Source organism: Eriocheir sinensis, unplaced genomic scaffold (genome assembly GCF_024679095.1).
Source record: "Eriocheir sinensis breed Jianghai 21 unplaced genomic scaffold, ASM2467909v1 Scaffold1096, whole genome shotgun sequence".
NCBI classification, from domain to species: Eukaryota; Metazoa; Arthropoda; class Malacostraca; order Decapoda; family Varunidae; genus Eriocheir; species Eriocheir sinensis.
The window spans coordinates 19,799-91,887 of NW_026110403.1; the positions used below are offsets into that span (position 1 = coordinate 19,799).

The window sequence follows — 72,089 nt, forward strand, 5'->3', positions numbered from 1 at the left end:
ACAAAATACACATAAAATAATGTAAATTCGTATCAAAATAAATAAACAAAATACCAATAAAAGAATGTGGGTTTGTATGAATATAAATATACAAAACACACATTAAATAATGTAAGTTTGCTTAAAACTATACAAAATACACATGAAATAATGTAAATACGTATAAAAATATATATACAAAATACACATTAAATAATGTAAATTCGCGTCAAAATAAATAAACAAAATATCAATAAAAGAATGTGTATTTGTATGAAAATAGATATACAAAATACACATAAAATAACCTAAATTTGTATCAAACTATATACAAAAATTCACAAAAATATTTTAAATTTGTTCGAAAATAAATATACAAAATACACATAAAATTAGGTAAATTTGTATTGAAATACATATACAAAATACACATAAAATAATGTAAATTTGAATGAAAATACATAAACAAATACACTTAAAATAACGTAAATTTGTATAAAAAAAATATGTACAAAACACAAATAGAATAATATAAAATCGTATCAAAATAAATACACAGAATATTAATAAAATAACGTAAACTTGTATGAAAATAAAGAAGCAAAATACCCATAAAATAACGCATTTTTTTATTTATAAAAATATATATTCCAAAATACACATAAAAAAATTAAATTTGTATTAAAATAAATATACAAAAAACTCATACAATAAGGTAAATTTGTATTGAAATAGATATGCAAAATACATATAAAACAATGTAAATTTGTTTCAAAATATATATACGAATACACATAAAATAACGTAGATTTCTATAAAAACATATATACAAAATACACATAAAATGAAGTAAATACGTATAAAAAAATCTATACAAATCATGTGTATTTTTGTATATATATTTTTATGCATATATGCGTTATAATATGGGTATTTTGCATCCTTATTTTCATACAAATTTAAATTATTATATATTCTGTTTATTTATTTTGATACGATTTAACATTATTCTATGTGTATTTTGTATATATATATATATATATATATATATATATATATATATATATATATATATATATATATATATATATATATATATATATATATATATATATATATATATATATATATATATATATATATATATATATATATATATATATATATATATATATATATATATTTATACATATTTACATTATTTAATGTATATTTTGTGTATATATTTTATTCAAATTTACGTTATTTTATGTGTATTTGTTTATATATTTTCATACAAATTTACATTATTTTATGTGTATTTTGTATATGTATTTCAATACAAATTTGCCTAACTTTATGTGTATTTTGCGTATCAATTTTCAAACAAATTTAAATTATTTGTGTGTATTTCTGTATTTATTTTTATACAAATTTTATTTATTTTATTTGTATTTTGTATACATATTTTCCTACAAATATACATTCTTTTATTATAATTTTGTTTATTTATTTTGATACGAGTTTACATTATTTTATGTGTATTTTGTACGTATTTACATTATTTTATGTGTATTTTGTATATATATTTTAATAAAAATTTTCATTATTTTATTGTGTATTCGTATTTATTTTGATACAAATTTTATACAAATTCATGTTATTTTATGTGTATTTGTATATATATTTTCATACAAATTTATATTATTTTATGTGTATTTTTACATATTTTTCATTATAAATTTACCTTATTTTATGATTATTTTGTATATTTATTTCATTCAATTTTAAATTATTTTATGTGTATATTTGTATTTTTATTTACGTAGTTTTATGTGTATTTTCTATATATATTTTCATCCAAAATTACATTATTTTATTGGTATTTTCTTTATTTAACTCGATACGAATTTATATTTTTTCATAGGTATTTTGTATACATATGTTTATACTCATTTACATTATGTAATGTGTGTTTTCTATATATTTTTTAATGCAAATTTATTTTATGTACATTTTTGTACATATCTTTTTATAGAAATTTATTTATTTTATGTGTATTTTCTATATGTTTTCTCATCAAAATTTACATATTTTTAAACAAATTTACATAATTTTATATGTATTTTGCACATCTATTTCAATACAAATTTACCTTTATGAATGTGCATTTTGTATATTTATTTTAATACAAATTTAAATATTTTATGTGTATTTGGTATATATATATATATATATATATATATATATATATATATATATATATATATATATATATATATATATATATATATATATATATATATATATATATATTTTTTTTTTTTTTTTTTTTTTTTGTAAAAAATTGCTTAGTTTATTGGTATTTTGCATCTTTATTTTCATACAATTTTACATTATTCTAATATTCTGTGTATTTATTTTGATACGATTTTACCCTATTCTATTTGTGTTTTGTTTATATTTTTTTCATTCATATTTGCATTATTTTATGTGTATTTTGTATATGTATTTTATACAAATTTACGTTATTTAAAGAGTATTTGTTTATATGTTTTCATTCAAATTTACATTATTTGATGTGTATTTTGTATATGTATTTTAATACAAATTTGCCTAATTTTATGTGTATTTTGTATATTTATTTTCATACAAATTTAATTTATTTTTGTGTATTTTTGTATGTATTTCTTATATATATTTTTATAGAAAACTACGTTTTCTTATGTGTATTCGTATATATATTTTGAAATAAATTTACCTTGTTTTATGTGTGTTTTGCATATCTATTTCAATACAAATTTACCATATTGTTTGTACATTTTGTATATTAATTTTGAAACAAATTTAATTATTCTTTCTGTATTTTTGTATATGTATTTTCATAAAAATATGCCTTATTTTATGGGTATTCTGCATCTTTATTTTCATACAAATTTACATTATTTTATTGACATTCTGTGTATTTATTTTGATACAATTTTACATTATTCTATGTGTATTTTGTATATATATTTTATAAAAATGTAAGCAAATTTGTATTGAAATATATATACAAAATACATAAAATGTAAATTTATATCAAAATATTTATACAAATACACATATAATAACGTAAATTTTTAAAAAAATATATAAACAAAATACACATTAAAAAATGTAAATACGTATAAAAAAATATGTACAAAATACACATATAATCTTGTAATTCGTATCAAAATAAATAAAAAAATACCAATAAAATAATGTAAATTTGTTTGAGAAAACATATACAAAATACACATAAAATAACGCAAATTTCTATAAGAATATATGTACAAAAATGCACATAAAATAAAGTAAATTTGCATAAAAATATATATACAAAACATACATTAGATAATTTAAATGAGTAAAAAAATATGCATTCAAAATACCTATGAAATAATCTAAATTCGTATCGAATTAAATTAAGAAAATACCAATAAAATAATGTAATTTTGGATGAAAATATATAAAGAAAATACACATAAAATAACCTAAATACAAATACAAATATACACATAAAATAATATAAAATTGAATGAAATAAATAAAAAAAATTTAAAAAATCGTATCAAAAATAAATACACAGAATATTTATAAAATAATGTAAATTTGTATGAAAATAAAGATGCAAAATAGCTATAAAATAACGCATTTTTTATAAAAATATATATACCAAAATACACATAAAATATTAAAATTTGTATTAAAATAAGTATTAAAAGTGCACATACAATAATGTAAATTTGTATTGAAATAGATATGCAAAATACATATAAAACAATGTAAATTTGTTTCAAAATATATATACGAATACACATAAAATAACATAGATTTCTATAAAAAAAATAAGTACAAAATACACATAAAATGAAGTAAATAAGCATAAAAAAATGAATACAAAATACACATAAAATAATGTAAAAACGTATCAAAATAAATAAACAAAATACCAATAAAAAAATGTGTATATGTATAAATATAAATATACAAAATACTCATAAAATATCGTAAATTTGTATAAAACTATATACTAAGTAATTAAATTTGTATGAAAATAGATATACAAAATACAGCTAAAATAAGCTAAATTTGAATTGAAATGTATATACAAAATACATAAAATAATGTAAATTTGTATCAAAATATTTATACAAATACATATAATAACGAAGATTTGTTTAAAAATATATAAACAAAATACACATTAAGTAAAGTAAATACGTATAAAAAATATGTTCAAAATACACATATAATCATGTAATTCGTATCAAAATAAATAAACAAAATAGCAATAAAATAATGTAAATTTGTATGAGAAAACATATACAAATAACGCAAATTTCTATAAAAATATATGTACAAAAATGCACATAAAATAAAGTAAATTTGCATAAAAATATATATACAAAACACACATTAAATAATGTAAATGCGTACATAAAATAACCTAAATTTGTATAAAACTATATACAAAAATACACAAAAATAATTTAAATCTGTATGAAAAGAAATATACAAAATACACATAAAATTAGATAAATTTGTATTGAAATACATATACAAAATACACATCAAATAATGCAAATTTGAATGAAAATATATAAACAAATACACTTAAAATAACGTAAATTTGTATAAAATATATATGCAAGATACACATTAAATAATGTAAATGTGTGTAAAAAAAATATATACAAAAAACAAATAGAATAATGTAAAATCGTATCAAAATAAATACACAGAATATCAATAAAATAATGTAAATTTGTATGAAAATAAAGATGCAAAATCCCAAAAAATATCGCATTTTTTATAAAAATATATATACCAAAATACACATAAAATATTTAAATTTGTATTGAAATAAATATACAAAATGCATATACAGTAAGGTAAATTTGTATTGAAAGAGATATTCAAAAATACATATAAAACAATGTAAATTTCTTTCAAAATATATATACGAATACACATAAAATAAAGCAGATTTCTATAGAAATATATATACAAAATACATATGAAATTATGTAAATACGTATAAAAATATGTATACAAAATACATATTAAATAATGTAAATTCGTGTCAAAATAAATAAACAAAATATCATGAAAAGAATGTGTATTTATATGAAAATAGATAATAGATAATAAATTTGTATAAAATATATATGCAAGATACACATTAAATAATGTAAATATATATAAAAAAGTATATACAAAAAACAAATAGAATAATGTAAAATCGTATCAAAATAAATACACCGAATATTAATAAAATAATGTAAATTTGTATGAAAATAAAGATGCAAAATTCCCATAAAATAGCGCATTTCTTATAAAAATATATATACCAAAATACACATAAAATATTTAAATTTGTATTGAAATAAATATACAAAATGCACATACAATAAGGTAAATTTGTATTGAAAGAGATATGCAAAAATACATATAAAACAATGTAAATTTGCTTCAAAATATATATACGAATACAAATAAAATAACGTAGATTTCTATAAAAATATATATACAAAATACACATAAAATTAAGTAAATACATATAAAAAATGTATACAAAATACACATAAAATAATGTAAATTCGAATCAAAATAAATAAACAAAATATCAATAAAAGAATGTGTATTTGGATAAGTATAAATACACATACAAAATAAACATAAAATAAGGTAGATTTGTAATAAAATATATGTACAAAATACACATAAAATAATGTAAATTTATATGAAAATATATATACAAATACACATAAAATACCATGAATTTGTATAAAAATATATATTCAAAATAAATATTAAATAATGTAAATGCGTATAAAAATATATATACAAAGTACATATAAAATAATGTAAATTCGTATCAATATAAATCAACAAAACACCAATAAAATAGTTTATATTTAAATGAAAATAAATTTACAAAATACAAATAACATAACTAAAATTTGTATTAATATATATACAAAAATACATAGAAATAATTTGAGTTTGTATGAAAATAGATATACAAAATACACGTAAAACTAGGTAAATTTCTTTTGAAATGTATATACAAAATACCCATAAAATATTGTAAATTTGTGTCAAAATATATAAACAAATACACATAAAATAACATAAATTCGTATGAAAAATATATACAAAATACACATAGAATATGTCAATTCGTATCAAAATGAATGAGCAGAATATCAATAAAATAATGTAAATTTGTATGAAAATAAAGATGCAAAATACCCATAAAATAAAGCATATGTTTATAAAAATTCTGAAACAAAAATCCACATCGAATAATTAAATTTGTATTAAAACTAATATACAAAATGCGTATATAATAAGGTAAATTTATATTGAAAAAATATTCAACATACACGTTTACTCATACAAATTTATATTATTTTATTGGTATTTTGTTTATTTATTTTGATACGAATTACATGATTATATGTGTATATTGTACATATTTTTTTATACGTATTTACATTATTTAATGTGTATTTTGTTTATATATTTTCATACAAATTTACGTTATTATATGTGTATTTATGTAAATATCTTGATACAAATTTACTTTATTTCATTTATTTTGTATATATATTTCAATTCAAATTTAGCTTATTTTGTGTATTTTGTATATCTATTTTCATACAAATTTAATTACTTCTGAGTATTTTTGTATTTAGTTTTATATAAATTTACGTTATTTTATGTGTATTTTGTATATTTATATTTAAACAAATCCACATTCTTTTATTGGTATTTTGTTTATTTATTTTTATACGAATTTACATTATTTGATGTGTATTTTGTATACATTTTTTTATACGTATTTTTTTCATTTTATGTGTATTTTGTATATATATTTTTATAGAAATCTACGTTGTTTTATGTGTATTCGTATATATATTTTGAAACAAATTTACATTCTCTCTCTCTCTCTCTCTCTCTCTCTCTCTCTCTCTCTCTCTCTCTCTCTCTCTCTCTATATCTCTCTCTCTCTCTCTCTCTCTCTCTCTCTCTCTCTCTCTCTCTCTCTCTCTCTCTCTCTCTCTCTCTCTCTCTCTCTCTCTCTCTCTCTCTCTCTCTCTCTCTCTCTCTCTCTCTCTCTCTCTCTCTCTCTCTCTCTCTCTATATATATATATATATGTATGTATGTATGTATATATGTATATATGTATATATATATATATATATATATATATATATATATATATATATATATATATATATATATATATATATATGTATGAATGTATGTATGTATGTATGTATGTATGTATATATATATATATATATATATATATATATATATATATATATATATATATATATATATATATATATATATATATATATATATATATATATATATATATATATATATATATATATATATATATATATATATATATATATATATATATATATATATATATATATATATATATATATATATATATATATATATATATATATATATATATATATATATATATATATATATATATATATATATATATATATATATTTGAAGTGCTGACTGCGACAAGGGGCCAAGCGCCAAAAGTAAACAAACGAGAAAACTGCATGTAAAGGTAATGTACTTTACCTGTCTCGTGTGTCCTAAACAGAGTATATGCAATTATGTGTTATACTTCGTTAGAGACTACATTTTAGAAGAACATAAGAACATAAGAACATAGGGAAACTGCAAGAGGCCGGGTGGCCTATACAGGGCAGCTCCAGAATCCCCCCCACTACTCACGGTGGGTGAGATGTACGTAGTTACAGGGGATACAGGTAGAGGCTTGATCCTCGTTATACCGGCGGTACTAGGCACGCATCCAGTACTCCGTCACTTTACTGCACCCACACCTCACTGCAACCTGTCGTCCTCGTCCATGTAGCTATCCAGTCTACTCTTAAAACAAGCTATCGTCCCTGCACTAACTATGTGATTGCTGAATCTATTCCATTCCCCCACCACCCTATTACTAAACCAATGCTTGCCTATATCTCTCCTAAATCTATAATTTTCTAATTTAAATCCATTACTGCGAGTTCTATCCTGCTGGCTAATTCTCAGTACTTTACTTATATCGCCTTTGTTGTAACCCTTGACCCATTTGAATACTTCTATCAGATCTCCCCGCACTCTTCGTCTCTCTAGTGAATGTAAGTTTAGATGTTTCAGCTTATTTTGATATGGGAGGTTCCTCAGCCCCTGAATCATCTTGGTCATCCTCCTCTGAACTAATTCTAGCAAGTTGATGTCCATTCTGTAGTGTGGGCACCAAAACTGGACAGCATAATCTAAGTGTGGCCTTACTAACGCTAAATAGAGTCTGAGGATGACCTCTGCACTCCTGTTGGTTACCGTCCTGTTAATAAAGCCTAATACCCTGTTAGCCCTATTCCTCGCACTAATACATTGCTTCCTTAGTTTTAGGTCAGAGTTCACTAACACTCCCAAATCCCTTTCACACTCAGACCTGCCTATCGCTGTGGAGTCTAAACTATACCCGTGTAATTGGGTTGCGTGTTCCTACACTAAGTACGCTACACTTGATGATGTTAAAATTCATCTGCCATTTCTCTGCCCAAGCTGACAGTTTGTTGAGATCCTCCTGCAGTGCTCTAGCATCCTCCCCTGTCCTAATAGTGTGTCCTATTTTGGTGTCATCTGCAAATTTACCAATGTCACTAGTTATCCCGTTGTCTATGTCATTGATGTAGATAATGAATAGAAGCGGGCCTAAAACTGAACCTTGAGGAACCCCACTGGTAACATTACCCCATTCGGATTTTTTACCGTTAATGGTAACCCTCTGTTTCCTGTCGCTAATCCACGCCTTAATCCAATCAAATACCTTCCCTCTTATCCCATGAGCCCTGACTTTATTTAACAGTCTCTGGTTAGGTACCTTATCGAAGGCCTTACTAAAATCAAGATAAACCACATCATAACTCTCATCATTGTCAGCTGCCTCGTATACTCTATTGTAAAAGGATAAAAGATTAGTGAGGCACGACTTTCCTTTAGTAAACCCATGCTGTGAGTCGTGAATTAAATTATGTCTGTCTATATGGTCCCTACTACTATCAGCTATTATTGACTCAATCATTTTACCTATAACTGACGTCAAACTAATCGGCCTATAGTTCTCCATAGAAGATTTGTCTCCCTTCTTAAATATTGGAATAACGTGTGCCTGCCTCCATGAAACAGGCACCACCCCTATGTCTAGTGACTTCCTAAATACTTCTGTTAACTGCCCACTTATTTCAGTTTCGCATTCCTTTATTACCCTGGGGAAAAGTTCATCTGGCCCTGGCGCCTTAGTGACTTTAAGTCTATCTATCTGTCTAATCACGAGCTCCCTACCTATGTTGATGTCGGTTGATTCTTCTACCTCTTCTCCTATGTAGATCTGTTCTCCCTGAGGTATATCATCTAATCTTTCTTTGGTAAATACAGTTAAGAAATATCTATTTAACGCCTCGCTCATTCCCTCATCACTATCAATCAGTGATTCTCCTGACTTAAGGGGCCCTATCTTATCCCTAACCTTGGTCTTATAAAGCTGAAAGAAGCCCTTTGGATTGGTCTTTGCTTCCCTGGCAATTCTAATCTCAAATTACGTTTTGCCATACGTGTGTTTTTCTTTACTGCTCTAGCTAAATTGTTGTAACTATCCCTTAGGTGAGTTTCCCCCCTTTTAATTCTAACATATAGTCCTCTTTTCCTTCCTATTTCAGTTTTTAGCCTGTCTGTCATCCATCGCGGGTAATTACCTGTTGACCTGACTTCCCTGTGAGGTATAAACTGTTTCTGTCCTAATTTAATCTCCCTGACCAGACTATTGTACTCACCCTCCAAGCTACTGACCTGACTAGTGACCTCACCAGAGATTACCGCCCCTCCCTGCTCTGGGTCCTGACCTACTTCTGATCTCACTCCCCTAAGCTTCTGCAGCTGTTTTCTTAACCCCTCATAGTCTGCCTTCCTGAAGTCAGGTATTAATGTGTTGTTACTGCTTACTCTATCCTCCCATTTAATATTAAATCTAATTTCCTTATGATCACTGTTACCTAATGAATCCCCAACCTCAATGTTGCTTATTATGTCCTCTCTATTAGTTAACAACAAATCCAAAATATTTTCTTCCCTCGTTGGTTTTAATTTCAATGAAGACCGTGTCTACATTGGTTATAGTGGGGGTAGGACAAAAACTCACCGGACAAAAACTCACCGGATAAAAACTCACCGGACAAAAACTCACCGAAAAATGTGTAAGAAGGACAAAAACTCACCGAAGAGTTAAACCGTATATTTAGACATTAAAAACTTTAAAAAGGAAAAGGCACATAACTATGGTATAACTATCATACATGAATGAATTATTCTAATCAGTGAAGTGCTGAGTTTAAAAGCGGATACATTGACCAACAGCACGAAGGAACTCATCTGTGTATTTTCTACCGGCAACGATGTCTTCACATAATGCCTTCAAGCGCTTCTGAATACGAGCATAGTTTCTCGTTCTTCTCTTTTTTGGAGGCTCGCCTCGGTCATCTTGTAGTATCATGGTTTTGACTATGGCTTCATCCTTCCTAATGTTATCAATAATAGTGTAAAAAGATGGGTGGGAATGACCAACAAGCTGCTTGAACGATGAATTCCAAGTTTCACTCATATTATTTGTTCGAGGTGCATCATTTAATGTGTTGTTGTGTACATTCCATATATCTGGCGGAAAAGAGGGTGGAAGTCGTCGAACATTGCATTGCAGTGATTCTGGATTTTCATTGTTTTGAGGAAGTCGTACATGGCGGGATGTACCTGTAACATATGTCCTGTCAAAGTATGAAAGGTCTTCAAATTCCTCAGGAGTGTTGTCCTTCAATAACGCCATACCTTCTTGGATCTTTTCTATTGGAAGAAATGCTAAACCATCCATCATTCCACAAAACAGCCTACAATCATCATATTCACGGTAGCGATTCACAAGACCTAATTCCTGTATCTTACGCCATGTGCTTTGTGTCAAGTGGAAGAAACATCCTTTAGTGGATACATGAGAACCTAAAATGCTACTGACAGCCTGCATGGCGGCTTTTTCAAAATCTAGTACAATTTCTGTGGGATCTGGTGTGAATCCTAGCCTTTCACAGCCATCTACAATGCTTTGAAGCATTTCTTCATATACACTCTGTGACTTTCCAGATAAGAATGCATACACGCAGGAAACTGCTGTTTCACCTAATGGTACTCTAATAACATAAAGTTGCTTGAAAATTTCTGGAGCCATAGCATAATTCCCGTCCATAAACCACGTACGGGCCCGGCACATTAATCGTAAGCACTCATCAGTAGCATATACAACCATTCTGTTACAGGCATCCGAACTACTGTCATACAACAAAAATCGTCTTGACTGTTCACCAGACGTACGTTTCCAGGCATCTGTAATATTTAGTTCACGTACATTTGCAGGTTCTTTAGGTAGTACGCCTCGCCTCTGCCGACGAAGATCACGCCAGCTGACCAGTGTTGGCACGAACTTCGTCACTTGCAGACTCCAGCCCCTGAGCAAGCAGCTGGTTTGGTCGACATTTAGTTTCTCTCGCCTGCTGTTTTAGGGTGATTCTTAGTTTTGTGACAGAAACTAAGGCTTCGTTTGCTTCATGGTTGTGATCAACAAAGGAGCGCGAATTCTGCAACTGAAAACAAAGAAATCAGCAACTGTTAGTTAATGGTTAAAAAAACCCAAAAGTTTATGATCAAAACTGTTAAGGAAAGTATAATCTTAGAAACTAACATTTACATCCGTAGTCAAGGCTCCTTTGCATTTTAGGCTTGATTGTTGACAGCACTGCCATCGTATCCATTCATTCTTCGATATCTTCTTCACATACATATATCCATGAAGGCACAGTTTTTGCCCACCCTTGTTGGTCTTGATGATCTCCATTGCTACTGATATGGTGAAAGAAAATTGAACACTAAAACAATAACGGATAGTATTTCGAAGAACACTAAGGCGGGAATGTTGTCGGGGCCAGTGGATTTAGTTGTGTCGAGTCCTTCCATTCATTTCTGTATTCCGTTAGTCGTGATGTCAAGGGGGGCTATGGGGGGGAAGGGGCTGTGTGGCATGTTTGGTGTCAATTGTGTTCTTGTGTGTATACCGATTGGAACTGTGTGTTGAGTATTTGTGCTTTGTGTTGTGGGCTGGTGCACTAATGTGTTAATGTTGTCTTTAAGTGTTAATCGTGTTTGTGTCATGTTTGCGCGTCTTAAAGAATTTGAAAAAGTTTCTTTTGTTATTTCTTACGTTGTCTGCGAGGTAAGTTGCTATGTGTTTGCATTCCGCTACTTTTATGTTTTTGGCAAATGTCTTTTGGTGTTTTTTGTAGGCGGTCTAATTATGTTGTGTTGTATGTCTGCGCGCGTCTGTAGAGTCTTTGTTTCTTGCGATGTTGTCTGCGTAGATCCCTGGAAAACCAAGGGAGTGTGTACCTGCTAGAAAGTGTTTTTTGTGGTATGTGTCTGTTCATTGACGCGTGTATGGTGTGTTTCAGGTTGTTCCAGTTGATGGAAGGAAGTCTTGTGTTTGGGTCAGTCGCAAAAAAGTCGGTGCTGAAGGCAGTTAGGTCTTGTTTGATCATGTCTAAGTCAGCCCTTGAATAAAGGAAAATCTGTCTGGGTCTCTGCTTATGTCTGATCGGTCGGAGGTCAGCGTCAATGATGACTATGTCATGGTCATTAAGTTCTGGAACAACCTGAGTGTTTGTTATGTTAAGAATGTTGTTGGTGAGAAAAAGGTCAAGTGTGTGTGCTGTGGTCAAAGGGCCACCGTGGCCAGCGGGGCGTGTTACAGTATGTGTTCGTGTTGGCTGGAGTACCTACTGTTTGTGAAAGTGAAAATGTATTTATGATGTCAACGAATGTGCCGTGTAGTTGGCGTCTGTTTGTGTGGGGAATAATGGGGTTGGGAGCGTCAGCATCGGGAGGATCAAATGGGGATATTGCAGTCCAGTCAATGTCGGGGAGGTTGAAATCACCAGTGATCCAGATGTGTTTGTCTGCCTGTATGCGTGAAAGAGAAATTTGAAGGTTGTGTAAATAGTCTGTATTAGTAGAAGGTGGTCTGTAAAAAGCAGCAATAAGAAGAGATTTACAGTTGAAGGTTTGTAACTGGACCCAGGTGATTTCGCAGTCAGTGTCAAGGTCAGGCCTATGCTGAACACAAAGACCCGGCTTGGTGGCGATGATAACACCGCCACCTTTGCCGAGGTCTGTCGGGCGGTCCTTACGAAAAACGGTCGTACTAAAGGGGGGAGGGAAAAGCTCACTACTGTCAACGTCAGAAGTCAACCAAGTCTCTGTCCCTACTATTATGTCTGGGTTATGTGTGGTGATTAGATGGTGTAATTGGGCTATTTTGTTTTTGATACTGCGGAAATTAATTGTTAATAATCGGAGGGAAGTGTGGTGATGATGTGGTGGTTGTGGAAGTGAAGGGAGGTGAGGATGAAGATACAGAAGAGACGGGAGGGGGTCAAGAAGTAGAGGAGGGAAGTGAAGCAGGAGGTGATGAACACGAGGAAGAAAAGGAAATAGGGACTGGGGAAAGTGAAAGGGTAGGATCGGGGGATGGTGATAGGGCAGACCTGTGTGTGTTAATAACTGTAGTGAGAGGTGAGTGATCGGTCAAGTCTGGCGTACGGAGGGAGCGCACCTGTCTGTGGATGTTGATGGGACTTGGTGTGAAAAGTGGAGCCGGGTTATGAGAGGTGAGAGGTGTTGAGAGCTTGGGGTTCAGGAGGAGAAGGTGTTGTGTGCCAGGGTTGCCTGTGTTATGAGGATATAGCGTGTCGAAGGAATTTAAAAGTGGGATAGGATCAGCTGAGAAGAATGAGGATGATAAATTAGGTACGCCGCATCTAAAGCAGATCCACGAGACGCTATTGTCAACAAATCCAGCATAAGTCGGTGTGAAAGACCCGATACAGCTGACGTGGTACCAGCCAGCATGCTCGGATCTATCACGACACGAATCACACTGGATGGCCCTCTGCCCCCACCTCACCGCCTTGCTACAAAGTTGGCAAGGATACTTAGGGCAATAAAGGCCAGGGTTGACCATAGCGCCCGTGTCTCCACATAGAAGCAGCAAGAGAAGGGTGGTGTGTCGTCTGTGTGCTTTTGTATCGTATTTGTGTGCCGTTCGAAATACTGAACCATGGTGAGTGAAAACGACTGTTGTATGTGAGTGCTTGTTTGTGGTTATCGTGGGTGTGTTGCTTGTGTCCTCGAATGTGTTAATGCATGTAGTATAAGTGCTATGAGTGTAACTGTGGTGATAAGGAAGGCACTGTGTATGCTAGTATTACGTTTTTCTTGTTTTACCTTCCGTAAGCGTGTACGGTGTTGTTGTGTTGTCAGCCACCTAGTGTTACGCCGCTTCGTGAGCTGGAACAGCCTCGTCCGGCAGTTTAACAAGCTTTGGGTGTCTGCCATTGTTTATTTCAGTTGTAATGCTTAGCTTTTGTTATCTGCCCTGCCAAACAGTGCACAATGCTGCTTGCCATTATGTGGCAGTATGATATTTTTACTCAGCTAAGAGCATGTTTCAAAGGCATTGTAGTAATCATAGAATGTTGTATGCTTTGCTTGTATTTGAAGTTTGAAGCACTGGATATATTTGCTACACACACACACACACACACAATATATATATATATATATATATATATATATATATATATATATATATATATATATATATATATATATATATATATATATATATATTGTTATGCCGGACGTGTTACTTGGGTTCCGTGTCGCCGTCAGGAGACTCAGTGGGAGGGAGATATGTAAACACTTTGCACAGCTTCTGTAGTTTAATATTCTTCCTTAGTAGTACACTTCACTCTGACTCTTCACTTACCACTAGCTTACTATGACTGGGACTGGCCCTCTCTTGGCCTCTTCTCCTATATATATCCAGAACAGCACAGCCTAGAATGTTACAGTATATTTTAGATCATACAAGAACATGTAGCAAAAATATATGCGAGTTGACAACACTTCCCGCCTGGCGCTTGGCCGCGCCCCGCGGGGCGCGGACGGCTCGCCTTGCTCCCCGCCCCCTTGCTCGTTTCTCCGGGAGCCTTCTAGAGGCCTATGGTCGCCGGGGGAAGCTTCCAGCACAACACTATCCCCCCCTCTTAATTGTGATCGTCCCGATCACACACTTAACTATGTACAAACATAAGAGAATTAATCAAAAAATAATAATCGTCGTATCGCTGTGGACGCCTGCGTTGTCTCTGTCTTCTGTTCGTTGCCTCCTGCGCGTCTGTCTCCTGGTGCGCCTCGTCGTCGTCCGCTTCTTGGGGTGTCCCTGGAACATCTGCCGAAGCCGGGAGGTTATCTCCCTCAGCTGAAAGGGCCAGAAGGCCTATGTCGTCGTCGACCTCCTCTCGGTCCTGGACGTCCCTTGCGTTTTCATCGGCTGCTGGGTGTCTGTAGTTGTTCCAGGTGTAGTTTCCCGGACCGTGGTACCTCCATAGGCGGTTGACGTGGACAACTTTCGGCTTGGTCCTTTCCGTTCTCCGGATTCGGTAAGTCACGTCGGAGAGGCGTTCTAGCACAGTATAAGGGCCTTCCCAGGGGCTCTGTAACTTCGGAGACTGTCCTTTCTTCCTCTGCGGGTTGTAAAGCCAGACTTGGTCTCCTTCCTTGAAGTCAACGTGGCTTGCCCTCATATTGTAACCGCGCTTCATGGCCTCCCCGGAGAACTTCAAGGCACCACGGACTTGATGGTGCACCTCTTCCAGCTGTTCCTCTAGTTGACGGGCAAAACTGGAGGCGTCCCTTGGAAGGCTTTCCCCAGGAGGCCTTCCTGTCAGTAGGTCCACCGGCAATCGCAGCTCACGTCCAAACATCAGCTTTGCCGGTGAATACCCCGTAGTCTCGTGGGCGGCAGACCTGTAGGCCATGAGAAGCGCAGGCAGCTTCTGATCCCATGAAGACTGATCATTGTTGCACTGCTTGGCCAACTCCTGGCCCAACGTCCAATTAAACCTCTCCACCATTCCATCTGACTGTGGGTGCAGAGGGATGGTCCGGGTCTTCTTGATACCCAGAAGCTTGCAGCACTCAGCAAGGACTGTTGACTCAAAATTCCTTCTCTGGTCGGAATGAAGCTCGTTAGGCACACTGAAGCGGCAGAAGAACTCCTCCACCAAAACCTTGGCGATGGTAGTGGCTTCCTGGTCAGGGATGGCGTAGGCTTCCGGCCACTTGGTGAAGTAATCCATTGTGACGCAGATGTACCTATTTCCGTTCGTCGTCAGAGGCAAGGGTCCTGCTATATCCACTGCCACCCGTTCCATGGGGGCTCCAACCTGGTATAGTTGCAATGGGGCACGGTGACGCTTCTTGGGGCCCTTCTTTGCACAGCACACCTCACACGCGTGACACCATTCTTCCACGTCCTTCCTCATGCCAACCCAGTAGAACCTTTGGCGCAGGCGAATCAGTGTCTTCTTTACCCCAAGGTGTCCGCTGGTGATGCTGTCGTGTATTTCTTTCAAGACGCCTTCCCGGGACTTCATAGGTAGCACCGTGGACCAGTAGTGGTCAAGACCATCATGAGAGACCCAGCGTCGCTGCAACACCCCGTTGTCCATCCGAAGAGTGTCCCACTGAGTCCAGTAATTCTTGGTGATAGGGCTTTCTCTCGAGATTACTTCCCACCCAGGTCGCGTTGACGATTGACTCAGCCACTCCATAATTGGTCTCAGATCTCAGTCCTCCTGCTGCAGTTTTCCCAAGTCTTCCCATGGCACTTCCGCTGTCTGTTCCACTTGGCAGCCCGTCATGGTGGTTTTCCTGCACATTGATATCTTCGGGGCATGTACAGGACAGACTGGTCGTTGCCCCCGTGAACCAGTCCTCCTTAGTTTCCCGAGTGGTGGTCCCTCGTTGGGGGCACAATTTTCCGACACTCATTCTTCCAGTGCCCCTTTTCTCCACAGGTCCAGCACTTGGGTCCTTCCCTGGGCTTCTTCTTAGGGCCACCTTCATATTCCTTCTTCCTCTTATAGCATTCGTTCTCCTTGTGCCCAACCTTCTCGCAGTACCAGCACGTTCCTTGGAACCTGTCTGTGTCGCTGACAGCGCCCTTTCGTGCCCTAAAGCCAGAAGTCGAGTCGTCCCTGAAGCTTGACAAGCTAGACCTAACAAAGGACTCAAACTCCATGGCACGTGCCAGAGCTTCCTGCATTGATGTTGGCTTAGCTTGGTTCACTTGTATCTTCAGCTGAGGGCTGTCCAGGGCATCGATGAATTGATCACGCAGCAAAACCGTCAGCAGGTCAGGGGTGGCACCTGGGTATGCCTTGTGCGCCATGCTCTCAAGGTCCTGAGCGAGTTCCTGAAGAGACTCGCCGCGCCTCCTGTTGCGGGTTCTGAACCTAACCCTGAAGAGCTCGTTCTGGTGCTTATTCCCATATCGTTGCTCCAGCGCCTGTGCCAGCCCGCTGTAGCTGCCCTTTGTTGCATTATCGAGCTGAGCAAGGACCTCCAGCGCCGCCCCTTTCAGGCTAGTGGCCAGCTGTACCGCGCACTCTTGGTCATCCCATCCGTTCCGGGCTGCCAACAGCTCAAACTGAGCGCGGTAAGCCTCCCAGGAGACCTTGCCATCAAACTCCTGAGGCTTCTTTCTAACAGGCGAACCCAGCAGACTCATGGGGCTGGCGAAACTTCTTGCGGGGATAAACTCAGGCGAAGCAGGGCTCAAACTACCCCTGACTTGCTTAGGAGAAGCATCTTGGGTACAACTAGCCCCTGCAGGCACTGGCTGTCCGTTTCCAGCCAAGCAGTCTTCGAGGGCCTTCACTTAGTCACTTACATCACAAACTGCCTGTTCTGTACGGTTCACCTTTCCCTGCACTTCTAATATTTCTTTGTGTGTCGTCTCTCGTACCACCTCCATCTCTTGTTGAAGATTTGTGTGTTCTTTCTCCACTTCTATCAGGCGTTGTCCCAAGTTCGTGGTCACATCAGTCATTTCTCTTCGCACTGATTCACTTCCATCTTGTACTGCTTTTAGCTGTAGCTGTAATCCTGTGAAGCGATCTTCTAGCTGTTTTTTGAGTTCTTGGAGTGTTCCTTCTTGTTGTTGCTGTGCTCTTTCTTGTTGTTCTTTGAGTTCTTGAAGTGTTCTTTCTTGTTGTTGCTGTGCTCTTTCTTGTTGTTCTTTGAGTTCTTGGAGTGTTCTTTCTTGTTGTTGCTGTGCTCTTTCTTGTTGTTCTTTGAGTTCTTGGTGTGCTTTTTCTTGTTGTTCTTTGAGTTCCTGGAGTGCTCTTTCTTGTTGTTGCTGTGCTCTTTCTTGTTTCTCCCCCTGTAGTCTCAAAGCTTCCAAAAGTTCAGTCAACATGTCGTCCCTCTGGGCAACTTGGGAACGAGTCTCCATGGCGAAAAAAAAATGGCTACACTCCTGACGCCAATGTTATGCCGGACGTGTTACTTGGGTTCCGTGTCGCCGTCAGGAGACTCCGTGGGAGGGAGATATGTAAACACTTTGCACAGCTTCTGTAGTTTAATATTCTTCCTTAGTAGTACACTTCACTCTGACTCTTCACTTACCACTAGCTTACTATGACTGAGACTGGCCCTCTCTTGCCCTCTTCTCCTATATATATCCAGAACAGTACAGTCTAGAATGTTACAGTATATTTTAGATCATACAAGAACATGTAGCAAAAATATATGCGAGTTGGCAACACTTCCCGCCTGGCGCCGGGCCGCGCCCCGCGGGGCGCGGACGGCTCGCCTTGCTCCCCGCCCCCTTGCTCGTTTCTCCGGGAGCCTTCTAGAGGCCTATGGTCGCCGGGGGAAGCTTCCAGCACAACAATATATATATATATATATATATATATATATATATATATATTTATATATATATATATATATATATATATATATATATATATATATATATATATATATATATATATATATATATATATATATATATATATATATATATATATATATACTTAGAAAATGCTTTCTACACGTTATATTTTCCCAAAATAACAAATTGATATAGTGTAAATAATATTAATAAAACATAAGAGCAAATATATTTTTCTTTACCCCATTCGTAAATCATTTTGCAATAATGAAAATAACAAATAACGGCTGGATAGGGTGCTGTGGCAGGTACTTTAAAAATAGTAAAGCTACCCCTAAAAAATGACGTTTTTGGTGGGCTGCAATAGATGGCGCTACTTCCGCACGCCCGAGGAACTACCACATACCACTATCTCTTCGTATATAGTCTCTTTGGTCCCACCCAAGGAGACTATAGAACAGGAGAGGGGGCCTCTATGGGAGACCGTGGGCGGGTGTTGGTGTATGTCGGTTGCAACAGATGGCGCAGGAGCAGCTTTGTTTACATTCAGGCGCCTCCCCCCCTCCAGACCCACCCCCAACCCCTAGAACCAATCAGCAGTGTTGCTACATGGGATCAAGCCGCAAATGTTGCTACTTTTTTTCTTCAGTCTGGTTATTTCCCATTTTAAATAAAAAAAAATAAAGGTAGATAAATATTAAAATGAACAGAAGGAACTATATATACTGTATATATTTACTAGGTAGATATAGCCTGACTGCATGTCATGAGTAATGCTATTATTGTTATATTATTATACCGCAATTATATTACTTTCTCTGCATGTGTGGTTAGATGTGTTTTATGTGTTTAACCTTTCTGTATACATACTGGAATGAACCAAGGAATTGTAGCCCTACTGCCGTTCTTTAAAAACAATGTGATCATGTTTTTCTTCCAAACTCATTGTTTTAGCACGCACGCTGACTTCCATCAGTAATGATGATATATAGACATTGAGTCATTGGTTTGTAGGGGGAAAGAGTGGGTGAATATAATTATCTTGGTCTAACTTATACTGTTTATTATACCGCTATTCGCAGCAATATCTTTCTCTGCTCCGATTGCAACGCTGCCTCGTTCAAATATCATAACACCGCCGCGGCCTCCACGTTTACCAGCCGGGGCCTCAAATCATGTCCCTTTGTGGTGATAAAGAGGACACAGCCTGGTGTGAAGCTACATTTATTACGGAAGGATGCCAGCCGGGGTAAGTGATATATATATATAAATAATGATAATGTGGAAATTCTAATAATTTTCACGCTGACAACTGTTCTGAATTTGCTAACTGCATGCCTCCCCTCCTCCCGCGGCAAGAGGCCGAATGGCCTACACACGGCAGTTCCAGATTCCTCCCCATTACCACCTGTCAGCCTCGTCCATGTAGCTATCCAGTCTACTCATAAAACAAGCTATCGTCCCTGCACTCACTATGTGATTGCGGAATCTATTCCATTCCCCCACCACCCTATTATTAAACGAATGCCTGCCCATTTAATTCCCTCCTAAATCTATACTTTTCTAATTTAAGTCAATTACTGTATGTTCTATCTTGCCAAACATCTTATGCAAAAGTTAACCAGCATCTCCACTCTTTCATCCCTTACACTGATAAACTGGAACAGCCTTCCATTGTCCGCATTTCCTCCTGCCTATAATTTGACCTTCAAGAAGAGTGTATCAAGACTCTACTTTTGTCTGTTTGGGAGTGGTGAGTAGTGGGGCTTTTTTTTCTAGTACGCTTTGTTGCCCTTGAGCTGTCTCCTTTGTTTAAAGAAAATAATAATTAAATAAATGGAAGTTGGCCGCCAATGCTTCCAACACATTTTGGTGACATATCTACAAGTGGCTGGTGACTGTAAGCATCTCAGCAACCTGCATGCATCTATGCCATTCCTATCATGGTGCATGGATCAAGCTTCACATAACACTCAGACAGAGACAGTTTAATTATGGTTACATATCAGACTCAGTTTATTGCTCAATCTATTAGATGCAGTGCTGTTAATATTGTTAGTGGTAGTATTAGTACAATTAATGTATTTATTTTAATTAATTTGTCTATTTATTTATTATATTCTTAGTGTTTGAAAATTCCAATACTAGTATTAAGATAAACAAAAATATCAGAAATATATTTACACTCATTAATTATTATTGCTTTTCTTATTATTACTTCCTTCAATGTCCTGGCACTTTGACATCTAGTGCTTTTCCATCTAGCAGCTAAAATTGTGGTCTTTCTCAATGTGTATGCCCTAAGTCTTCATTGGTGTAACTAGCTATATAACATCAAAATCTGCATCTCTCTCTCTTCTCACCCAGTTGTCCCCGTACATCCTTTCAGTATCCAAAGAATTTCAATTTACATCTTGTAATCACTCAACTAATGCAGTGCAATCCTCATCTCTGTATTTTACCGTGTGGACATACTCTTTCCTTCCATGTTCCAATGTCGTATGTTATTCCACATCTAACACAACCACATCCCAACAGACCCGAACACGTCCGATATCATCCAAGAGAATGTGGCAGCTGAAGGGGGAGAGGCCAAGAAAGAGGCCAAGGGTGAAGACATTTAGCCACTCCCCCTGAAGTACATGGCATCATTCAACCCTCTTGGTGAGCTGCAGGAATGTGCTTCCCATTGCAGTGCACCAGCTCCATGTACTGATTTTGGTATGAATACTTCATCTAGTGTTTGTTGATTGTTGTGTTATTAATCTAATTATGACTTCACAAAATAGTCTGTGCAAGTCACTTAACACATGCCCTGCTCAGCATCACTTTTAAGTTGTAGAATTCCTTCATATGGATGCTGATTTATGTATCCTGAAATGATTGGATATTGATTGTCTTAACATTTTTTTTTTTTTGTCCATGATCATTGAACCATGTTACTGTGTCTTTGGGTGCAGATCCAGGAAATGAGTTTTTGGGAGGACGTCAGACTTTTTGCGGGTGGAAGGAGCATTAGCATTACCGATTAGCCATTCTCGGCAGTCCTGGTCTTGAAAAACTGGTGGAGTGACCTAAATCAATAGGTATAACGGCCTGGACTTTGTGCCAAAGCATTGTTTTAGCCGCAGCGCGCTTTTGAGCTAGTTTTCCTGTATCACTCAGGAACATTGGGGGGCCTGGGCCCCCCTTTGGATCCACCAATGTAGCTATGTCTTATAATATATCTCTCCTTTACAGTCTGATGGTGCATCCTTCTAGGTTGTCAAGTTTTAGTAGCTACTCATGAGAAGTATTCCTTATAATGGTCATTGATTTCCAGGTGGTTTGCACTAAAAAAAGTGTCGTGTAACCTGCCGCAATTAATAATGAGCTGTAGTCAACCCTTGCTTTAAAGAACCAATATGGAGGAAGGGGGTGATGTTATATCCAAAAATCTTTTACATCAGATGATCAGAAGTATCCAACCTTTTTGTGTATAATAAACTTTGTTTGTTACATGAACTTAAAAGTTCACAATTTCCATACATGATTCTTTTTTCCTTGTATTTGATGATTAATCCTGACATGTATTTCCATTATCAGTAGGTAATATATAGTAACAAGACAATAATACACATTATAACAATGTATATATTATAGCCCAGTGAGTGCACGAGATCATTTACCTCATCAGTGACGCCAAGTCCTTCCCTAAATTATTTCTCCAAATTTGTGACACCAAGTATAATTAGTTTTAGTGACCTTTTGCATCCATTTTTCACTTTGATTAAAAAATTGCCTCTCAACAGGGTGTGAACTTGATGGGGTTGGAGGAAACTCGACTCGGCCATCAAGCTCATCACAATATAGTACGGAACCTCTTGTTCTCAGTGATAATTTATCCTCTTTAGTTACTATTCCATGTTGTTTTAATCACAACTTATGTGTTGGAAATATTACAGCTTAATAACATACTTCACATCTTTGCATACAAATTGAGTTCAATATTTAACTGTTACACCAGTAGGCTTCATATCTTAAAAAAAGGTATGTAAAAAGGTTGACATTTTGAATGATATATTTAAACTCTTTATTATGTTTCTATTGCTGTAGTACCATTACGATTAGTCGAGTGATCAGCATATGGGTCTTATGTTTTTGATAGCATAGGTTCAAATTTTGCCATAGGCTGGCAATTGATAGTAACAGTAGTGTCCACAGATACCTGCCTGTTTCTTGTTTATCCTGTTCCACTTTAAACCATGACTGACCAATCTTTGAAGAGGTAGCATAACCTTGAAGTGCCACTAACAAACCTTTGTCCATTCTTCTGATGTGATCCTTTTTTTTTTCCCCCACCTGCCTATAGCGCCGGTAGGTTTTCTTCAGGGGCCTGGCGGTCGGCCCAGGCCTGTCATGATGCAGGCAATTTTTTTTATAGTGGCGCCATTTAGTATTGGCTCATGCTGCCGCCCGGAACTCATTCTTGATTCACTTGGATGGTTTAGCAGGGCTTAGGTATGACTAACATTGCAGAAACAGGGAATTTTTAGATTTTTAGTGTGGCAACACATTGACAAATGTTTTAGTATGGACTGATCATCAAAGATATATATGGTAAATGAGTGCTTGTAGATCTTGACATTATATCTGTCAAGAGTCTCCAGTTGTATCCTCTCCCCCATCTCCTGAAAATATTACTCTTATCAGGCAATCTAAGTGAAGCCTTCCATCGAAGCTGGTGTGCAGACATAATGTCAATGCTTAGATTCACTGTCCGTATAGCACTGAAAATAATGCAATTAGATGCACATATTTTATTAGAATTGTGATTAAATATTTTTCATGTATTTTCAGACATGAAAAGTGAAAATTGCTGCACACAACAGCCTGCTGTCTGCACCGGGAGGCAAGGCAGCTCAAAGCCCAGGCTGTTACAACTCCTGGGCAGTTTTTGCCCAGAGCCAGCAATTTTTTAGGTCCAATAGGGATGGATTTTTTCTGAGGTCAGGTTCAACATGCTGCAAGATCTAAGCCTAGTAGGAGATATGGGTTACAAGAGAGGAGGTTTGCTCTGGCCTTATATTATCAAAGTCCAAATGCTAATAGATTTCTAAGCACAGTATTTCACTTGCCTTCAGTTTCAACACTTCACTCATGACTCAGGGGTATTTCAGTACATGTTAGCTGGAGCAAACAGACTCTGACAGCCCTGCAGCAAAGAGCACAGGCTTGGTCAAAAGAAGAGAAACTTCGTGGGATTTGCCATTAGTTAGTATTACTCTTGTTACGCCAAAAAAAAAATTCCATATACTTTGCCAAATATTGCAAGTAATGCACCATTGTTAGTCTTGCCTGTTATAAATCAGATCTTGTTCAATTAACAAGCTTTGGGTGTCTGCCACTTTCCAGTTGTAATGCAAGGAATCATTTATCTTCCCTGCCAGATATCGCATGTAATGCACCATTGTTGGTTTTGCCTATTATAAATCAGATCTTGTTCAGCTCACAAGCTTTGAATATCTGCCATTGTTTATTTCAGGTGTAATGCTTGGAAACATTTGCTCTCTTCCCTACCCAACAGTGTGCAATACTTTATTGTGGATTTTGCCTGTTATGTTTAATCTTGTTCAGGTAACAAGCTTTTGGTGTCTGCCTCAGGGCCGGCCCGACGCATAAGCGAAGTAAGCGGTGGCTTAGGGCCCCGAGGCCACAAGGGGGCCCCCAAGAGCAATACAAAATATATTGTAAGAACATTGTCTACCTGTTTATTTACTTAGGGGGCCCCCAAATACAATTTCGCTTAGGGCCCCATGGAGGCTTGGGCCGGCCCTGGACTCTGCCTTACCTAATAATGTGCTGCAGTGACACTTGGCTTGGTTTCATAATGTGAAATACAGCATGTAATTTCATCACACTAAGTGTCTATCATCACGTGTCTGGCATCATTAATGTGGCTTCCAGGAGTAATCTTGTTTGTATTACAGCATGCAATTTTTTTCTGCTTTATAGGATATACATAATCACATAGGTATGATTTTTTTTTTTGACAAAATGTAATGGCAGTTGATATTCTTGACTAATGCATCATAAACCTTGTGAAAAATAATGCTTTTTTGAAGGGGGGGGATGGACAGAGAGTGGTTTGTTTGGTTGGCTAGTTCAAGGAGTTTCATATCAAATGATTTTATTACATCCAACTTTAATGTGTGCTAAAAACATATATTTTATTTCATCCAACTTTAATGTGTGGTTCCTACAATAAATGCTACATGTTTACTGATGTAGCCTATGAAATACAAATCACTGTCTGCCCTGTAATTTGGTGTGTCATACTGCAGCATAACTTTCCTGCTATTTTCTTACACTATGAGTTGCCTTATTTTGTCTCATTTGCTTTTATCATATGTGCCTCCGCTGCATAGTTGTGCCTACTGAGCTTAATATCTTCATGACCCTGACACCAAGGTCAGAGCTTGAGATCATACCGTGTCCTTCATCCCATTTTCACCTCCAGGCTCGGCTGTCTCCCAGGACCACCAAGTTATTGCATTCCATTTAAGACAACTCATGTGTTACCTTCTTGATGTCCTCCATCATGTATTTCAGCATGTTTTATGATGCTTTGCTCTTATATTGATGTGCCTTGCAACATTTTTATACAGTTTTTATTGTATATAACGCACCATTGTTGGTTTTGCCTGTTATAAATCGGGTCATTTTCAGTTAAGAAGCTTTAAGTGTCTCCCATTGTTTATTTCAGTTGTAATGCTTAGAAGCTTTTGTTCTCTGCCCTGTCAAGCAGTATGCAATGCTTGCCATTATCTGGCACTTGTACAGTTAGTATGATATTTTTACTCAGCTAAGAGCATTTTGCAAAAGGTAAAGGTACGGTTGGGGGCATACGCTGTAGCAGCACGTGGCCTCGGTGCTCATCTCTGTAACATTGGCCCTTGAGGCTGTGATGTTAGGGAACCCATTACCCTGGGACACAAGACCAGTGTGACATCCGGGTTACCACAGTTGCAAAGGCATTATAGTAATCTAGCATGTATACTTGTATAGAATGTTGTATGCTTTGCTTGTATTTAAAGCACTGGATATGTTTGCTACACACACACACACACACACACACACACATATATATATATATATATATATATATATATATATATATATATATATATATATATATATATATATATATATATATATATATATATATATTAGCAAATGCTTTCTACACCATATTTTTCCTAAAATAACAAATTGATATAGTGTAGATAATACCTAATAAAACATAAGAACAAATATATTTTTCAAGATCCCATTAGTAAATAATTTTACAATAATGAAAAAAATAAGTAAAGGCTGGATAGGGTGCTGTGGCAGGTACTTCAAAAATAGTAAAGCTACCCCTGAAAAGTGACGTTTTTGGTGGGCTGCAATAGATGGCGCTACTTCCGCACGCCCGAGGAATTACTACATACCACTATCTCTTCGTATATAGTCTCTTTGGTCCCACCCCACCAGTCTTCACCTGACCATTGGTGGGGATGCATCTCGTTTGCTCCATTTTCTTTTATTTCCATGGGTGACTTTAGCATTTCGGCTCCATTTTCTTTTATTTCGATGGGTGACTTTAGCATTTAGGATTAAGGAACTGAAGCAGTCACACAATTAATGGGCTAGAAGTCGGTACTGGGTATAAGTGGTTAAGGTGTTACAGAGGGTGTCAGAGGGAGGACAGGTGAACTGTTCAATAGAGGATGATTGCGGCGAGTAAGAATATGTCAAAAAATACTTGGATAAGAAGGTTAATCACACACACACACACACACACACACACACACACACACACATAAATAAATATATATATATATATATATATATATATATATATATATATATATATATATATATATATATATATATATATATATATATATATATGACACACACACACACATAGTGTATACGATATATATGATAATGATAATGATGCTTTTATTTCGTTCATAGGAACATTCGTGGAGACAGGGAATATAGATTGAAAAGCAAATAGTACGTACATAAAAAAATAATTATAATGGCAACAACAATGATAAATTGTAATAATAGTAATAATAACAGTAATAATTATAATCTTACTAGTAATTATAGTAATTGCACTACTACTACTAATGATGATATAATGATCAAGTAATTAGTGTAGTAGCAGTAGTAATAATAATAATAATAATAATAATAATAATAATAATAATAATAATAAGAGAGAGAGAGAGAGAGAGAGAGAGAGAGAGAGAGAGAGAGAGAGAGAGAGAGAGAGAGAGAATAATTTACGCTACGACTTATGCTGACGTAAACCGCTGACGTCACAATGATGCGCACGGGTGGACCGTTCTATTCTGTTGGCCGTGGGCCAGCCATATCGACTCAGCACTTTCGCGAGCAAGGCGCAGCACATCCGACCAGCGCGAAGGTTCACTACTCACTACTACTTCATTCCTTTTTCATTTTCTGTTCTTGTTATTCCTCCATGTCTGTCTTTCTCTCTTTGTCTTCTCTTTCGTCTTGTTCTTCAGCCAGGGCGGGGTTGCCAAACACTGTCCTCCACCGCCACCACATACAGCAGCACCACACAACACCTCAGGGGAAGTGGATCTTCATGTGCCTGGCAATACTCCGTTTGGTTTTGAAATGTTTTAGACAAACATCACACTTGAACTCTCTCAGATCAGAGTGTGTGACAACGTGGTTGTTCAACTCAGCCTTAGAAAAGAAACTTCTGTCACACTCAAGGCATTGATGAGGTCTTTCACCAGTGTGTGTAAGTATGTGTCTATTTAGTTCACCCTTCACACCGAACCTTCTGTTACACTCAGGGCATTCATGAGGTCTTTCACCAGTGTGTGTAAGGGTGTGTGTGTTAAGGTGACTCTTCTGAGTGAACACTTTGCCACACTCTTGGCATTTATGAGGTCTTTCACCAGTGTGTGTAAGGGTGTGTGAGTTAAGGTGACTCTTCCTACTGAACACTTTGCCCCACTCCTGCCATTCATGAGGTCTTTCACCAGTGTGTGTAAGGGTGTGTGTGTTAAGGTGACTCTTCCTACTGAACACCTTGCCACACTCTTGGCATTCATGAGTGTGTGTAAGGGTGTGTCTGTTAAGGTGACTCTTCCTACTGAACACTTTGCCACACTCTTGGCATTCATGAGGTCTTTCACCAGTGTGTGTAAGGGTGTGTCTGTTAAGGTGACTCTTCCTACTGAACACTTTGCCACACTCTTGGCATTCATGAGGTCTTTCACCAGTGTGTGTAAGGGTGTGTCTGTTAAGTTGACTCTTCCTACTGAACACTTTGCCACACTCTTGGCATTCATGAGGTCTTTCACCAGTGTGTGTAAGGGTGTGTGTGTTAAGGTTACCCTTCCTACTGAACACTTTGCCACACTCTTGGCATTCATGAGGACTTATACCAGTGTGTGTAAGGGTGTGTGTGTTAAGGTTACCCTTCCTACTGAACACTTTGCCACACACTAGGCATTCATGAGGTCTTTCACCAGTGTGTGTAAGGGTGTGTGTGTTAAGGTTACCCTTCCTACTGAACACTTTGCCACACACTAGGCATTCATGAGGTCTTTCACCAGTGTGTGTAAGGGTATGTCTAATCAGGTCACTCTTCTGACCAAACACTTTGCCACACTCTTGGCATTCATGAGGTCTTCCACCAGAGTATGTGGGTGTGTTTGTTGAGGTCACCCTTCCCAGGGAGTCTTTTCCCACACTCTTGGCACTCATGCTTCCCTTCAGCAGTGTGTGCAAGGATATGTCTGGTGACCTTGCTCTCGGTCTCAAATCTTCTCTCACTCAAACTCGACCGTTCCTTTATGGCTGGAGATGCTAGTTGCAAAGTGGTGGTGGTGGTGGTGGTTCTCCTGACCACCCCTGATCAGAGCATGCAAGGTGCTGTTCAAAGTTATGGCATTAATTTTTTTTCTTTGGCACAAAATATGATGAAGGAATTGCACTGTACTGTAGTGCATGGTCTAGCACTGATCCTCACAGCAGTGGCAGGCTGCTCCTGCTGGTCCTGGCCCCTCAGGCTGCTGCCCGGCCCTGCAGCCTCCACTGCAACATAAGTTCGCGGCAGTGAGGACGCAGCACGGCACCCGCCTCAGACTCTCGCTGCTGCACCAGCACCAGGGGTGGCTGTTGGGACAAAGATCACAGCCTCATAGAAACATGCTTCAAACTGAATACCAAAAGCATCTACAAATTCCATAAAATGTAGCAGAGCACAACACAGTTACTGGTTTTCAACCCCAATATTGTGACAACTGCATCAAAGAAACTGAGGCAAAATAGACCCAGAGCAGTGAACTAGCTGCCCCTGACAACCTGGAGGCAACCATGCAGCAGGCAGCTGAAAAGCACCTTGTGGATATGGGAAGAGGAAAACAGAGACAGAACAATGCTGCAGAACAGCCACCACAGAAAAGGGCATCAAGGAAGGGAAAGAACAGAGCAGGGAAGTGTGCAGACCGTCGCCGCTTGGAGAGAAAGAACATGATAACGTGGATCAAAAACAAAGAAAAAAAAAATTGAGAAAACCTGACATGTTTAAACATGAAAGAATCAAATTGTCACCAACAAGATTAAAGGAGACAAAAACTCTGGAAACAAACAACCACGGAGACAAATAAACACTCTCGGAGGCCAAGAAGTAAAGAAGAAAGCTCCCTCTTGCTCTCCGTGAAGACGCAGCAAAGGTGCCGGACAAGGGGACCAGACCCAGGCTGTCCACTGCCTGGGATGCTGTGACCTCCATGACTACTAGAAGGCCTCTGGCTCAATAAAGAGACAAAATAATGCAAGCACTTGTGCTGTACAAAGTCCACAGCAAAACAATGGATGCAACAAACACTTGCCAAAACAACAAGACATTAACAAATATTGGGGAGAGAGAGAGAGAGAGAGAGAGAGAGAGAGAGAGAGAGAGAGAGAGAGAGAGAGAGAGAGAGAGAGAGAGAGAGAGAGAGAGAGAGAGAGAGAGAGAGAGAGAGAGAGAGAGAGAGAGAGAGAGAGAGAGAGAGAGAGAGAGAGAGATTTACATAGATTTACATAGAAAATCAGACCACACAGACCCCATGGTCCAGACTTGGTGGTCTGTCCTTAAACCTAAGTGATTTTACATTAATCAGAAGACTCCAAAACGTTGCATTTCTACTCTAGTTGATATTAAGTTGAAGGAAGTGACGGTCGAGCTTATTTTTGAAGGAGTCAATCGTGTTACACTGGACCACTGATGATGGGAGCTTATTCCATTCTCGCACTACAACGTTGGTCTGAATTTACTTGTCTACATCTGAGTTTTACGCCATTGTTCCTCGTGCGCAAAGTGTCATCGATCATAAACAATGTTGATCTGTCTACATTCGTGAAACCATTAAGTATTTTAAAACATTCGATCAGTTTTCCTCGGAGGCGACGTTTCTCAAGAGAGAACATGTTAAGGGTAGAAAGCCTTTCTTCGTAGGATTTGTTGCGCAAGGAAGGGATAATTTTCGTTGCCCGACGCTGAACACCTTCTAATTTAGCAATATCCTTTGCATGGTGGGGAGACCAAAACTGTACCGCATATTCCAAGTGGGGTCTGACTAAACTGTTGTAGAGCGGGAGTATTACATCTTTATTCTTAAATAAAAAGTTTCTTTTAATGAAGCCCAACATTCTGTTCGCTTTATTTGCTGCATCGATGCATTGCTGTGAGAATTTGAGGTTTGACGCGATTTTGACCCCCAAGTCCTTGACGCATTGAACGCTTTTGAGTTTAACGCCGCGCATTTCGTAATCAAACTTTTTATTCCTCGTTCCAACTTGAAGGACCTGGCACTTGTCTACGTTAAAGGGCATCTCCCATCTATCTATCGTATGGAGTATGCATCTCATGTGTGGGGGGGCTCCACTCACACAGCTCTTCTGGACAGAGTGGAGGCAAAGGCTCTTCGTCTCATCAGCTCTCCTCCTCATACTGATAGTCTTCTACCTCTTAAATTCCGCCGCAATGTTGCCTCTCTTTCTATCTTCTATCGATATTTCCACGCTGACTGCTCTTCTGAACTTGCTAACTGCATGCCTCCTCCCCTCCCGCGGCCCCGCTGCACTCGACTTTCTACTCATGCTCATCCCTATACTGTCCAAACCCCTTATGCAAGAGTTAACCAGCATCTTCACTCTTTCATCCCTCACGCTGGTAAACTCTGGAACAATCTTCCTTCATCTGTATTTCCTCCTGCCTACTTGAACTCTTTCAAGAGGAGGGTATCAGGACACCTCTCCTCCCGAAACTGACTTATCTTTCGGCCACTTCTTTGGATTCTTTTTAGGAGCAGCGAGTAGCGGGCTTTTTTTTATTTATTAATGTTTACTTTTTTGTGCCCTTGAGCTGTCTCCTTTGCTGTAAAAAAAAAAAAAAAAAAAAAAAAATCCGACCAAGCTGAAATTTTGTGCAAATCCTCTTGGAGGCTTTGCCTGTCTTCGTCAGTGAGAACCGAGTTACCAATCTTTGTGTCGTCTGCAAATTTACTAATGCGGTTATTGAGTCCAACATCCACGTCGTTGATGTAAATAATGAAGAGCACTGGGCCAAGAACCGAGCCCTGAGGGACGCCACTAGTGACAGGCGCCCACTCTGAGTTAAATCCGTCAAGAGAGAGAGAGAGAGAGAGAGATGGCAACTATTTTAACTGAACATGATCTGATTTATAACAGGCAAAATCTACTATAGTGTATTACATGCAATAATAACTGTATAAAAGTTGCAAGGCACATCAATATAAAAGCATCATAAAACATGCTGACATACATGATGGAGGATATCAAGAAGGTAACACATGAGTTGTCTTAAATGGAATGAAATAGCTTGGTGGTCCTGGGAGACAGCTGGGCATGGAAGTAAAAATGGAATGTAGGACACAGTATGATCTCACAAGCTCTGACCTTGGCATCAGCCAGTGTCCTGAAGATATTAAGCTCAGTAGGCACAACTATGCAGTGGAGGCACATATTATGATGAAAGCAAATGAGACAAAAACCGGCAACTAATAGTGTAAGAAAATAGCAGGAAAGTTATGCTGCAGTATGTGACATACCAAATTACAGGGCAGAGAGTGATTTGTTTTTCAAGGGCTACATCAGTAAACAAGTAGCATTTATTGCAGGAACAGTAAAACAATATTTGTTTTTTAGCACACATTAAAGTTGGATGTAACAAAATCATTTGAAATGAAACTCCTTGAACTAGCCAATTCAACAAACCACTCTGTCTCCCCCCAAAAATAAGCATTATTTTTCACAAGGTTTACAAGGCATTAGTCAAGAATATCAACTGGCATTATATTTTGTCAAAAAATAAATAAATAAATAAATATATATAAATAAATAAATAAAAAAGTATAAAAAAATAAAAATAAATATATATATATATATATATATATATATATATATATATATATATATATATATATATATATATCTATATATATATATATATATATATATATATATCTATATATATATATATATATATATATATATATATATATATATATATATATATATATATATATATATATATATATATATATATATATATATATACACACACACACCTATGTGATTATATCATATAAAGCAGAAAAAATCATAACATGCTATAGTACAAACACGATTACTCCTGGACGCCACATCAATGATGCCAGCCATGTGATGAAATTATATGCTGTATTTCACATCATGAAACCCAGCCAAGTGTCACTGCAGCACATATTAGGTAAGGCAGACACCAAAAGCTTGTTACCTGAACAAGATAAATTATAACAGGCAAAATCCACAATAAAGCATTGCATACTGTTTGGCAGGGCAGAGAACAAAAGTTTCCAAGCATTACACCTGAAATAAACAATGGCAGACATCCAAAGCTTGTGAGCTGAACAAGATCTGATTTATAACAGGCAAAACCAACAATGGTGCGTTACATGCAATATCTGGCAGGGCAGATAAATAATTCCTTGCATTACAACTGGAAAGAAAGTGGCAGACATCCAAAGCTTGTTTAACTGAACAAGATCTGATTTATAACAGGCAAAGCCAACAATGGTGCATTACATGCAATATCTGGCAGGGCAGATAAACAATTCCTTGCATTACAATTGGAAAGAAAGTGGCAGACATCCAAAGCTTGTTAAATGAACAAGATCTGATTTATAACAGGCAAAACCAGCAAGGGTGCGTTACATGCAATATCTGGCAGGGCAGATAAATAATTCCTTGCATTACAACTGGAAAGAAAGTGGCAGACATCCAAAGCTTGTTAACTGAACAAGATCCGATTTATAACAGGCAAAACCAACAATGGTGCATTATTTGCAATATTTAGCAAAGTATATGCAAAAAATTTCTTGGCATAACAAAAGCAACACCAAATAATGGCAGACATCCAGAGTGGTGGCATGGTGATAATTTCTGAAAACAAAATAACATCAAAATCAATTAATAAATTTATTATACCAATTAATACCAAAAACATTTGTTCAACATGCTGCAAGAAATTAGGGAGCAGACCTCACATGCAGGATAGATTTTCAGCTTCAGAGATAGGCAAAGCAGGCAATATATGATTATTATGTTGCAATAGACAATGAAAAAGCATTGATGCATTAAGCTAGAAAAAAATCACTTGAAGAAAACATAAGGCACAAAAACCCATCCCCAGCTGGCGTACATGCACACCATTCTGTTACAATCATGCACACTATCAATCCTGAAGACTGAAATATTATGCTGTAAAAGAAACTTATAAATATCATGAGTAAATTTATATCCCTAATTATTATTATTACTAATGCTGCAATTTAATTAATTTCCTATTTTTTTTCATTTTGGGATGGGTCTGCTCCCTATTCCTCCATTTTAGTTTGTAGTATATCCTTAATTTTATGTAGATGAGGTGAATGTTTTCAGTTAGCTGGGTGGAACACAGGTGCAGAGGACTTAGAAATTCATGACTATTTAATTTAGACAAGAGCATTTGGGAGACTCTAGTGCCCAACATTGCCTTCTCCAGTGTTGCCTGGAGAATGGCTTCAACTTCATGAAAGTGTTTAAAAACACTATCACTGGGCACAGAGAGTCCCCCAAATGGAATATCTGGATTGTTAGAAAAGGCTTTAAAATAACAAAATAAATTTTTGTTGTCAAGTTGTTGTTTTACATCCAACAGATGCTCCCTGCAATGTTGACAGTTATGTTTTTTCAAAAAAATTTTACAAGTCCAGCCAACTACATAAAACAAAGCATTGACCTCAGCAGGTGGCATGCTTGCTACTGACTCCTCATTGTCCGAGTCAGTATCTGAAGGGGGCAAATCTGCATCACAGTTTGAGGTTACGTCAAGGAAGTATGACTCATCCGCCTCACAGTTACTTGTCTGGGGAACTTGTGAATAATAATTGGTCATTACTGACTTGAGGCCCTTCATAAAATTGCAGGCAGTGGGATGGTCACAGTTCCCAAATCTAACCCTCAGTCTGGCAAACAGATTTTCAAGACAGTCCTGATTTAATCGCCGAGTGAGGAGGTACTTTACTTGATAACTCTGCAGATCTTGCCACAGAGCATCAAGTGCTGTCAAGTTGATGAGCCAGCCATTTACACAGTGAATGCGTACATGAGGTGGAGCACAGACCTTTAATGACAACAAGTAATCTTCAGTCTCTTTTATGATTTTCATATGACATGAATTTGAAGTAATGGCAGTAAGGGCATCTTTATAATTATAAATGGATGAACTATTGAAACAATCAAACAAAATGTCCGCCTTATCTATGAATTCTGCAGTATAGATGGCTTTCTGTGGTAGCATTCCTGATGTTGAATGAACGAAAATTCCTGCCGCCACAGTATGACTCATCACTTGGGCAGCAAGATTGACACGCATTTTTGAAAAGCCTTCACCACACATATGTTTGCTACTCAATTTAGGAGCAAGTCTAATACTTAGTTGTTGATCTTTTTCAAAAAACTTTTTTATGTGATCCCATGAAATTTTATTTTCTCCAATTTTAATATCATATTTGAGAAGTGTGTTCCTCAGGCTTTTCAAAAGATGTGGAGAATCAAAAAAAAAGTGAACCTTCTCACCATCGACTGTAAAGGAAGGATTTTCAGTTGTCATGCCAAGAGTCTGGAACAAGGAACGATGCACTCCCTCTTGATCACAAACTGTAAACATAACTCTGTGTCCCGTGTTCTTGACTTTTTTTATTGCTGTTTCATACAGTTCCCTGATTTTACAAGTTTTAATCCCTCCCGAATAAAAGAAACTTCCTAAAACAAGTTTCCATTTTTTCAATAAGCCCTTAACCATGAACACGAGTGCATGATTTGCTGGTTTCAAACTCTTCCCATGCTCTCCGAAATCCTCCCTTCCTATGATAGAATCAGAGGCTTTGTCAAAATGCAATGATTCTTTAATACTCATGGCATCAAATGCAATCCCACAAAGTGTCTCTTCTTTTGACAAAGCCTGTGCTCTTTTCTTCAGGGCTGTCAGAGTCTGTTTGCTCCAGCCAACATTTAGTGAAATACCCCTGAGCCATGAGTGAAGTGTTGAAACTGAAGGCAAATGAAATACTGTGCTGAGAAATCGATAAGCCTTTGGACTTTGATAGTACAAGGCCAGAGCAAACCTCCTCTCTTGTACCCCATATCTCCTACCAGGCTTAGATCTTGCAGCATGTTGAACCTGTCCTTTGAAAAAATCCACCACTTTTGGATCTAGGAAATTGCTGGCTTTGGCCAAAAACTGCCCAGGAGTGGTAATGGCCTGAGCTTTGAGCTGCCTCACCTGCCGGCGCAGACGGCAGACCATCTTCTTTAACAATTGCAGTTTTGATGTCTCTGAAAATGCATATACCAATATTAAAAGTTAAATTTCACAGCACTCTTCTCACAATTCTAAATAATAAAATATGTGCATGTTAATGCATTATTATTGCTATTAGGACAGTGAATCCAAGCAATGACATTTTATCTGCACGCCAGCTTAGACTGGAAAGGCTTTAGTTAGATTACCTGACAAGAGTAGTATTTCCAGATGGGGGAGAGGGTACAACTGGAGACTTGACAGAAATAATATCAAGATCTACAAGCACTGATTATCCATATACATCTCTGGTGCTCAATCTCTACTGAAACATACGTCAAAATGGTGCCACACTAAAAATCTAAAAATTCTCTGTTTCTGCAATGTTAGTCCTACCCAAATCCTGCCTGCTATCTAACTTTCCTTTTCACAATTATAATCCATTAAACTGGTGGTCTCCGGGATGTGCCACTTTACCCAACAAACTAATCCTTATTACTTATTAAAACCATTTGAACACTTGCATAGATCATAATTCAATTATTATCCCAGCTCTTCCACATGTCCATCCAGTGTAATGTGGGTGATGTGGAATGGTTCAGCCTCATGTCTCCCATGCATACATTAAGTTTAGAGAATAATACTGTTCCTTGTAGCTCCCATTTCCCTGATACTCACGACTATCCCTTTAAGAATAACGTATGAAGAATCACATTTTTTGGTTTCATAATACAAGGAAAAGCCTGAGTATGTGATTAAAGATGGGATATTAAATAGCAGGGATATTGACCTCATTTCTAGGGTGCTGCCATGTTTGGGAGTGAATGGTAAACATGATCACATCAGTAGCATGGACAAATGTTTGTTAGTGGCACTTCAGGGTTATGCTACCTCTTCAAAGCTTGACCAGTCATGGTTTAAAGTGGAACAGGATAAACAAGAGACAGGCAGGTATTTGTGGACACTACTGCTACTATCAATTGCCAGCCTATGGCAAAATTTGAACCTATGCTATCAAGAACATAAGACCTATGTTCTGATCACTCACTACTGCCATAAGAATATAATAAAGTTTAAATGTCATTCAAAATATCAACCTTTTTACATATATTTTCTTAAGATATGTACTGGTGTAACAGTTAAATACTGAACTCAATTTGTATGCAGGGATGTGAGGTATATTGTTAAGCTGTAATGTTTCCAACACATTAAATGTGGTCATAACAACACTGAACAGTAACTAGAGGAAAAATTATCACTGAGCACAAGAGGTTGCTTACTGTATTTTGGTGAGCTTGATGGCCGAGTCGGGTTTCCTCCAACCCCTTCAGTTTCACACCCTGTTGAGAGGCAATTTCTTAATCACAGTGAAAAATGGATGCAAATGGTCACTAAAATTAATTATTATACTTGGCGTCACAAATTTTGGCACAGAACTTAGAGAAGGACTACCAGACTTGGCGTGAGTCTCTGTTGAGGTAAATGATCCCCTTCACTCATTGGGCTATATGTACATTGTTTTAATGTGCATCATTGTTACGTTAAACGATGATGATGCTGATGATGTATTATTGTCTTTTTTTGTCATTTTAGCGGGCAGGACTACTAAAAGTAAGGCTATTAGCATCAACTTTCTCTCTAAATCAGCATTGCTATCAGCTATATGTACAGTTATTCTTATAATTACTCTTCCTGCTGATAATGGAGATGCATGTCAGGATTAAGCATCACATACAAGGAAAGAATTGTTATATAGGGAAACAGGGAACTTTTAGGTTCACATAATAGACAAGGTTTGTTATACACAAAAAAATTAGATGCTTCAGATGTTAAAGATTTTTGGATATAACATCACCCCCCTCCTCCAAATTGGTTCTTTAAAGCAAGGGTTGACTATAGCTGATTATTTTTTGCGGCAGGTTTCATGACACTTTTTTAATGCAAAGCATCTGGAAATTAATGATTATTACGAAATACGTCTCATGAGTAGCTACTAAACTTGACAGCCTGAAAGGATGCACCATCAAAGACTGTAAAGGACAAATGTATTATATACAAAATAACATGGTTCTGTGATAAAAAATAAATAAATAAATAAATAAAAAAATAAATAAAAAAAAGCTATGACAATCAATATCAAATCATTTCAGGATACATAAATTAGCAGTTATATGAAGGAATTCTACAACTCTCCCGGGATGCCTAAGTTAAATAAGTGAGGGAATTTAATTTCTTTCCTTTTGTTTGTGTAAAATGATGCGGACATATGCATGCCTAATGTGATGAGTATAAATTTATATGATGGTGAAATATCATCCACAAGGTAGGATGGTCCACGCTCAAATGCTGATTCAAACTATCAATCGCATTTCATTAATAGCTGCAATTTCCTTGAAGCAACCAAACATTCAGTGAGAAAGTACTGTTTGTAATGATTTTGTTGCAATGCTGTGGTGGTCTGTTTCACAGCTTTTTCATCAAAGCAGAGGAGTTATTCCCTCTCCCTCTGCTTCAGAGGAGCATGATGGTGTGCTGCTCTTGCATGATTTTGTGGAGTCATAATTAGATTAATAACACAACAATCAATAAAAACTAATAGTATTCATACCAAAATCAGCACATGGAGCTGGTGCAGTGCAATGGGGCGCACACTCATCAGGGTCAGGCTGCAGTTCATTTTCATGTGTGGCTTGGGGGACACTGAGCAGGTGGGGTTGGATACTGCCACATTCCTCAGGGGGTGGCTGAGTTCTATTTAACTCCACCCGTGGCCTCTTTCTTGGACTCTCCTCTTGGGCTGCCACATTCTCTTGGGTGTTACCGAAACCTGTGTTTGGATCTGTTGGGATGTGGTTTTGTAAGACGTGGAATAATATTCGACAGCGAAACATGGAAGGAAACGGAAGAGTATGCCCACATGGTAAAATATAGAGATGAGAATTGCCAAGTGGGTTTGTTGGTGTACCCGGGAATTAAGAGGCCAGGTGATGTTATGATGATGAAGGAAGAGTTATGGGGTATGATATAAACTGACTTCATTAGTTAAGTGATTAGAAGAGGTATATTGAAATTATTTGGATACTGAAAGGATGTACATATGGGGACAACTGGGTGAGAAGGGAGAGAGATGCAGATTTTGCTGATGTATAGCTAGTTACACCAATGAACACTTAGGACATACACATTCACAAAGGCCACAACTTTGGCTGCTAGACGGAAAAGCACTAGATTTAAAGTACTAGGACACTGAAGGGATTAATAATAAGAAAAGCAATAATAATAAATGAGTATAGCTAAATATAGTTATGATATTTTTGTTTATGTTACTATTAGTATTAGAAATTTTAAACACTAATGATATATTAATATAAATATTGATAAATCAATGAAAATTAATACATTATTATTGTATTAATACTACCACTAGTAATATTAACACTGCACCTAAAAGACTGAGCAAAACACTGAATCTGAAATAAAACGATAATTGAGCTGTCTCTGTCTGAAAGTTATGTGAAGCTTGCTCCATGCACCGTGATAGGAATGGCATGGATGTAGCCAGGTTGCTGAGATACTTATGATCACCAACCACTTGTATGGCACCAATTTGTGTTGGAAGCATTGGCGGCCAACATCAGAATGAGTGATTCATCATAATGCAAGATTACCAGGAAAAAACATGAAGTAAAGGATGTCAGTGACACAGACAATGTTAAATTGCAAACTTGAAACTCACCAAAGTATGAAGATAAAGTAAAACAACAACAATAATAATGAGCATGGCAAAATATTAATGGCTTATTACAATGTAAAGTAATTACCATAATTAATTTTCACTAACCATAATGTGGCAGCACAATCTGTGTAGAGGAGAGTTCCAACTCCATTGGCTCCAAGTCAATGGCGGCTGCATTGTGGGATGATGCTGAGGTAAGCAAATCAATCAAAAGTAAGTGATAATGATTACAAAACTACTATTTGTTCTTATCTGTCAGGTGAATACACTCAACCCATCAAGTGTGGAAATCTAACTTTTGTTCAGTGCATCAAGGTTTCTTTCACTATTAGTCTATTACCAACTCATGCATTGCATTTGGTACACAAGAAAATGCTGTGACTATTACCCGGGAACCCAGTGGGTGGTTGCTCCTCATGGCCATCTGCAAAATAGATAATGGGTATAAGTATTACATTTACTAACAAACACACACACACATGAGAGAGAGAGAGAGAGAGAGAGAGAGAGAGAGAGAGAGAGAGAGAGAGAGAGAGAGAGAGAGAGAGAGAGAGAGATTAAGAAAGTCATAAATAAGGAGCATGCATAACTTCGTCTTACCTGTGTGACGTGGGGTTGCAGTCGGCAGCAGCTGGCCCTTGCTGCCAAAATGAACCCCATCAAAGTGGTCACTACAGATGGCTTGAGTATGCTTTTGAAAGCCAATTTTCAAGGCTTTCACCCACTGGAGGCACCTGCAGTAAAAACATGGTAATTTTAACTAATTATTGTTAATCAATACAAAATGTAATGTAATGAAAGAAAGCAACAGACCTTAAAAATTTATATAATTTTTAACCCTTAGACAGCAGTGGAAATATACATAGACAGTCCTAAATTCAGTCAGTCAGTTTTGAATGGCAGAAATATAACAACACTTAGAGATTGCGGTAGGATCTATAGTAACCGATACAAAAAAATATCTACGTATTATGCAGAGTAACTATATATATATATTTATGCTACGGTCCCAAGGTCGGCAATGACTATATGTATAAAGTATGGACCATTAATTTTTGGGGAGCTACTCCTCAAACACCGCTGTCTTCTAAGGGTTAATATGAAAATAATATTGGCTGCAATGCAATACCTGTTTATAATGAATGGATATGTTTGACTTTGGTACCCCTTACAAAATTCAATTTGAAACAAACTGAAAAAACAAACATATTTTACATATAGATTGTTTTCAAAACATTTATGATGCAATGCAGGGCAAATTTAAACAGACTGCTCTTTCCTTTGCTAGTGAAATATTTATGTTTTGTCTTCCCATTATCATAATGTATTTAGTCCAAGGCAACTTCAAGTATACCTGTATATGTTGGGTTTAAATGAAATCATCAATCTGCAAAAAAAAAAAAAAAAAAATACTGACTAATTTTGTATTGCCAAATATATACCTGTCCTTAGCAAACCTTGATGAAAGGCCCCAGTAGTTAGAATGTATCTGAGTAAGGATCGAGGAGGCCTCTTGTGAATTAGCTCAGTAATAAGACGGTGTCATCTAACAGTACTTCGGCATATGAATATGAGTCAATGTCACATAATAATTTACTTCTGACTATGCATCAAGTAATGTGCAGCTTCTTTCAGATTTTGATAATACTGAATGAATTGCAGCCATATCTCACACAAAGTTAATATTCACACATTATAATCTCTACATCTTGTAATTTTGAATCTTTTGACACACACACACACAATATATATATATATATATATATATATATATATATATATATATATATATATATATATATATATATATATATATAGTATATTGCATTTTGGCAGTGAGGCAAGGTTAGGGAAATTTCTGAAATGTAATATGCTTCACACTTCTTGTCACTGGCAATCAATGGTTAAGTCAGCGGGTCAACTCCAGCAACAGTTTGCCTTCCTTATGATTTTGTGAGGGATTAGGGGTTTCTTCTTCCTAATTTAACTGTAATGTGAGGAGATAACTTTGGCCAAGCCTGACCTGACCTCTTACCCAACCAGGCCTGTGGCCGGCTGCATCGATGCATTGAAAAAGTAACTTCACTGCTCAGTATAATACATAAATCGGTCCATAAATCTTTCATGTCAACATAAAAATCTAAGGGTTGAAAAAAAATCATAGACCTTTAGGATGAGGACGATTATAAGTAGGTGCCTTGTATTATCTTGAAGAACAGTCACCCCAGTGTTTTCTGAGGGGATCTGTGGACTGCTTGAATGGCTTGTGTACAATATATATTACGTATTTCGCTTGCCTTCAGAGCACTGTTGTGTCTAGTTGCTCGCAGAAATTCATTATTTTGCGGAAGTTAGAAGTCAGAATTTCCACATATATCTTCACTTACCTTCTGGCATCCTTTGGGAATAAATGGAGCTTCACACCAGGGTGTGTTCTCCGTTTCTTCCCACAAACACAGCAGGCCGCACATTTGAGATTTGGAGCCATGGCGGGCAGTTACACGAGGAGCCGGTGTGTTGATATTTGAATGACGGCAGCGTTGCCGTCGATCTGAGAAAGACGTCTGGAAGTAGCGCTATAATAACCAGTATATCGGTTAGCCCAAGATAATCTTATCCACCCACTCTTTCCCCCTAAAAACCAACAAATCTATGTAAATAATTACTGGAGGAATTAAGTCAGCGTGCGTGCTAAAGCACTGTGTTTGAGAGAAAAAACATGTTTTGAAAGAAAGGCAGTTGGGCTACAACCTCGGTTCATTCCTGTGTGTATACAGACAGTTAAAACACATAAAGCACATCTAACCACTGCTAACCTCCCACAAATGCAGATAAAGTAATATAACCACGGTACAATAATATAGCATTACTAACATGACATGCAGTCAGGCTATATCTACCTGATAAATATATTTAGTTCTTACTGTTCGTTTTAGTATTGTTATGCCGGACGTGTTACTTGGGTTCCGTGTCGCCGTCAGGAGACTCCGTGGGAGGGAGATATGTAAACACTTTGCACAGTTTCTGTAGTTTAATGTTCTTCCTTAGCATACCTGGGCACTTCCGCACCTCGGTCCGGACCTCCGCTCCTCCGCACCTGCGGACCGCCAAACGAGGTGCGGAAGCCCGGAAGTGCGGAACGCTTTCAAAAGTGCGGAAGTAACAGGTGCGGACAGGGGAAATTTTGGGTCCAGACTTCCGCACCTGAGATTTTCAAAGATAAAAAACGAAGACGACAAACAGTCCGCGGCATTACTTTCGCGCGTTTTGGCGGGCTATGTGCTACCAGCTGATCACTGTGTCAATTTTCTTTTTCTTTTCAGAATCTTTTTACATTTAGTGATTCACTGCGATTATTTAGTGTTTAGTGTTTACAAATAAACATGGACAGATACGTGAAAAGAGGTGATAGCGACAGGAGCAGGAGTGTGTCAGGGGATAGTAGCGTCAATAGCGTGAGCTACAGAACCAGCACGCCTGCACCGTCATCCTCCAGAACCCCTACGCCGCTGGCGACGTCAGACATTTCCTTGTCTGACGTGGAGCTGGACCCCTTCCAGTGTAATGCCAGAATTTAATTAAGAATGGGAAAATGTAAATTAGGGAGGAATAAGCCGTTACCGCATAGAACATTCCAGACTCGAGCTTGAGAGGCCCACCCCATTTGAAGGTAAATATATATATATCTCTATATATATATATATATATATATATATATATATATATATATATATATATATATATATATATATATATATATATATATATATATATATATATATATATATATATATATATATATATATATATATATATATATATATGAAGCTTGATGTATTATTGCCTTGTACTATTTTGTTTTATTTTTGAGGTGCGGACTAGTTTTTTCAGGCGCGCTTTAATAGTTTTGCGTACAGTAGCGGAGGTGCGGAGGTCCGGTAGCGGACCGAGCGAAAAATTTTTAGGCGCGGAAGTACAGGTGCGGACTACCTGCGTCCGAAGTGCGGAGGAGCGGTAGCGGACTACCCCAAATCCAGTAACGTGCCCAGCTCTGTTCCTTAGTAGTACACTTCACTCTGACTCTTCACTTACCACTAGCTTACTATGACTGGGACTGGGACTCTCTCGCCCTCTTCTCCTATATGTATCCAGAACAGTACAGCCTAGAATGTTACAGTATATTTTAGATCATACAAGAACATGTAGCAAAAATATATGCGAGTTGGCAACACTTCCCGCCTGGCGCCTGGCCGCGCCCCACGGGGCGCGGACGGCTCGCCTAGCTCCCCGACCCTCTGCTCGTTTCTCCGGGAGCCTTCTAGAGGCCTATGGTCGCCGGGGGATGCTTCCAGCACAACACTATCCCCCCCTCTTAATTGTGATCGTCCCGATCACACACTTAACTATGTACAAACATAAGAGAATTAATCAAAAAAATAATAATCGTCGTATCGCTGTGGACGCCTGCGTTGTCTCTGTCTTCTGTTCGTTGCCTCCTGCGCGTCTGTCTCCTGGTGCGCCTCGTCGTCGTCCGCTTTTTGGGGTGGTTCTGGAACATCTGGCGAAGCCGGGAGGTTATCTCCCTCGGCTGAAAGGGCCAGAAGGCCTACGTCGTCGTCGACCTCCTCTCGGTCCTGGACGTCCCTTGCGTTTTCGTCGGCTGCTGGGTGTCTGTAGTTGTTCCAGGTGTAGTTTCCCGGACCGTGGTACCTCCATAGGCGGTTGACGTGGACAACTTTCGGCTTGGTCTTTTCCGTTCTCCGGATTCGGTAAGTCACGTCGGAGAGGCGTTCTAGCACAGTGTAAGGGCCTTCCCAGGGGCTCTGTAACTTCGGAAATTGTCCTTTCTTCCTCTGCGGGTTGTAAAGCCAGACTCGGTCTCCTTCCTTGAAGTCAACGTGGCTTGCCCTCATATTGTAACCGCGCTTCATGGCCTCCCCGGAGAACTTCAAGGCACCTCGGACTTGATGGTGCACCTCTTCCAGCCGTTCCTCTAGTTGACGGGCAAAACTGGAGGCGTCCCTTGGAAGGCTTTCCCCAGGAGGCCTTCCAGTCAGTAGGTCCACCGGCAATCGCAGCTCACGTCCAAACATCAGCTTTGCCGGTGAATACCCCGTAGTCTCGTGGGCGGCAGACCTGTAGGCCATGAGAAGCGCAGGCAGCTTCTGATCCCATGAAGACTGATCATTGTTGCACTGCTTGGCCAACTCCTGGCCCAACGTCCAATTAAACCTCTCCACCATTCCATCTGACTGTGGGTGCAGAGGGGTGGTCCGGGTCTTCTTGATACCCAGGAGCTTGCAGCACTCAGCAAGGACTGTTGACTCAAAATTCCTTCCCTGGTCGGAATGGAGCTCGTTAGGCACACTGAAGCGGCAGAAGAACTCCTCCACCAAAACCTTGGCGATGGTAGTGGCTTCCTGGTCAGGGATGGCGTAGGCTTCCGGCCACTTGGTGAAGTAATCCATTGTGACGCAGATGTACCTATTTCCGTTCGTCGTCAGAGGCAAGGGTCCTACTATATCCACTGCCACCCGTTCCATGGGGGCTCCAACCTGGTATAGTTGCAGTGGGGCACGGTGACGCTTCTTGGGGCCCTTCTTTGCACAGCACACCTCACACGCGTGACACCATTCTTCCACGTCCTTCCTCATGCCAACCCAGTAGAACCTTTGGCGCAGGCGACTCAGTGTCTTCTTTACCCCAAGGTGTCCGCTGGTGATGCTGTCGTGCATTTCTTTCAAGACGCCTTCCCGGGACTTCACAGGTAACACCGTGGACCAGTAGTGGTCAAGACCATCATGAGAGACCCAGCGTCGCTGCAACACCCCGTCGTCTATCCGAAGAGTGTCCCACTGAGTCCAGTAATTCTTGGTGGTAGGGCTTTCTCTCGAGATTACTTCCCACCCAGGTCGCGTTGACGACTGACTCAGCCACTCCATAATTGGTCTCAGATCTCGGTCCTCCCGCTGCAGTTTTCCCAAGTCTTCCCATGGCACTTCCGCTGTCTGTTCCACTGTAGTGCGGCGGCACATATTCTGGACGCTTTCCCTCTGGAGGCAATGTTGACACTCAGGTAGGCAGGGGCGCCGGCTCAAGCTGTCCGCGTTGCCGTGTGTTAGTCCAGATCGGTGCACAATAGTGTAGTGATGCTGCTCTAGTTTACCTATCCAGCGAGCAAGCTGGCCCTCAGGGTTTTTCAGTGACTTCAGCCACCGCAATGCAGCGTGATCCGTGCGGATGGTGAAAGTTGCACCGTACACAGATAAGCATATAAAAAGTTAAGGCTCTTGACTACTGCCAGGAGTTCTTTCCGGGTCACGCAATAGTTTTTCTCGGTTGGAGTGAGCTTCTTGCTGAAGTAGGCCACAACCCGTTCCATATCGGCACATGCCTGGGACAGCACTCCACCAATCCCCTCATCACTGGCATCACAATCCAGTATAAAAGGCTTAGAGGGGTCTGGGTAGGTGAGTACGGGCGAGCTGATGAGGGCCTCCTTGAGCTTCTCAAAGGCAACCTGAGTTTCCGCTGTCCACTCAAACTTGCGCCCCTTCTTCGTCAGGAGGTGCAGTGGTGCAGCAATCGTAGCGAAGCCTTTCACAAACCTGCGGTAGTATGAGCACAACCCGAGGAAGCTCCGCAGCTCCTTCACGTTGGTGGGTGTCGGCCAGTCCCTTACCGCAGCTACCTTCTCAGGATCAGTGCGTACTCCAGCCTCGCTCACGATGTGTCCCAAGTATTGGACCTCCTTTTGGAACAGACAGCATTTCTTCGGGCTGAGCTTAAGGTGTGCAGCTCTAACCCGGGCGAAAACCTCTGATAGCCTTTCCATCTCCTGCTCGAAGGTCTGGCCAAAGACAATCACGTCGTCGAGGTAGATGAGTGCCGTCTTCCAGTGAAGTCCCTCCAGCACCCTCTCCATCAGCCGCTCGAACGTGGCCGGCGCGTTGCACAGGCCAAAGGGCATGACCTTAAACTGCCACAGGCCTTGACCGTAGGAGAAGGCTGTTTTCTCTTTGTTCTGCTCCGCCATTTTGACTTGGTGATACCCAGACTTCATATCCAGTGTTGAAAACCACTTGGAGCCCACCAAGGCGTCGAGCGTGTCGTCGATCCGTGGGAGTGGGTATGAATCCTTGATGGAGAGATCGTTGAGGGCTCGGTAGTCCACGCAGCACCTGAGGGAACCGTCCTTTTTCCTGACGAGCACTACAGCAGGCGCCCACGGGCTGCTGGACCGCTCGATTAACCCTTGTTGCCGGAGATCATCCATTACCTCATCCATCTCCTTGCGACGGGCTGGTGCCATCCTTCGAGGAGCTTGCTTCACTGGGCGGTGGCTACCTGTGTCGATGTGGTGCTCTACCAGGTCCGTACACCCCAAGTCTAGGTCTCCTGTGGAAAACACATCTGCATTTCTCACGAGAAGCTCCCTGAGCTGTTCCACTTGGGGTTCCTCTAGACACTTGGAGCTCCTGTCAAACAGGTCACGCAGGTAGTCAGGCAGCTCCTCCTGGGGCTTCGTCAGGGTTCTCCTGCAGACACAGGTTCTTGATTTCTGGTCGATCTCTTGGCACAACCCCACCATGGTCCCTTGTTTTATTTTCTTTGGGCTGAAGGAGACATTGGCCACGACAACAGGCACTTCCGCTTCAGCAGGGTCTACCAAAGTACTGCCTACAATCACCCCGTTTTCTACCGGGCATCGACTTCCACTCTCTACCACACACAGGCTAGCCGGGGGGGCCACCCGTAATTTGACAGGGTAACAGCATCTCCGACCTCGGAGGAATAGTGGTGGTGCGCTTGACCGTCACTGGCAGGTCTTCCTTGTTCACAGTCGTCAGTGGCACCCTCCTTCCTCCTACAGTCAGCTGCTTAGCGCGGAAGTCCAGCTCGCACCTGTGGGAGACAAGATAATCCATACCTAGGATGCAGGGGTCATCCATGTCGGCCACGTACACAGAGAGGAACTCTTCCTTTCCTCCGAGCTCAAACTTCACGTCCACTGGGCCTCTGAGCTCTGCGTAGTGTCCTGTGACTCCGCACGGTCGATGCGGCGTCTTAGGAAGCCGACGATGACTCACCACGTCAGGCCGCACCAATGTGCGTTCCGAGCCTGTGTCGACGACCACAGGCCACAACACTCCGTCAACCTTGCCCTCCACTTGGCAGCTTGTCATGGTGGTTCTCCTGCACACTGATATCTTCGGGGCATGTACAGGACAGACTGGTCGTTGCCCCCGTGAACCAGTCCTCCTTAGTTTCCCGAGTGGTGGTCCCTCGTTGGGGGCACATTTTTCCGACACTCATTCTTCCAGTGCCCCTTTTCTCCACAGGTCCATCACTTGGGTCCTTCCCTGGGCTTCTTCTTAGCGGCACCTTCATATTCCTTCTTCCTCTTATAGCATTCGTTCTCCTTGTGCCCAACCTTCTCGCAGTACCAGCACGTTCCTTGGAACCTGTCTGTGTCGCTGACAGCGCCCTTTCGTGCCCTAAAGCCAGAAGTCGAGTCGTCCCTGAAGCTTGACAAGCTAGACCTAACAAAGGACTCAAACTCCATGGCACGTGCCAGAGCTTCCTGCATTGATGTTGGCTTAGCTTGGTTCACTTGTATCTTCAGCTGAGGGCTGTCCAGGGCATCGATGAATTGATCACGCAGCAAAACCGTCAGCAGGTCAGGGGTGGCACCTGGGTATGCCTTGTGCGCCATGCTCTCAAGGTCCTGAGCGAGTTCCTGAAGAGACTCGCCGCGCCTCCTGTTGCGGGTTCTGAACCTAACCCTGAAGAGCTCGTTCTGGTGCTTGGTCCCATATCGTTGCTCCAGCGCCTGTGCCAGCCCGCTGTAGCTTCCCTTTGTCGCATTGTCGAGCTGAGCAAGGACCTCCAGCGCCGCCCCTTTCAGGCTAGTGGCCAGCTGTACCGCGCACTCTTCGTCATCCCATCCGTTCCGAGCTGCCAACAGCTCAAACTGAGCGCGGTAAGCCTCCCAGGAGACCTTGCCATCAAACTCCTGAGGCTTCTTTCTAACAGGCGAACCCAGCAGACTCATGGGGCTGGCGGAACTTCTTGCGGGGATAAACTCAGGCGAAACAGGGCTCAAACTACCCCGGACTTGCGTAGGAGAAGCATCTTGGGTACAACTAGCCCCTGCAGGCACTGGCTGTTCGTTTCCAGCCAAGCAGTCTTCAAGGGCCTTCACTCTGTCACTTACGTCACAAACTGCCTGTTCAGTACGGTTCACCTTTCCCTGCACTTCTAATATTTCTTTGTGTGTCGTCTCCCGTACCACCTCCATCTCTTGTTGAAGATTTGTGTGTTTTTTCTCCACTTCTATCAGGCGTTGTCCCAAGTTCGTGGTCACATCAGTCATTTCTCTTCGCACTGACTCACTTCCATCTTGTACTGCTTTAAGCTGTAGCTGTAATCCTGTGAAGCGATCTTTTAGCTGTTCTTTGAGTTCTTGGAGTGTTCCTTCTTGTTGTTGCTGTGCTCTTTCTTGTTGTTCTTTGAGTTCTTGGTGTGCTCTTTCTTGTTGTTCTTTGAGTTCTTGAAGTGTTCTTTCTTGTTGCTGTGCTCTTTCTTGTTGTTCTTTGAGTTCTTGGTGTGCTCTTTCTTGTTGTTCTTTGAGTTCTTGGAGTGTTCTTTCTTGTTGTTGCTGTTCTCTTTCTTGTTTCTCCCCCTGTAGTCTCAAGGCTTCCAAAAGTTCAGTCAACATGTCGTCCCTCTGGGCAACTTGAGAACGAGTCTCCATGGCGAAAAAACAAATGGCTACACTCGTGTTATGCCGGACGTAGTACTTGGGTTCCGTGTCGCCGTCACAAGACTCCGTGGGAGGGATATATATATATATATATATATATATATATATATATATATATATATATATATATATATATAAACACTTTGCACAACTTCTGTAGTTTAATATTCTTTCTTAGTAGTACACTTCACTCTGACTCTTCACTGACCACTAGCTTACTATGACTGGGACTGTCCCCTCTCGCCCTCTTCTCCTATATATATCCAGAACAGTACAGTCTAGAATGTTACAGTATATTTTAGATCATACAAGAACATGTAGCAAAAGTATGTGCGAGTTGGCAATACTTCCCGCCTGGCGCCTGGCCGCGCCCCGCGGGGCGCGGACGAGTCTTTGCTCCCCGCCCCCCTGCTCGCTTCTCCTGGAGCCTTATAGAAGCCTATGGACGCCGGGGGAAGCTTCCAGCACAATAATATATTAGCAAATGCTTTCTACACCATATTTTTCCTAAAATAACAAATTGATATAGTGTAGATAATACCTAATAAAACATAAAAACAAATATATTTTTCTTTGCCCTTTTAGTAAATCATTTTACAATAATGAAAAGAACAAGTAAAGGCTGGATAGGGTGCTGTGGCAGGTACTTCAAAAATAGTAAAACTACCCCTGGAAAGTGACGTTTTTGGTGGGCTGCAATAGATGGCGCTACTTCCGCACGCCCGAGGAATTACTACATACCACTATCTCTTCGTATATAGCCTCTTTGGTTTGCACCAAGGTGGTGATGCAGCAAGGAGACTATAGAACAGGAGAGGGGGCCTCTATGGGAGACCGTGGGCGGGTGTTGGTGTATGTCGGTTGCAATAGATGGCGCAGGAGCAGCTTTGTTTACATTCAGGCGCCTCCCCCCCTCCACGCCCACCCCCAACCCCTAGAACCAATCAGCAGTGTTGCTACATGGGATCAAGCAGCATATGTTGCTACTTTTTTCTTCAGTCTGGTTATTTCCCATTTTAAATAAAAAAAATAAAAAAAAATAAATAAATAAATAAATAAATAAGATAAATAAATAAATAAATAAATAAAGGTAGATAAATATTAAAATGAACAGTAGGAACTATATATATATATATATATATATATATATATATATATATATATATATATATATATATATATATATATATATATATATATATATATATCTATATATATATATATATATATTTACTAGGTAGATATAGCCTGACTGCATGTCATGAGTAATGCTATTATATTGTTATATTATTATACCGCAAATATATTACTTTCTCTGCATGTGTGGTTATATGTGTTTTATGTGTTTAACCTTTCTGTATACATACTGGAATGAACCAAGGAATTGTAGCCCTACTGCCGTTCTTTAAAAACTATGTGATCATGTTTTTCTTCCAAACTCATTGTTTTAGCACGCACGCTGACTTCCATCAGTAATGATGATATATATTAAATCATTGGTTTCATTGGTTTGTAGGGGGAAAGAGTGGGTGAATATAATTATCTTGGTCTAACTTATACTGTTTATTATAACGCTATTCGCAGCAATATCTTTCTCTGCTCTGATTGCAACGCTGCCTCGTTCAAAAATCATAACACCGCCGCGGCCGCCACGTTTACCAGCCGGAGCCTCAAATCATGTCCCTTTGTGGTGATAAAGAGGACACAGCCTGGTGTGAAGCTACATTTATTACGGAAGGATGCCAGCCGGGGTAAGTGACATATATAAATAATGATAATGTGGAAATTCTAATCATTTTCACGCTGACAGCTGTTCTGAACTTGCTAACTGCATGCCTCCCCTCCTCCCGCGGCAAGAGGCCGAATGGCCTACACACGGCAGCTCCAGATTCATCCCCATTACCACCTGTCAGCCTCGTCCATGTAGCTATCCAGTCTACTCTTAAAACAAGCTATCGTCCCTGCACTCACTATATGTGATTGCGGAATCTATTCCATTCCCCCACCACCCTATTATTAAACCAATGCCTGCCCATTTCCCTCCTAAATCTATACTTTTCTAATTTAAGTCAATTACTGCATGTTCTATCTTGCCAAACATCTTATGCAAAAGTTAGCCAGCATCTTCACTCTTTCATCCCTTACACTGATAAACTGGAACAGCCTTCCATTGTCTGCATTTCCTCCTGCCTATAATTTGACCTTCAAGAAGAGTGTATCAAGACTCTACTTTTGTCTGTTTGGGAGCGGTGAGTAGTGGGGCTTTTTTTTCTAGTACGCTTTGTTGCCCTTGAGCTGTCTCCTTTGTTTAAAGAAAATAATAATTAAATAAATGGAAGTTGGCCGCCAATGCTTCCAACACGTTTTGGTGCCATATCTACAAGTGGCTGGTGACTGTAAGTATCTCAGCAACCTGCATGCATCTATGCCATTCCTATCATGGTGCATGGAGCAAGCTTCACATAACACTCAGACAGAGACAGTTTAATTATGGTTACATATCAGACTCAGTTTATTGCTCAGTCTATTAGATGCAGTGCTGTTAATATTGTTAGTGGTAGTATTAGTACAATTAATGTATTTATTTTAATTAATTTATCTATTTATTTATTATATTCTTAGTGTTTGAAAATTCCAATACTAGTATTAAGGTAAACAAAAATATCAGAAATATATTTACACTCATTAATTATTATTGCTTTTCTTATTATTACTTCCATCAATGTCCTGGCACTTTGACATCTAGTGCTTTTCCATCTAGCAGCCAAAATTGTGGTCTTTCTCAATGTGTATGCCCTAAGTCTTCATTGGTGTAACTAGCTATATAACATAAAAATCTGCATCTCTCTCTCTTCTCACCCAGTTGTCCCCGTACATCCTTTCAGTATCCAAAGAATTTCAATTTACATCTTGTAACCACTCAACTAATGCAGTGCAATCCTCATCTCTGTATTTTACCGTGTGGACATACTCTTTCCTTCCATGTTCCACTGTCGTATGTTATTCCACATCTAACACAACCTCATCCCAACAGACCCAAACACGTCCGATATCATCCAAGAGAATGTGGCAGCTGAAGGGGGAGAGGCCAAGAAAGAGGCCAAGGGTGAAGACATTGAGCCACCCCCCCTGAAGTACATGGCAGCATTCAACCTTCTCGGTGAGGTGCAGGAATGTGCTTCCCATTGCAGTGCACCAGCTCCATGTACTGATTTTGGTATGGATACTTCATCTAGTGTTTGTTGATTGTTGTGTTATTAATCTAATTATGACTTCACAAAATAGTCTGTGCAAGTCACTTAACACATGCCCTGCTCAACATCACTTTTAAGTTGTAGAATTCCTTCATATGGATGCTGATTTATGTATCCTGAAATGATTGGATATTGATTGTCTTAACATTTTTTTTTTTTTTTTTTTTTTTTTTCCATGATCATTGAACCATGTTACGGTATGTCCTTGGGTGCAGATCCAGGAAATGAGTTTTTGGGAGGACGTCAGACTTTTTGCGGGTGGAAGGAGCATTAGCATTACCGATTAGCCATTCTCGGCAGTCCTGGTCTTGAAAAACTGGTGGAGTGACCTAAATCAATGGGTATAACGGCCTGGACTTTGTGCCAAAGCATTGTTTTAGCCGCAGCGCGCTTTTGAGCTAGTTTTCCTGTATCACTCAGGAACATTGGGGGGCCTGGGCCCCCCTTTGGATCCACCAATGTAGCTATGTCTTATAATATATCTCTCCTTTACAGTCTGATGGTGCCTCCTTCTAGGTTGTCAAGTTTTAGTAGCTACTCATGAGAAGTATTCCTTATAATGATCATTGATTTCCAGATGGTTTGCACTAAAAAAAGTGTCGTGTAACCTGCCGCAAATAATAATCAGCTGTAGTCAACCCTTGCTTTAAAGAACCAATATGGAGGAAGGGGGTGATGTTATATCCAAAAATCTTTTACATCTGAAGTATCCAACCTTTTTGTGTATAATAAACCATGTTTGTTACATAAACTTAAAAGTTCACAATTTCCATACATGATTCTTTTTTCCTTGTATTTGATGATTAATCCTGACATGTATTTCCATCATCAGTAGGTAATATATAGTAACAAGACAATAATACACATTATAACAATGTATATATTATAGCCCAATGAGTGCACGAGATTTACCTCATCAGTGACGCCAAGTCCGGGAGTCCTTCCCTAAATTATTTGTCCAAATTTGTGACACCAAGTATAATAACTAGTTTTAGTGACCATTTGCATCCATTTTTCACTTTGATTAAAAAATTGCCTCTCAACAGGGTGTGAACTTGATGGGGTTGGAGGAAACTCGACTCGGCCATCAAGCTTACCACAATATAGTAAGGAACCTCTTGTTCTCAGTGATAATTTGTCCTCTTTAGTTACTATTCTGTGTTGCTTTAATCACAACTAATGTGTTGGAAACATTACAGCTTAATAACATACTTCACATCTCTGCATACAAATTGAGTTCAATATTTAACTGTTACACCAGTAGGCTTCATATCTAAAAAAAAAGGTGTGTAAAAAGGTTGACATTTTGAATGATATATTTAAACTCTTTATTATGTTTCTATGGGTGTAGTACCGTTGCGATTAGTCGAGTGATGAGCATATGGGTCTTATGTTTTTGATAGCATAGGTTCAAATTTTGCCATAGGCTGGCAATTGATAGTAACAGTAGTGTCCACAGATATCTACCTGTTTCTTGTTTATCCTGTTCCACTTTAAACCATGACTGGCCAATCTTTGAAGAGGTAGCATAACCTTGAAGTGCCACTAACAAACCTTTGTCCATTCTTCTGATGTGATTTTTTTTTTTTTTTTTTTTTTTTTTTTCCCCACCTGCCTATAGCGCCGGTTGGTTTTCTTCAGGCGCCTGGCGGTCGGCCCAGGCCCGTCATGATGCAGGCAATTTTTTTTATAGTGGTGCCATTTAGTATTGGCTCATGCCGCCGCCCAGAACTCATTCTTGATTCACTTGGATGGTTTAGCAGGGCTTAGGTATGACTAACATTGCAGAATCAGGGAATTTTTATATTTTTAGTGTGGCAACACATTGACAAATGTTTTAGTATGGACTGAACATCAAAGATATATATGGTAAATGGGTGCTTGTAGATCTTGACATTATATCTGTCAAGAGTCTCCAGTTGTATCCTCTCCCCCATCTCTCCTGAAAATATTACTCTTGTCAGGCAATCTAAGTGAAGCCTTCCATCGAAGCTGGCGTGCAGACATAATGTCAATGCTTAGATTCACTGTCCTTATAGCACTGAAAATAATGCAATTACATGCACGTATTTTATTATTTAGAATTGTGATTAATTGTGATTAAATATTTTTTCATGTATTTTCAGACATGAAAAGTGAAAATTGCTGCACACAACAGTCTGCCGTCTGCACCGGGAGGCAAGGCAGCCCAAAGCCCAGGCTGTTACAACTCCTGGGCAGTTTTTGCCCAGAGCCAGCAATTTTTTAGATCCAACAGGGATGGATTTTTTTATGAGGTCAGGTTCAACATGCTGCAAGATGCCAAGATCTAAGCCTAGTAGAAGATATGGGTTACAAGAGAGGAGGTTTGCTCTGGCCTTATACTATCAAAGTCCAAATGCTAATAGATTTCTGAGCACAGTATTTCACTTGCCTTCAGTTTCAACACTTCACTCATGACTCAGGGGTATTTCAGTACATGTTGGCTGGAGCAAACAGACTCTGACAGCCCTGCAGCAAAGAGCACAGGCTTTGTCAAAAGAAGATAAACTTCGTGGGATTTGCCATTATTTAGTATTACTCTTGTTACGCCAAGAATTTTTTTCCATATACTTTGCCAAATATTGCAAGTAATGCACCATTGTTGGGCTTGCTTGTTATAAATCAGATCTTGTTCAATTAACAAGCTTTGGGTGTCTGCCACTTTCCAGTTGTAATGCAAGGAATCATTTATCTTCCCTGCTAGATATCACACGTAATGCACCATTGTTGGTTTTGCTTGTTATAAATCAGATCTTGTTCAGTTAAAAAGCTTTAGGTGTCTGCCACTTTCCAATTGTAATACAAGGAATCCCCTGCCAGATATCGCATGTAATGCACCATTGTTGGTTTTGCCTGTTATAAATCAGATCTTGTTCAGCTCACAAGCTTTGAATATCTGCCATTGTTTATTTCAGGTGTAATGCTTGGAAGCATTTGTTCTCTTCCCTACCCAACAGTATGCAATGCTTTATTGTGGATTTTGCCTGTTATATTTAATCTTGTTCAGGTAACAAGCTTTTGGTGTCTGCCTTACCTAATATGTCCTGCAGTGACACTTGGCTTGGTTTCATGATGTGAAATACAGCATGTAATTTCATCACATTAAGTGTCTATCATCACGTGTCTGGCATCATTAACCCTAGAACGCTAACCATGGGTATGAGGTACCCGAAGCGAATGACGTCATTGCCATTGTGTATGGTTCCGGTGCTCTGAGGGTACCCACCTCCTCAGTAGCTTCATGTGCCCGCTTGACAGTGTAGGGGAAGGTCACGTTGTCTCGCTCTCTCTGCTCACCTTTGTTGTAGGCCTACATTCGGGTGCGGCATACCCATGGTTGGTGATACAGGGTGTTGTACATGTCCCTAGGATATTGTTTACGTACTTTTTTAGTGATCACCTGTGCAGTGGATCACAGGACCTGGGGGGCCATACAAGAAGTTTGGAAGCCATCGGATGATAATTTTTTTTATGAATTTTTTTTTTTTGAAATTTTTGAACATTTTTCCTATTTTTAGTAACATTTTTCAGTACCTGATTTTCATACCAAAACAATACGTTTTTCAGTTCTTCTTAATGTTAAGTCAAGATACAAAGTTTGAAGTCCCTTCATGTAACTTTATTCCATTAAAACTTTACATTTAATTTTTTTTTTTTTTTTCAAAATCGGGTATGATGTACCCATGGTTAGTAGTGGTGTGACTTTTTCTAAGGTTAGTGTTCTAGGGTTAATGTGGCTTCCAGGAGTAATCTTGTTTGTATTACAGCTTGCAAATTTTTTTCTGCTTTATATGATATACATAATCACATAGGTATGATTTACAAAATGTAATGGCAGTTGATATTCTTGACTAATGCCTCATAAACCTTGTGAAAAATAATTGTTTTTTGAGGGGGGGGGGGGGGGACAGTGGTTTGTTTGGTTGGCCAGTTCAAGGAGTTTCATATCAAATGATTTTATTACATCCAACTTTAATGTGTGCTAAAAACATATATTTTATTACATCCAACTTTAATGTGTGCTAGAAACATATATTTTATTACATCCAACTTTAATGTGTGCTTCCTGCAATAAATGCTACATGTTTACTGATGTAGCCTATGAAATACATATCACTCTCTGCCCTGTAATTTAATTGGTGTGTCACATACTGCAGCATAACTTTCCTGCTATTTTCTTACACTATGAGTTGCCTAATTTTGTCTCATTTGCTTTTATCATATGTGCCTCCGCTGCATAGTTGTGCCTGCTGAGCTTAATATCTTCATGACCCTAACACCAAGGTCAGAGCTTGTGAGATCATACCGTGTCCTACATTCCATTTTCACCTCCAGGCTTGGCTGTCTCCCAGGACCACCAAGTTATTGCATTCCATTTAAGACAACTCATGTACGTGTTACCTTCTTAATGTCCTCCATCATGTATTTCAGCATGTTTTATGATGCTTTGCTCTTATATTGATGTGCCTTGCAACATTTTTATACAGTTTTCATTGTATATAACGCACCATTGTTGGTTTTGCCTGTTATAAATTGGGTCATGTTCAGTTAACAAGCTTTGAGTGTCTCCCATTGTTTATTTCAGTTGTAATGCTTAGAAGCTTTTGTTCTCTGCCCTGTCAAGCAGTATGCAATGCTTGCCATTATCTAGCACTTGTACAGTTAGTATGATATTTTTACTCAGCTAAGAGCATTTTGCAAACGGTAAAGGTAAGGCTGGGGGCATACGCTGTAGCAGCACGTGGCCTCGGTGCTCATCTCTGTAACATTAGCCCATGATCGAGCCTGTGGTGTTAGGGAACCCATTACCCTGGGACACAGGACCAGTGTGACATCCGGGTTACCACAGTTGCAAAGGCATTATAGTAATTTAGCATGCATAGAATGTTGTATGCTTTGCTTATATTTAAAGCACTGGATATGTTTGCTACACACACACACACACACACACACACACACACACACACATATATATATATATATATATATATATATATATATATATATATATATATATATATATATATATATATATTAGCAAATGCTTTCAACATCATATTTTTCCTAAAAAACAAATTGATATACTGTAGATAATACCTAATAAAACATAAGAACAAATATATTTTTCTTTACCCCATTAGTAAATCATTTTACAATGAGAAAAAATAAGTGAAGGCTGGATAGGGTGCTGTGGCAGGTACTTCAAAAATAGTTAAGCTACCCCTGAAAAGTGACGTTTTTGGTGGGCTGCAATAGATGGCGCTACTTCCGCACGCCCGAGGAATTACCACATACCACTATCTCTTCGTGTATAGTCTCTTTGTGATGCAGTGTGTGGCAGCCTGCCGTGCTATACAAGGCTGTGATCTCTGCAGTATTTTACTTTAAGGACTAGTATTTACTCTATCTCTATATTCATTCCCATCCAGTGCTTGGGCAATGTTCTCCGTCCACACATTTTATTGTCTTATTGTCCAGGGGGAGGTACCGCCCCCCTCCCTTGTTGTGCTTTCATTCCTACCATTGTATCTTTTTAGTTTCATGGTGCTACCTATACATGTACTAATAGTTGTATAATCACACACTGTCCTGCCTGGGGGTTGGGATGGCATGTTCCTCCCTTCTCCCTTGTTGTTAACCTGCAACAATAAACTATCAGTCAATCAGTCTCTTTAAAACAAAAAATAGAAACAGGCTGGAAACAACAACTGTGAGTGGGGCATTTTTGGCAACGGAGAGTATGAAATCTTCTGGGAGCCTGTTGTAGAAAATTCTCCCCAACTAAGGACATGTGTTCTCGCATTACGAAAAAGAATCTTTATTGCAACCTTCCAGATTCAGACGATGAAGACTAAGGTACTATACGTGATACAATATTTAATTTTTTTTTTCAGTTCAACCACTCTAAAATTATTGTAAATAAGAAATGTTTCACCATTAAGATACAGCAAGTTTTGTTTATTTATTTTGTGTTTATAAGGTTGTGAAACCAACATTAATTTTCATAATATTGCCAATAACAAATGGATATATAACTGTGTTATTGTTCCTAATAAACAAATGAATTGGGGCTCCCATGGTCCCGTGGTAGAGTCTGCGCCTTGCGTTCCGGCGGGGTGCTGGAACGTATGGGTTCGAGACCTGCCCGGGGCAATGGGGGTGGAAAGGTGGGCTCTTTCCGACACCCTCAACCCCGTTGTTGGGCCTCCTTGAAAGAATTGGGCATCTCTGGGTGCTTGTGCGTCATGCACCGCCTTCCTCCCTTGGGGTATATCCCCAACGAAATACACACACACACACACAAAAAGTATAATATATATATATATATATATATATATATATATATATATATATATATATATATATATATATATATAGGTTTTGCAGCTGACGTCATTAGTGGGGGTGCGGGGGTAGCGCGGGCCTGCACGGCCATCTTGGTGGTCAGTGGTGGTAGTCACTTATCAAAGCAAACTTTGGTGGAGGCTGCACAAGTGCTCTGTGTGTTCGTCACGGGATACGTATATGTTGGTCAGGTACTTGTCGACACTTGTAATCATGGGATAGACAAACACTGAATAAACTAAAGTCCGTATATTCTATGGAAAGTAACAGAGAAAGAACGAGTACATGCATACGCGATACAGAGACGGGGTGAACTGGCCCCTGAGGCACTGCCAGCCTCTGGGCCCGGATCCACAAAGGCTTAGTTCGTAGTTTTGGGCCCTTAGTGCGTATAGTTTTGAGAAGATCGAGATTCACAAAAATAACTACAAACTAATCGATGACGTCACGGGTTAGCGCGCGGATCTACAAACGTTTACCGCGCTCTGTGTGACGTTAAATTTGTTGTTAAATAACTACTGCCTCGGAGCTGACGGTAACGCTAACAACATTATCAGATTTACGTATAAATGCTTATAAATCGCGTTTTTCAACTTGAAATATAACTTTGCGAGTAGAGGAGGCCCATTTCTTTATAAAATGTTGAGATATGCACCCTTTGAGAGGTATATGATAAGTGTGGGCGGTATGGCAACACCCGGCCGGGGGATTGCCAGACCTCCCTCCTCTGCCTGCTGTGGAGGATGGCTTGGCGACGAGGAAAAGTTGCCGAACTTTATGTAATTTCTGATTTACTAGGGAGAATTTTGCGTTTTTCTTCTATTTGTAGATACAGAAAGCGTTCATTTACCCATACATGTCAACAGAACGATCTTACAATATATAATAGCGAAGAAATCCGAGGCATATAGATGCCCAGACTCAATTCTGCCCGAGGCTCAATTTTATCGATGACAGGGGCCTATATTTTTCCTTCCCCTGTCATTATTAATGAATCTCAGGTGTCGCAACTTGGTGTGAACATGCCCTAAGTATTCACCTGTGGAAATATATTGATGTATATGTGATTGGTATCCTATTTTCTGAGAAAATGAATGTGCGATCATGGGTGTCGGAGTGCTGCTCTGGTGGATGGCTTGGCGACGAGGGAAAACTGCCGAACTTTATGTACTTTCTTATTTAATGAGGCAAATTTTGACATGGTCTTTGTCATCATAATAAAGAATGATGATTATGCTAGTTCTAGACGCCATATCAGTCGAAAAGAACCCCACATACACGAGCTTGAGCTAAGATAACAGAGGCATGTGGATGTCCGGGCTTAATTTTGCCCGTGACACCGCCCCCATCCGTGGAGGGACCATGGACCTTTGTCGGGTGACAGCTATCCCATGAGTTGGGCTGCAGATATGGCAAGACAGTCTTAATTTTCCCTATTCCTTCCTTCCGTCCTTCGTTCTGTCTGCCTCGATATCTGTCCCATATTTCTATTTGCTTTCTTCCTGCCTCAATCTCCTCCGTATCTTCTTTTTCTTCATCTTAAGCATGTTCGTAGGTAACAAGACATCGAACAGCAGAGCTACTTTGACGTAAATGTGCAGCAAACAACGAAATAATTGAATTCGTAGATTACGATTTAGTACAGTTTGCCTTGAAAGGAAGAAAAATGGGAAAAGAGAATGGGTTTCTTGAACCAGCAGCTGGAGGGGGCTCCCTAGGATTGGCTGACGGTTCTGTAAACGTGCTTGCGATTCGCTGCAAGGCCAATGACGTCATCAACCAATCAGCGGCCTCGCTGACTTAGCGCGCCACTAACTACAATCTAAGGTTTGCTTCGTGAATCTGACACTAACGTCAGTAGCTAAATCAATAGTGCGTAGTTATGTTAGTTCGTAGTTATTGAGTCTGTTTGTGAATTCGGGCCCTGAGGGGCGTATATATGCTGTGCGGTTGGATGTTCCAACCGACACGGGAGAGATGCTGTGTCATTTTATAGATTTCCAGCAAATCCAGAAGAGCGGGGGAAGTGGATATCAGCTGTGAGGAGGGAAAACTGGCGGCCGTGTGCTTCATCTCGACTCTGCAGTGCTCATTTTGTCAGAGGTAAATATTACAGGCAAGACTGACAAGATTATTACATGAGGTAACACTCATTTAGGTATTGCCCCGGGTCCCCTGGCTTACTGTGTGGCGGGGGATTACTCTGGAGTCTGGAACGGGATTTACATGAGCTGGCGGAGGTAAACACGTATGGCGGCGCTCAAGCAGGGGAAGAAAATAGGAAAGGAAATTCAGTGGAGGCAAAGTGCACAGAGGGACAGAGCTCAGTGCTGGGTGGAGTATATAAGTGTACGCAGGGAAGTGACCAAGAGTGCGTAGTGTAAGGTGACTTGCCGTCACCTGCCCTCACCTGTCGTCACTTGCCCTCACCTGTTTGCCTGCCTGTGCTGCCCACCAGGCTGGGCATCACTGGTCAGCAACAGGAGATCGGCCAGACAGAGGGACAGCCAGTCAACCGACCAGCCAGACAGTCATCCAACCAACCAATCAGCCAGCCAGGCAGTCAACCACCCAGTCAGTCATCCAATCAACCCGTCAGCCATCTAGTTGGTCAGTTAGACAGACAGTCAGTTTACCAATCAGCCAGCCAATCAATCCACCAGGCAACCAGTCAACCCACCAGTCAACCAGCCAGCCAGCCAGTTAGACAGCCAGTCTACCAGTCTCCTCCTCCAAAAGCACTGATTTTTTACGATGTATCTTAGCTTCGCAGCATTCTCAAGCGATCTCGCGTAATCACTTAATACAAATGATGCTGAAGGTCCTGCCATTTGCCCGCGGGTAGTGACTTGGGGATGGGGCACACGTAGTGCGTTTGCTCACTCTGCTGGGGAGGTGACCACCAGCGGGTTTGCAGACGACGGTATTTCGTGACGTAACTGCAAAATCTCTCTCTCTCTCTCTCTCTCTCTCTCTCTCTCTCTCTCTCTATATATATATATATATATATATATATATATAGGGTAAGATTCGTTTTAGGTCCGTGCCAGTATCTCATAATCTACTTTATGAAACATCAGTATCTCTTCATATATCTTTTCTACAAACCTTCAACAGTCATGGAAACGCTTTGAAAATCCAATTCAAGGACTTTTTTTTTACTCTTGAAAATAGGGGATAATGTTTACGGAAGCGCGTCGCCTCCTCTGGCGACGGTGCAGCCGGTGTTGCGAGAAATACCTCCTTGCTGAAATAAGTCACATATACATGTGGGTGGGGGGTCGAGGGGGGCACAGCCCCCCCGTTAGTAGGTCGTAAAGTTCGGTTGGAGTAGTTTAAATATGCTCCCCGACCCTAAACCCTCTGCGAGCTATTTTACGGCTGCGGCGGCTGCAGCGTCGTCGCGGCCGTCGCCAGAGGCGACGCGCTTCCGTAAACATTATCCCCTATTTTCAAGAGTAAAAAAAGTCCTTGAATTTGATTTTCAAAGCGTTTCCATGACTGTTGAAGGTTTGTAGAAAAGATATATGAAGAGATACTGATGTTTCATAAAGTAGATTATGAGATACTGGCACGAACCTAATACGTATGAATCTTTACCATTATATATATATATATATATATATATATATATATATATATATATATATATATATATATATATATATATATATATTCCCTTAAATTTCTCTCCCGGGTGTACGACAATTTGGGTGTAAATACGATAATTTTGAGTACACTGCACGATAATTCTCTGCTGCGAGGATGGCAGCCCTGGGTTGCGCGCGCATCCAGACAGCCTCTCCATTACCTCAACATTGCAATCTGCAGGGGCACAGCCGACGTCATCTTTAATCAGGTAATATCCATGTTACTAATCGTTTCCATGACGCGTCCATTATATCGTGAATTCTATAGGCCTTCGTTCAGGTGCCCAGGAGGGTAATGATGTCAGGGAAGCGGAAATTACGTGTAACAGGTGGTTCGGTGTGGTTGGTTCGGCACGTGGCAGACAGATCTCGTAAACCTCCCACGCCCATGCCTTCACAAGCTGTGCGGGCGTGTCTGAAACTCGAGGTTAGGTTAGACCCAGCAAACACAAGTACGTACGTTGGGCTTTCAGCGGGCCGTCATGTGTTGTACGTTGCGGCGGCCCGACGGTGCAAAACGCCGTCTGCCCGATGTCATTTTTGCTCATCGTCATAACAGAGGCCCGACGTAGTATGCCGATCATATGCCTCCCATATGCCGCCTTGCCTCCCATATGCCGCTTTGCCTCCCATATGCCGATCATATGCCGCCCATATGCTGATCATATGCCGCCCATATGCCGATTATATAATATGCTAGCCCCAGCCCCCACCCACCCACTCCCCCCTTCACCTTTACCACAAGCCACACTGGGTTACACACACACACACACATATATATATATATATATATATATATATATATATATATATATATATATATATATATATATATATTTTTTTTTACAGCAAAGGAGACAGTTCAAGGGCACACGAAAAGCAAACATTAATGAAAAAAAAAGCCCGCTACTCACTGCTCCTAAAAAGAATCCAAAGAGGTGGCCGAAAGATAGGTCAGTTTTGGGAGGAGAGGTGTCCTGATACCCTCCTCTTGAAAGAGTTTAAGTCGTAGGCAGGAGGAAATACAGATGAAGGAAGATTGTTCCAGAGTTTACCAGCGTGAGGGATGAAAGAGTGAAGATGCTGGTTAACTCTTGCATAAGGGGTTTGGACAGTATAGGGATGAGCATGAGTAGAAAGTCGAGTGCAGCGGGGCCGCGGGAGGGGGGGAGGCATGCAGTTAGCAAGTTCAGAAGAGCAGTCAGCGTGGAAATATCGATAGAAGATAGAAAGAGAGGCAACATTGCGGCGGAATTTAAGAGGTAGAAGACTATCAGTATGAGGAGGAGAGCTGATGAGACGAAGAGCCTTAGCCTCCACTCTGTCCAGAAGAGCTGTGTGAGTGGAGCCCCCCCACACATGAGATGCATACTCCATACGAGGGCGGACAAGGCCCCTGTATATGGACAGCAACTGTGCAGGGTAGAAGAACTGGCGGAGACGGTACAAAACGCCCAGCCTCGAGGAAGCTGATTTAGTAAGAGATGAGATATGAAGTTTCCAGTTGAGATTTTGAGTTAAGGATAGACCGAGAATGTTTAGTGTTGAGGAAGGTGATAGCTGGGTGTTGTCAAAGAATAGGGGATAGTTGTTTGGAAGATTGTGTCGAGTGGATAGGTGGAGAAACTGTGTTTTTGAGGCGTTGAAGGACACCAGGTTCTTCTTGCCCCAATCGGAAATAATATATATATATATATATATATATATATATATATATATATATATATATATATATATATATATATATGTTTAAACCAACTAATAAAACCATTTTTTTTCTTTTGTGTGTATCTTTGTTAGTTTCATCAGTATTGTGGTTTTAACTATATGTAAGATTTTAATTATGTACAGCAGGGTTGGCGGTTTAAACCAGGGGTGTCAAACTCAAAACCCTTGGAGGGCCAATTCATACTCTGAAGTGCCGTCATGGGGGCCATCAAGGGTAGAAAATACATTGACAAGATTGAAGTTACCGTGATACCGCGGGCCATTTATGACTATCCCGCGGGCCATGAGTTTGACACCCCTGGTTTAAACCAAAAAAACATCAATAAAACCGGTGTTTTTTGTGAATCTTTCTAGTTTCATCAGGTATTGTGGTTTTGATTATGTGTGGTTTTATTATTTTTTGTTATGCACAGTCATTTTACTAACACCAGGATGAAAATGTCAGTTGGTAAACTCAAATCTCTAGTCAAATGCTGTAACTCAGAGTAACTGAAAACATAATTTTATCTGCTGTTTAGTGAAGTGGCAAAAAAAAAAAAAAAAAAAAATATATATATATATATATAAATATATATATATATATATATATATATATATATATATATATTTATATTTTTATATATATATATATATGTTTATATATCTATATATATATATATATATATATATATATATATATATATATATATATATATATATATATATATATATATATATATATATATATATATATATATATATATATATATATATATATATATATATATATATATATATATATATATATTTGCCACTTCACTAAACAGCAGATAAATTGTTTAAAAAAAACAGGAAAGTGCCCCCCCTCTCTCTCTCTCTCTCTCTCTCTTACAACTGTTTTTGTAGCATGCAACTGGAAAATTAGAAAAGGTCATTCATGTTTACTACTATTTAACATTGCAATTAAAAAGCATGTTAGAGAAGCTGCATTTTGCCTCTTTTACAGATTGTATGAAGATCAAATGAATATTTTGCTAAATCCATCTCTAAATCTATCTATAATTCCTTTTCAAACTCATATATGTATATACGGATAGAATTAGTGGAATAAACATACTGAAAAAAAAAAAAGTGGTTTAAAAAAAAAAAACTTTAAAGTTTAAACCAAAAAAACCTGGTTTAAACCAAAAATATATATATATATTTTTTAAACATTGGTTTTTGCCAACCCTGATATATACACAAATACTACAGCACCACATATACACAAGGACATAAGAAATAAATGTATTGCAACGACTGTGATTATAACTGTATAATTCTAAATACAGTATACTATAGTTGCTTAACTAAACCAATAAAAATTAAATTTGCATGAAAAATTATACCATGTTACAAATGACTTGCATGTCACTTGTAAATCAAACTAAGTAAGAATCTTGAAGAGTATAACTATATTAGTCACCTAATATATTTATTATTGGTGATAATGAAACTTCATTGTCCACTTTGAATTTCTTTCTCTCTCTCTCTCTCTCTCTCTCTCTCTCTCTCTCTCTCTCTCTCTCTCTCTCTCTCTCTATCTGTGTCTATATATATATATATATATATATATATATATATATATATATATATATATATATATATATGTATATATGTATATACAGGTAACTCGATTTACGCAAGTATTGTGTCCTTGAAGAGGTTGCGTTAATCAAAAACAATGCAAATCAAACAAAAGGTAGGTTTCTATCGAAAAATAAATAATCACTTCATTCAGTGGAGAGAGAGAGAGAGAGAGAGAGAGAGAGAGAGAGAGAGAGAGAGAGACTATCCATATCACCGAGATATCCACTCAGGCACTCAGTCTCAGCCTCACTCGTGTGAGGAAGAAATGAGGGACTCCATGAGCGACTGGCTAGTATTGGTACCGGTACCGAGCAGTCTGGTGCCTGTACCATACCGTATAGCTGGTACCGTTAGTACCGGTACCTGCCCAGTGCCCACCCCTATTGTTGAGTAGCGTGGCAGCGTGGGTACTGTATTGTTGTGGGGTACTGTATTGTGGCGCGTGGGAAGAACTGAGCTCAGCTGTGTGGCCGCGACGTCGTGTGAGTCGAGTTGCGTGAAACATCTGGTGGCCACTCCATAAAATATCGCGTATAAGTGAAAGAACGTGTAAATTAAACATTTATTTGGATTTTGGACCCCGCGTTATTTCAAAAACGCGTAAAGCAAACTCGCGTAAATCGAGTTACAGTGTATATATATATATATATATATATATATATATATATATATATATATATATATATATATATATATATATTTAATGTTTAATATTCACATAATATTTGCCAGCATTGCAATTAAAGGTTAGATCTGTTAGAGTTACATACTAAAGGAAGAAAGCAAAATTTGAATTCACCATATCCATCTGGCGCTGCTTGGCGAGCATTTTTTATTTTATTTTTTATTTTTTTACAAATACAACTACGATAATGTTCGCAATATCTTTTATTTACTTTGTATGTTTATTATATCTTTTATTATTATTATTATTATTATTATTATTATTAGACATGGGGTAATTGTAATCTGTAATTGTAATCAGTTACAATCGATTACAGTTTTCAAGTAATCGTAATTGTAATCGATTACCCTCTTGTTTTTTTGCTAAGTAATCGTTATTGAATACATTAATAATGTAATCGTAATTGTGATTACTTTTGCGATTACATTAGCAAAGTTTTAGTTAATAGTTTCTTGCACAGCAAGTATGTATTCTAAATATCTGTAGTAATTCAACCAATTTAATATTTAGTATGGTACATGTGTATGAAATTTGCAAGTTCACCTTTCAGTCCATCCTGTAATCACGATTGTAATCACGATTAATACATCATGTAATCGTAATCGTAATTGATTTTATTGTAATCGTAATCGTAATCGTGAAAATATGAAGTAATCGTAATTTTAATCGATTACATAACATAAGTAATCGCAACATGTCTTGTTATTATTATTTTTATTAGTAGTAAAAGTTTTAGTAGTAGTAGTAGTATTGTTATTAGTATCATTATAATAAGTAGGCTAGTAGTAGGGTTCACAGGAATGATACACCCCCAGATCTCGTGAATCTTTGAAAGGGCGCAATTTAGGTCCTTCTATTGAAAGAAGTTGAATAATGCAGAGTGGTGTCGGCAGCGTATGAGTGGACAGGACAGTTTGTTATGGAAAGCAGATCATTGATGAATAACAGGAAAAGAGTGGGTGATAGGACAGAGCCCTGTGGAACACCACTGTTGATAGGTTTAGGGGAGGAACAGTGACCGTATACCACCACAGAGATAGAACGTCCGGAAAGGAAACTGGAGATAAAGGAACAGAAAGAGGGATAGAATCCGAAAGAGGGCAGTTTAGAAAGCAAAGACTGGTACCAGACTCTATCGAAGGCTTTCGATATGTCTAATGCAACTGAAAAAGTTTCACCGAAATGGCTAAGAGAGGATGACCAAGAGTCACTTAAGAGTGCAAGAAGATTGCCAGTAGAACGCCCCTTGTGGAACCCATACTGGCGATCAGATAGAAGGTTAGAAGTGGAAAGGTGCTTTTGAATCTTCCGGTTAAGGATTGATTTAGATAGACAGGAAAGTAAAGCTATGAGGCGGTAGTTTGAGGGATTGGAACGGTCACCCTTCTTAGGCACAGGCTGTACAAAGGCATACTTCCAGCAGGAAGGAAAGTTGATAAGCAGAGACGAAAGAGTTTGACCAGGCAGGGTGTCAGCATGGAAGCACAGTTTTTAAGGACAGTCATCTCCATCAGGTTCATAAACCTTTTGAGAGTTGAGGCCAGAGAGGGCATTTAAAACATCATTATAAAGAATCTTAATAGCAGGCATAAAGGAGACAGAGGGAGTATGAGTAGGAGGAATATGCCCAGAATCGTCCAGGGTGGAGTTCTTACAGAAAGTTTGAGTGAAGAGTTCAGCCTTAGAGATAGATGAGACGGCAGTGCTCTCGTCAGGGTGAAGGAGAGGAGGGAAAGAGGAAGAAGTGAAATTGGTGGAGATATTTTTGGCTAGGTGCCAGAAGTCACGGGAGGAATTAGAAAAAGCAAGGTGTTGACATTTTCTGTTGATGAAAGATGTTTTGGTAAGTTGGAGAATAGATTTGGCACGATTCTAGGCTGAAATGTAAAGTTCATGGTTAGTAGGAGTGTGAAGGCTCTGGTACCTTTTGTGAGCTGCCTCTCTATCTTTAATTGCACGAGAACAAGCATGATTAAACCAAGGCTTTTTAGCATGAGGAGTAGAGAAAGAATGTGGGTGCGGTATTTAAAAATGCTGGCTTACACTTGGGATTTAAATGATTTTAAAGACCATGGATTAGACTGAAATGTTGGTAGATATATGTAAGGAGGCGGTTAGATAATTAAGTAAGTTTTATATGTGTACAGTAAATAAGGTATGTTGAGGGAGAGAAAGTACTGCTGGCAATTAATGCTACCAACATGCATCTTGGATTACAGGGATTAATTTATAAAAACTCTACAAAATTATCTCAACAAATTATCAATAGATTTGGAAATATACCATATAGAAACACATGAGACAAATGTAATGGTATCCTCTTAACTTAAAAAAAAAGGGTCATGCTAAATTTTATAGCAAAAATAAAGAAGCATGAAATAATTGAAAATAAACAAAACATTTTGAGTAAACTAAAAGACATGATGATGCTCGATAACATAGGATTAAAGACTTATCCTCACAGCTTGAATTGAAGTACAGCACTCTCAGATCTATAAAGTTCATCCTCACAACAAGGGCAGATTAAAAAAAAAAAAAAAAAACTTAAAGAAGTTATTGATGGCAAACAAACAAATACAAACAAATCCTTTTCCTTGATATTTAGAAAAATAAAAAAACTAACAGGACACATCATCACAAAAGTATTCATCTTTATAATCAAATACCAGAGGTAGGCACCGGGGACATGTCCAGTGGGGACATCCTTGGGTCTCACATCCAACTCATTTTGACTGTAAAACTTCCCTTTCATCATCCCAGTCCATGCCACATCCATTGCAGGTCTGGTCCTCCTTTAGACCTACATTTTCTTCACCTGTTTCAGAAAGCCTGGTTTGCTTCTTGTCTTTGGTGGATTTCGAATTTGTAGCTGACCCTTTACCCTTGCCCTTTCCCTTAGGAGCATCAGTCTTTTGACCAGGGGTGTGGAGTCGGAGTCGGAGTCGAGGAGTCGAGGAGTCGGCTACTTTTGGCCGGAGTCGGAGTCGGAGTCGGAGTCGGAATTGGAGTCAGTCGGAGTCGGAGTCGGAGTCGGAATTGGAGTCAGAGTCGGAGTCAGAGTCGGAGTCGGTAAAAATATGAGCGACTCCGACTCCTTTACGTGGTAAAAAAAAAATATATATATATATATATATATATATATATATATATATATATATATATATATATATCATACTGTAAAAAAAAAAAAAAAAACGGAGTCGGAGTCGGAGTCGCAACCTTCAAATTTCCTGGAGTCGGAGTCGGAGTCGGAGTCGCAACATTTAAATTTACTGGAGTCGGAGTCGGAGTCGGAGTCGCAACATTTAAATTTACTGGAGTCGGAGTCGGAGTCGGAGTTTTGAAAATCCGACTCCACACCCCTGCTTTTGACGCTTCGTTGCTTTAGCATTAATTTCCGTTTGCTGCCTCTCAGTATCCTGCTGTACATTCTCAGCAGTCATGACTCGAGCTTTAGACTGTATTCTCAGAGGTTGTTTACGACCCCGAGGTATTTCTTCTGCAGGAGGGAAGGGGATCTGAGAAGTTTCAGTAGATAGAATACCACAGGCAAATAGTGTGTTGGTGTTGGGATTTTGAGGACTTATGACCTGGGTAGGACTGTGTGTACTATTGGATTTTAATTTCTCATTTATAGTGATATGTACTGAGCTGGTAGAGGCATACTGGCTACAGAATCTGCTCGGCACAGAGCAATAGAGTCTGCTGATGAGCCAGGCTCTTCCTGAGGGATGTCATGAAGTGTCTGAATATCATCTGTTATGTTTTCCTCAGTTTGTGTGGCAGTATCTATTGCAGAGCTAGTTGGTGTCTCAGCAAGGTCAATGTTAGTGTCTGGAAGGAGCTTATTTCTTAGGAGTAGACTTTTATCTATTGCATTGGGGTTGAAAGGATATATACCACATTTACGAAAGCCAGCTTTGATGTTGGACATTGAATTTTTCATCCCTCAAATCCTTCCTTCACAATCCAAGGTTCAATCTGTCTTTCCCCTATAGGGGAGTTATCTCTCTTCCCTGACTGTAGTAACCCCTGGCACTTAACATTACTCTGGATGGAGCTCATTATCCCTAACCAGTGACCACAATCTGGTCACTACTCCACAATGTCCCTTTGAGACATAACTCCACAATGTCCCTTTTGAGACATAACACCAAGATTAGTGATAGGCAGTTCCACCCCAGCCAACCTCCTGATCCGCCAGCAGTGTAGGGACTTAACCTTAAGTCCCCTGGTACTCTCGATGGCAAGATTCGGCACCTCAGTCACCCATTCCTTTCACTCTAGTCTACTATCACTCCCTCATTCATTCTAACCTTTCATTTCGTCAGGTCTCCTAAGGTGGGGATACGAGAGCTTGCCACGTCCTGAAGTCGGCCCACAGCGGCGCAACCCGTGTTGACTATTAGTTGCAGCCAATTTCTGTGAAATAAAGTGGCTACCATATCACAAAATCTTCCAACTACTACTCGCGTCTCCGCCAGTTGTGTTAGTGCACCATAGGGTTACCAGTAGCCTTACAAACATTCTAAACACTTTATGTCTCACTGGATCGTCACTCCTAACTCGTCTGGAGAAGTCATGGCCACTGTAAAAGATGACCCTGGCACAGCACAGCCAGGAGAGACTTGTGTGCGAGGCATCCTCTCCTAGACTGCGTTTCCAGCGGGGCGATAGGTGGTAGGTGAATATAATGCTTTGAGGTGTTGCTGGCAGAAATCTGGGAAGGCGTTCTATACGGACTCGCTCCCGTTGTCCAGGTCGATACCTTCTTGGTCGTCCTGTAGTCAGCCACATACTGTCCTCGAGCCTCCACCACTTGTGTGTGTTTAGATTTAAGGGGGTGGAATGTTACGAATCTAATGACTGATGAGGGTGAACACATATCGGGTTTTCTGACCTCCCGCAAACAAGTTGGTCAGATAGACACCTTTTTACAACGGTTTCCCTACTGATGGTAATTCCTGCCAGGGATGCTATAGTCCTTGAATCGTTCTCTAGTTGGATCTGTTCTACATAGTGACAGACGACTACTTTCAAGTTGCACCGATATGGAATATTTACTTGTGATTAACAGACTTCAGTTAAACGTTTATCAAAATGGAGAGAGGATTTTCCAAGAAATATTACATTAGGTCAAATTTAAATAACTCATTTAGCAAACGAATATTATCACTTCTGAACCCATGTTTAGAAACTGCTTCAACCGACAGTTTCAATATGATGGATCCTTTTAAAGTAAGATCACCTATCCTACTTCTAATTTAAATTCTACCTATTTAGACTCTGCCAGATTCTTAAAACCGTATTTAACTTGCAGTGATAGGAGGCCTATTCACGAGTTTTCGCCCGACCGGTAAATTTAGTAAAACAAAGTATGATTAATTAAGTCTAGTAAATAAATTTTAATCTAAGAATAATAACGATTAATATTTTTAAACTT

General features: G+C 39.1%; 2 long non-coding RNA genes across 4 annotated transcripts; both read left to right on the forward strand.

The window, feature by feature from the left end:
* Nucleotides 1–19,387: 19,387 nt before the first annotated feature.
* LOC126989203 (uncharacterized) lies at nucleotides 19,388–57,571 on the forward strand. 2 transcript variants are annotated; one of them, XR_007743027.1, is made up of 5 exons: nucleotides 19,388–20,190; nucleotides 21,480–21,662; nucleotides 22,733–22,792; nucleotides 23,781–23,990; nucleotides 54,955–57,571. It is a non-coding gene; the product is annotated as an uncharacterized LOC126989203 (long non-coding RNA). The 2 variants fall into 2 exon arrangements; XR_007743026.1 differs by lacking the exon at nucleotides 54,955–57,571 and having other exon boundaries at nucleotides 23,781–26,057.
* LOC126989204 (uncharacterized) lies at nucleotides 27,286–29,403 on the forward strand. 2 transcript variants are annotated; one of them, XR_007743029.1, is made up of 3 exons: nucleotides 27,286–27,857; nucleotides 28,098–28,349; nucleotides 28,434–29,403. It is a non-coding gene; the product is annotated as an uncharacterized LOC126989204 (long non-coding RNA). The 2 variants fall into 2 exon arrangements; XR_007743028.1 differs by lacking the exon at nucleotides 27,286–27,857 and adding an exon at nucleotides 27,881–28,025.
* Nucleotides 57,572–72,089: the final 14,518 nt, after the last annotated feature.